Source organism: Larus michahellis, chromosome 1 (assembly GCF_964199755.1).
Source record: "Larus michahellis chromosome 1, bLarMic1.1, whole genome shotgun sequence".
Classification (NCBI taxonomy): domain Eukaryota; kingdom Metazoa; phylum Chordata; class Aves; order Charadriiformes; family Laridae; genus Larus; species Larus michahellis.
In genome coordinates, this window is record NC_133896.1 from 174,760,006 (window position 1) to 174,832,094 (window position 72,089).

General features: G+C 36.9%; 1 protein-coding gene across 4 annotated transcripts; it reads left to right on the top strand.

Moving 5' to 3' along the window:
• Window positions 1–4,321: 4,321 nt before the first annotated feature.
• RBM26 (RNA binding motif protein 26) lies at window positions 4,322–60,356 on the top strand. 4 transcript variants are annotated; one of them, XM_074563359.1, is made up of 22 exons: window positions 4,322–4,791; window positions 18,005–18,123; window positions 18,673–18,809; window positions 19,693–19,781; window positions 20,389–20,600; window positions 22,439–22,699; window positions 25,470–25,709; window positions 27,159–27,326; window positions 27,671–27,811; window positions 28,848–28,959; window positions 29,775–29,934; window positions 31,331–31,495; window positions 35,032–35,163; window positions 36,189–36,260; window positions 39,458–39,586; window positions 41,782–41,856; window positions 42,469–42,639; window positions 48,491–48,595; window positions 51,111–51,320; window positions 53,798–53,884; window positions 57,215–57,328; window positions 59,544–60,356. In XM_074563359.1, exons 1-22 carry the CDS (start codon window positions 4,721–4,723, stop codon window positions 59,631–59,633), a joined length of 3,060 nt encoding a protein of 1,019 aa, XP_074419460.1. In that variant the 5' UTR covers window positions 4,322–4,720; the 3' UTR covers window positions 59,634–60,356. The 4 variants fall into 4 exon arrangements, with proteins under 4 accessions (XP_074419460.1, XP_074419468.1, XP_074419478.1 ...); XM_074563367.1 differs by having other exon boundaries at window positions 27,159–27,299; XM_074563377.1 differs by lacking the exon at window positions 39,458–39,586.
• Window positions 60,357–72,089: the final 11,733 nt, after the last annotated feature.

Consider the following 72,089-nt stretch of genomic DNA (forward strand, 5'->3'; position numbering starts at 1 on the left):
GGACCCATTCCATGACATTATCCTCAAAACTCATATTGATGCCTCCCAAGATGAAACTTGCTATGGAGCAGACAAGGAGCATCAGGAGGAATATCATTTGACCCTTCTACACAGAGCAAAGGCAGTACATCTACAGATGTACACTTACACATATATAAAGAGCAACTCACAGCAAAATGCAAAACTCAATGGAACTACAAACTAAAAATCTGAACAACATACAAAACCAGTTTTGTTCCATCAAGCCATCCTGATGCCATCCAGTTTCACCAGCCCTGCTGTTTTAGTCCATGGTCTGATGCTAGGGGCTGTGGTACGCTGCAAGGACACGGAATCCTTGATCTCCAGATCATCCACTCAGTTACATCTGAGGCCTGTAATGCTTAAATACTTTTTCTGTGAGATGCTAGGGGCCCCACATCTGGAACCGGTGGATTACATCTGCTAAGCAAAACCAGAATCACATTTAATACTAGTAGAAAACCTACAATCAGAGACAAACGTTTAAATCCAATTGCAAATGCAATCGCATTTTCCTAAATAAAAAAGATGAAGGATTAGAAGGATAGCCTGAAGAATTTCATAATGCCATAGACCAGTCTGGCAGCTTCAAAAAAATTAAACTCACTTAAAACAAACAAAGAAAAAAAAACACAAGAAAAAACAAACACAAACAAATAAAAAAGAATAATAATTAATCTTTTTTCTGTATGACAAACACTGACTGATGAAGGTAGCATAAGTTTGGCAAAAAGATGCATGTGCCCAAAAGTTCTACAAAAAGTTCTACAGTGACTTTTTGTATTAAAAAATTTAAGGGACAAATCTGAGTTAAAAAGAGATCTATGGATATTCAAGAAAATTAAAACTTTCAAAGAAAAATCTGTAACGCTTAAAACTGCAGCTTTACACAATGACAAAGATGGTTTATAAGCAGAAGTCCAATGGCTTTGGAGAGGAGTCAGCAGAAATAAAATTGATTGATTGATATCTCTGTCTTGGCTTGAAACATTCAGCTCTCACATGAGTAGGTGGAACAATAAAAATGTGAATAAATAAATACAACCCATTATTTTTAGACATCAAAGGTCACTAAATTGAGTTAGATAAGACTACTGCAAACTAAGCGCACACCAAACCTATGAACTTTGGGAGTTATTATATATGAATACATCTATACTACTCTGAAGAACTTAAAAATGTTTTTATAAGCCAAAAGGGCTGGTAGGAATCAGTAATTCTGATCCATGAATAAATAAGGGCATTAGATTTGTATTACTTTATTAACATAACAATTTATTTCTATTTTAAGTTATTGATGTTAAAACACACTTTTTATATTAATCCATATAATATATATGTATATATTTGTATTTTTGAGACTGCTATTATTTAGTTCCCATTCAATATTTGGTATCCGTGGATCATATACATGATACAGAATATCACAAGCAGTTAGCAACAGGAACCGATTTTTTAAATGAAGGTGGTAAATTGTTGAAACCTGAGGAGAACATGTTCAATTCTTCTTTTGCCACTTTCCAGTCTTTTCAAAGATTCATTCTTTTCCTTGGTGTCTTCTTCAGGGCTTTAATTTTACAGGTAGGGATGAAATTTAGGGTATGTTTTACTTTCCCTCAGACTGTTTATGAATTTTACATTGAATAGCTACAGGAGAAACAGAAACATATTTGTCTCACAGAAATATGACACTGTAGAAGTTAATAATTACTTTGATCCTTTGTACAGATTCTCTATTATGTTGCGTTAAATGAAACATGACCTTCAGGATTTTTTTCAGTTAAAGTACTGATTTCATGTGTGACTAAAGACTGATTTAACAAAAGACTATTCCTTGTGTTTTTAAAATTGTTATTAAGAACCTAAAGATGTTGTGTGTTAAATAGAAACCACGTTATGTGTAGAAGTCACTTTATATTTTAGAGGAAATGGTTTCCTCAGATCTAATAAGCAGTTTTACTTTGTACTCCTCTAATTCCTGCCATGAAATGAAATGAAAATTGCCTCAAGGATGCTACAGAACATTGCAGTCACTTCTGAAGATGTGGGATCTCAATCTTTATAATTTTCAAGATTTCAAGTCTGCAAACTGTAGGACTGGGAATGTCATCAGCTCTTATTTATTTATTATACTCTGAATATTGCCCCAGAAGGGTGATAACAGCATACTTCTATAAACACAGTAATGTTCAAAAATTACCACATGTGGACAAGTCTTATCCAGTGCATAAAATGTATTCATGAAGTCCTTTTGCTGATCACAAATTTCATTTACTTACAGCACTGTGCTTCTGAATGGCAGGAAAGCAGTTTAGAAATAAAATGTCAAACACAGAGAAGTTGCTACCATGATTATATCCATACATTTTATGTGGGGAAGACTTAGAGGCTGTGTTTTCTTGCTGGCCATTGCATATTCAAGGATCAAAGGTAGTTACAACGATGAGAGTGAAGTGGACTGACACAGTGCTTGCCTGAATTATTTCCACTAGACACTGGCTTTTGCAAAGGATTAAGAGCCAGATTCAAAAACAAATTTAGATTCTTATCACAATGCCTAATTTCTGTGTGACTGTCCCTTCAAAGACCCATCAGAATCCCAAGCTTAGTGACCCTTTGTACGTGTTCAGGGGGAGTTAACTTCCAAGTTGCTGACTGTGAGCCAAGGACTTCTTAGATGTCTACAGCACAGTCTCCAGAGAATTTCAGGCTCTGGTGATTTTCTGTCTACTGACCTGATGTGCTGTTCACTCTCCACTATGTGAGGAAACCAAAGCATATCTTGTAATTGGGAAGTCCTCACTGAAGTACCTACTAAGCTGGCAGTTTATTTGGTTGGCTTGACAGACTCTCACGTTTTCAACCAACTTTCAAGGATGATAATCAAGCCACAAATAATTGCGTGCAGGCAGCCATAGCCTCCTCCAGCTCTTATTTAGCTGTCTCAGATACCGGATTTCTTGGCAGTGTCTCTGCTGAGGTTAAGTGCTTCCCGGCGGCATGAAAAATTGTGAATAAGGGTCATAATTGCCAATGATCCTTGCTCCGTTCCAGATGCAGTGAAGTAAAATTGAGTTGTTTCAAACAGAAGTACTAGCATTCCATTGCAGGTTCCCAAGGGCAGGATGAAGCTGGGGACGGATCTTGGAGTTCTCATGCCAGGAGAACACGCAGGTATCCTACCTTATATCCGATCAAGTCTTCTTGGCTTCGTCCCCGCTCTCTAGGGCTCCCTCTGCTATTATCCCGATTCCGTTGTGACAAAGGTAGGACTTCAGGATGTTCATAATTTGACAGGTCAGCCAAGACCACCATTGCCATTTAATCTTAAGTGAACTACCTGAAATTCCTCTCTACCTGAGGAAACCAGGTAGGTAGTTCAAGAGTCATCCACTCTGCCCTCGAAAAAGGCAGAGCGAACCATTTCTTTAAAATACTCACCTTTGTTCATTGACTGTGCAGAAGGGATCACTTGGGAGCTCAGGTTAAGATGCCCGCCTTTTTGAAGCCCACCAAACCGACTGAGGTAAATTCACCGTGGCCATTTCCTTTCACCGCTTCGTTACTCCAGGGTCCTGGCGAAAGCCACTGCGTCCACTCACTTTTCATGGGCAGGCCCCGCACTGGTGGGCGCTGTTTTTTTGGGGGGGCCCTGTCCGTGTGCCCCACCGCCATTACCTCTGGGGGTGACTGAGCAGCCGCACGGGCTCATCTCCTCCATCAGGTCCATCTCGCAGGGCCGGGACCGGCCAGGGCACCACCATGTGCCCATCAGCGTTGGCACCTGCCGGCCCACGGCAGCCCCTCACCCCACCCCACGCGGGGCCCTGCCTATAGTCGGGAAGACACGGCAGTGTGCTGCCAACACCCATGTTTTCAGAGAAATTTTGTACTCCGATCGTTTCTAAGAAGAAATAATTTATTTTTTTCTGTCAGTTGCAAACATTTGTGGCAGTTCGCGTCAAGGCAGGGAGGGAGGGAGGGAGGGACGACTCCGCTGTGCCGGCCCTTTCTGCTTCTCCAGGGCGCCTTTCCTTATTGCAGCGCTTCTCCCTGCAACCCGGCAGGCCGGGGGACGGCTCTCCCCTCCCAGGAGGGCGGGACAGGCTCCTCCCAGCCGGGCCTGGGGCCGGGGCCGGGGCCGGGGCCGGGGCCGGGGCCGGGGCCGATGGTCACCACAGGCCGCGCCTCCCGCCTCCCGCCAGCCCTCGCGCGCCGCCCGTCCTCGCGAGACTCCTTATTCTCGCGACAGCGGGGCGCCGCCATCTTAGCTGCTCGCTCCCTCACTCCGCCTGGCTCTGCGGCTGAGGGGAGAGAGAGAGATAGACCGACCGATCGAGGGGGGGGCTGTCCGGCACGTTTCGGAGCCGCGCTCGGGGCCCATCGGTCGCGCCGCCCTCCGCTGAGGCGGGGGAGGGGGGGAACCGCGGAGCGGCCGGACCGCGCTCCCTCGGCCCAAGGAGGGCGAGAGCGGGGCCCGCAGGGAGCAGCAGCCGCTGCCGCCGCTCGGGTGGTTCCGCCCCCTTCGTGGCGCTGGGCCTCCGGCCCCTGCCAGGCGGCCTCTGCCGAACCGGGAGGCGGCCTCGGCGGGTGAAGGGAGGCGCGGCGGGAGCCGGGGTCCCGGTCGGCGGGGCGGCGTGGACCCCGCCGCCGTTGTTGCTGCTGCTGCCGGGGAGGCGGGGGGCCCGGGCCGCTCTGGATGGTGGTTAAAATGATCATAGAAAACTTCGAGGCGCTGAAATCCTGGCTCAGCAAAACCTTGGAGCCCATGTGAGTAGCCGCGACCCCTTCCTCTCTCTCCCGCCCCCCTCCCAAAATCAACCTCCCCTTGGAAAAGACGGGGATCCTCAGGGGAGGGAAAGGCCGTGGTGGAGAGGCCCGTGAGGGCGTCCCGGCATCTGCCCTCCCGGCGCCCTTCTTCCCCACACACACACTCTCGGCCGCCTCCTCTTATGGGGGGCTGCGTCGTCCCCCCGCTCTCCCGGGGCCGTCCTCGGCTGGGAGGGAGGTAGGACCGTCTTTCTCTGGAGGATGCAGCTTCCCCCCCTAGCGACCGCCTTCGCCTTTCCCTTTGTAGCCCACGGTAAGCGAGAGATAATGTGTGTGCGTGTGCAGCTTGCTGTTCCCTGCTCTCGGCCCCCGTAAAGGACAGGTTAATAACGACGGGTCGCCGCCCCGTCCGGTGACCTTCTCTGAGAGAGCTTAGGTGCCATAGGGACGTTTTCCAGGATCCTGGGATCTTCCCAGTAGCGTTTTACGCAGATTCGTCGCACGTCGTTCTCAGTTGTTTTGAATATTGGACGCTCCCTTGTTTCTCTCCCCTTGCGCCCCGAATAAAAATTGCATCAGTAGAGCGCTTGGGAGTAGAAGCCCCAGAGAATAATTTGCCTATTTGTGAATACCTGCTTGGTCTCAAAGCATAACATTCATGTGAGTAATTGCGGCTCTTCTGCAAGTAGTCTGTGTCTTTCTTCTCTGAATGATATTTTAGTGGACCTGAGATGTGGACTTGGTTTTAAATGTTTCATCTTCTGGAAGTGTGGACATTGTAGATTAAAACATGCACTTCGCTTGTCATTCGGAAACACCATTTTAACATGTCTGAATTAAATTGCTGGAGCTTGATTTGATTCAATAGAAAAAGAACATAGAAGTTAATTCTGGTATTAACTTTCCTTCTGAGATGTTTGGCTCCTGTCAGCTTTACTCTGATGCTGTTGAATTTTGGGGGCGGGGGCGTGTGTGCTTTGTGGCTTCTGTAGCCATTAGTTAAGTATATGTATGTACATGTATAATTCGTGTGGCTTATGCTGAAATAACTTGAATAAGTTGTAAAATGCTGGAACACTTTTAGGAGAGCTTTGTTTGTGGGTTTTTTTTTGGGGGTGGGGTGGTGTTCTCTTTTTTCCACAGAGCCTAATCCAAACCACACTGAAATAGATGAGTCTTGAACTTAATTTCAGTGGACTTTGAATTAGGTCTGCAGAAAATTACACTAAGTGCCTTTATATAAAAGGTTTGACCCTTAAGACTGTGGTAGAATTATTTTTTTTTTTTATTATTTATAAAAAAAAAAAGCATCATCTTCTTGTAAAGGTGTAGTTTTGGGAAGGTAAATTAATATTCCTCTCAGGTCAATGTAAAGTAATATTAGAATAACAGCACATCAGTAAGGTAATAATAGAATAACAGAGCACATTATGTTCTGTGGTAATAGATCCAGCTAGTCCTCTGGTGCAGAATGCTCCCTGTTGGTCTCTGGATACTTTCTTGCATGAATATTCTGTTAATGGCAATCAGTAGTTTGATATCAGTATTTAGAGTATGGTGGTCAGGAGGCTTGGAAAAGACAATATTTGTCTTTGAAGGATCTTGTCATTTCCAAAATATATGTTGGTAATTTGAAATGATAAGTCATCAACACTTACCTCTTGGTCAGCAGCTGGAGATTGATACATTAGCTTCAAACACTTTACAAGGAGCATTTTTAAATTCTGTGAAATATGAAACTGGAAGTCCGCTGATGGAGTTTACAGAAAGGCTTCAGTTGACTTCAAAATCCATTTATTGAGCAGATGTATTAGGCTCTTTGGATTTTACAGATCTGTATCCAGAATTAATTTATACAGTTTTTCTGGTTTTCTTGAGTTTTATGCATCAGGACCTGAAGGTTGACTTTACCAGCGAATAATAAAAGTCTCCTATTCACAATATAAAAAGTGTCAAGAGTTTGCCCAGATACTATTTTAGCTGGAAATCGTTATGGTTCTTCAGGCTTTCTCCTCAAGCTCCATTCACTAGCAATCTGTAGTATTAACTTCTTATTCTGGTAAAAAACTCAGGTTGTTCAATGTTTGTGTATTTGTTTTAATATTGCACGGTGGTATCTGCTAGTGATAATCAGCAGTTAAAGGATGAAATTGGGATTCTCAGCTTTTGTGATCAGTGCAATTTTCTGCTTTTTAGTACCAAAAGGACCAGCATGTTTCTGTTAAGTTTAATGTAGTGTGTGAGCAGTTCAAATCTGGGTTTCATGCTGGAAAACGATGTCATGGGGTAGGGAGTTGCTGACCTGGAAGATGTTGAGTTCTCTGAATTTTTAGCTTTGGGAGGAAACAAGCAAGCAGGGACTGTTAAATTCAGCTGTCATTCAGTTTTGTGCAGAGTCCTATGTAACTCCATTATTCTAATAAATGTTGGAATTAGTGGAGAAGTATTATCGTTTCCTAGCAGTCAAATACTCTTGGAGCTGCTTCTGATCTCAGCTGCTTGAAATGTGTGCCTACAGCCATAGCTTCTGGCTGTATGAAAATTTGAGTGTGTAGTTACTTTTAAAGTTACTTCTAAAGAAGTAACTGCTGTTGGTGGACTACTAGTACAATGAGGCCTTAAGTGCTGGTCCTCTGGAGGTGTTACTGTATCCTGAAAATAATTTTTTTTGTTTTTTCCTTTTAATGAAACAAACATGCCAGCTCTTTTTATCTCATAACTCTTTCGGAAACCTTTAGGTGCAAGATAGGCAGATTAATTTCCTGCCTAGACTAAGAAACATACCACTGTATTAGACCATTATGGAGCTGTTGTCGTGGTAGTTTTAAGGAGAAAAGTGTGTTTAAGAAGGTATGTAAATAAATTTTATACACATGTTCGTAGGTCTATATTTATGTGCTAGGTATGTAGAGCTGAGTAGTTAGAATATGCTTTACTTTCCAAGTTGTCTGTTTTCAAGTCACTGTCATTTTTAATCAGGATGTATAGTTTGTTCCAAAGGCCATAACACATGTGTTTCTGAAACAATGCTTCAGCACTATAAGGTGGCAATATCACTAAAGATTGTTTCATTTTATGATGAAATTTTATCTTTAAACCACTACTACTTTAAAGCATTAGCAAGAATGCTAACTTTTTAGTGTAATGAAAAAAGTGTGTTTTATAATTGTATGGACTGGATGTCATTTGGTTGTTGGATTGCTTTCACATGGTGCCTCTGGGAAACACTGTTCATAGACAAGAACGTTTGGAGGAGAGGGATGATGGAGAACTTAAGTTTTGGAATTTTTTGTTTGTTTGTGGTAGGTTGTTGGGTTTTTTTGTTTCTTTTGGACTGCTCTAATGCCTTTGGCAAAGCCTTAGTGATCCTCCATACAAACACTCCTGATCTGAGTTTGACCATGTTGCAGTGAGGCAGAAATTGAAAATGCTACCATGCTGGAGAGTTTACACAGTCCAGCTCTGCTTGAGGGGTGATATTTCTCTAGGAACTTTATATAGTTGTCTGAAGAGAGGCTGCATTTGTGCATTTGGAAAGAACTGTTTGAGCAGCTCAGGTTGGTGTACAGAGAATTGCTAAATATGCTCACAGAATCATTACAGATACATCTGTGTCAATGTAGTACCAGTGTAAACAAAGTGGCAGGAGTATTTTTGTGTGCTGTGGCTGCTCTGTATTTGACTAGAACCATCTTGTATGCTCAGCTCCAGCCAGCACTGTAAAGGAGGCATTTGTCAACAGTTGTCTTCGTTGCTTGCAGACAGCAGTATGCTTAGTTTCTAGTGTTATACACTTTTTCTTGTCCATCACATGGCTCTTGTAAAGTGTTTTAAAATTATGTTAAACTTGGAATACAACCTTATGTCTGTCACTTCTAATACCTGTTGTAACATCGTCTTCACTGAGCCATATCTATTGTGATGGATTTCTTTTCTGCAAGTCTGTTCCAGATCTTGTATAAACTGTGTGTGTAATCCTTGCTGGAATATCAGGATCTGGCTTGGCAAAGTTTCGAGTAGGGATGTCTCTCTCTTGTTTTAATTTTTATTTGTTTGAACCTCTACCTATGGAAAAAAATAAGGTCTTTTGTACTAGTGCTGCACTCACCATTTTGCCTTGTAAAACATTGTAATGTTCTCCCCCTTGCCCTAATTCTTTATAGTGGAAAATTTTCTTGTTTTTAATTACTTTGTGTAAAATAAATTCAATTAAAATCTTCAGTGGCCCGCTGAATTTTACTTACAACTTGATTAAGGCTCCCATATCTAATTTTCTCCGCATCGCTGTATTTACGTTCATGTACTAAATCAAACCTGCAAGGAAGATGAAAAAATATCTAAAACAATGTTTATGCAGTATTTAGGCATACCTCATTAAAATTGAAGAATTTTTTGCATTGGTTAATTCTGCAAGTCATCATGGTATTTGTAATTACTTATGTCAGAGGGAATAAAATCCAAATAATTTAAAGAATATTTTGAGTATATCGTTAGAATATTTTGTGGTAAATAGTCAATATGTTCTGGTATTCAGTTATGGCTTCACTGTTCTATTTTTGTTTGTCATGCTTTTCAGCCTTTCTTTGTTAAAGTTCATTGTATCTTTTTTGCTGTTTGGATCTTTGCTTAATTGTTAATTGGTTACTCGTTAGTCATCTTCACCTAGTTACTTAAGAAAGGTAGTGAATAGAAAAGGTTTAGCAGTGGTGTAAGGAATATGCTAATAAGCTAGGATACTGAAAGAACAGAATAAGTTAAAATGAAAAACTTTGGTATTTCTTTCTACATAGATGTGGCATGCCATCCTACCAGTAACACTCATTGACCCACCAGGTTTCACTCGTTTCCCATGAAACTTGATAAGGAAGTTCAAAAGCAGTAGATGTTTCTCTTCATTTTACTTACTCTGTTAACACTTTACATTAAGCTATTTATAACTAAGATAAATAAAGCACAGATACACGTCATTGGTATAGCCTTCTCTTAACACTAGGTAGTTACTCTTCTACATCTCTTATGAAACTTGACAGTGTGTTCACCTGACGCATGGAGAGCTGCTGTATTTGAGAAACTGACGTTCCTAACTTAAAGTGCAGATACTGCTAAGCTTCTGTGTAAAAATACTATGATAAAATTAAAATATTGATATGGTAAGATATAGTCAAAAGCAGAAAATATAGAGGAGAAAATTATTCCTGTTACAGGAAACCTTTCTTCTTACATGGAACATAGGCAGCGAAATGGAACCCCTTGGCTGCATCGCAAATCATGGAGACGCTATGGTGATTTTTGCTTTCTGCATTGAATGTGTGTTGGACAACCAGCACGCTGACAGCTGTTCTGCCACATGAGAGTTGGCTTGCATCTAGAGGTGGCATTTTAAGCTGCTGGTTACTGGTTGCAGCTGTATGAACATGTCAGATCTGGGCATCGTGATAATTTAGAACTATTGTAATGACATCAGTAACTTATGTAACAGCATTAGAGGCTGCTGCATTTCTCAATATATTTCTGTTGCTTTAAGTACTGTTAAAGAGTTAATGAAAGTGAGCATTATAAGAGTAGTCCTTCTCATCTACAGTAGCGTCTTAAGATAAAAGTTGGATCATGCTGAATGAGTCTGTCATTCATTTTACTTATTGAACACTGTAGCTTTTTGTAGTGTTTTTCGTTTTAGTAGCAACACAACAGAATGGTACAACTGCCTAAATTAGACTGGTTACTCTGCCCAATACGTGACGTACATTTTTCTGCACCCACTTAGCCCTGCAAATATGAAGCATGTCTTAGCCTTCAAACATAACCATGTCCACCTTGGTTAGTGTCAAGAACTGAGAAGTATTTTAGAGAAGTATAAATATTAATCTTTAGGCAACAAAACTAGACTCTGAAATTTAGGTTGTAAATTCCCGGGATCAGGGTACAACAAATAACGTATACCTGCATGTTATTTCCTTTACAGAAAGACCATTTGCTGCCTGGAGGAGTTCAGACATGCTTTTGTGGTTTCAATGTATTGTGGTAGATTAAATTTGTCAAGGAACTAGTTTCAGGGTTTGCAGCACCTATTTGTCTGTACATTAATTTTAAAAAATGAAAATGTAGCTTTTTAGTGTTTTAAAAAGGTAGTGTGTGTGCACTAGCTGTGTCTAAAATGAAGTCTAGATTAAGGGTCTTGGCATTAGCTTGAAAGAAAGGCAATGAAATATGTCTGAAAAGAACAAGTAGTGTTTTTGTTACAAGAAAACGTCATGGAAGTTTCTTTTCTGTCCTCATTCTTCTCCCTCCCCCAAGCACACTTTTCCCCCTAAGTAGTAACTGTGTTCATTTTGTGAAAACTGCCAGATTACAGTTTGAGAGCTTCAGCATGGGAAAGTTGAGGGGTTTTGATGTTTTTTGTTTTTTGTTTTTTTTTTTTTCTCCAGATGGTAAAAAGGTTAGGTAACATATAGTTAAACACTAGTTATGAATATCTCCCTTAGGGAATTTGCATACATTTGCCAGACATTTTCACCAGAGGGTAGACTTTGGAATGCTAGATTTTTCTTAATAGAAAAGGCATGTAGAAAAGTATGAATTAAATTATATTGCCAAAAATCTTATAAAAATCAAATTTATTTTCTGTGTAATTGTTGAGTTGTTGTAATAACTGTAAAATTTAAGCAGCAGTTTGTTTTGCCATGGCAGTGAGATTTTTAGCAAAATAAAGGATTATCCTTTTCTTAAACTGATTTCTGTAGTGTTTACTACAGCACCATAGTACCAGGTCTGCACCAGATACTGTAGATACTACTTCTAAAGAAATGTCCAGAAATAATTACTTTTTTAAGGCTCTAGTTCAAAGTGGCTACTTTGCTTATTAGGAACTGACTTAAATGATGAATAACAGCGTGAGAAACTTCATAGCACTGGAGATATGGGTTTTTTTCTGAGGGGAAAGTATCTGGGTTTAGATGTTTCAGAGCTTGCCTCAAGCTAATTAATTAATGCTTTAAAAGGTTTCAGCTTGATGTATATGTAGGATACCTAGAATATGTATCTCTACTCATTCTGTGCTTTTGTCACGGAAAACATTATTTGAGGAAGTCAGACTGGAGTAGGATAGGCAACATTTATAAGCTATTGAAATATGTGATTTTTATTTCAGGTATATTCTCATCAACTTCACAACTATTATTCTTGAGCCCGCTTGCCACTTTTTAATTCTTTGCATTTCTTCCTCCTTCTCTTGGTTTAAGAATTTCAGTTGTTTTTTTTTCTTTTTTTTTTTCTGTTGGTGTGAATATTCTAATGGGAGTCCTAGTGGCCTTATGTTCAGATTTACTTGATGGAGAGTTCAGGGTCCTGGTGGGGAAACATGCCCAAAGTCCTCAGTTGATAGTGGAATATTTAGTCCAACAGAGGCTTTCACATCTGCCTTCCCTTTTGATACCTTTTACATTAAAAATACTCAAATAAGCAGCATGTTCTGTCATTCATTTTAATGTGTATTTTTGTACTGATGCTTAAACACATTCATAGGCACTAACCTGGCAAAATATGTATTCAAAGTTTGTGTTTTTCTTTCTTAAGTCTTGAGAGTTATTTACTGTGTGCTTCTATTCAGTATCTTTTAAAATGGTTTTTATGCAATATTTATGTACAAAGATTTATCTGCCTTGTTAAATTACTTTTAGCTGTTTTGGCAAAGACTCTCTCAATCAGTATGAGCTCCGTTGTTAATAAGGGTGTTTGTATGTACATCTACCCCAGTAACATTTTTTTTGCAAACAATTTCAATAAGTATTTCACGTCCTGATGCCTGTAATTGCATAGTGATTATAAAAATCAAAGTGTGTTCTCATAACATATTTAGTATTTTATATTTTAAAATATGTAAATCTGAGTATTGGAAATGGATAGATTGAGTGGTGTTTAATGAATTGCAAAGTAGTCAATTAAAAAAAAAAAACTATACAGAGAAGTGAGTCCTCTTCAGTCAAATTACTTTCCCTTCTCAAACATTCATTATTTAAAAATATGTATATATAGTTAAGGTTTAAATTTACTTGTAACAACTTCAGCTTTCCTTTTCTGCTTTATTTTCTTTATTTGAAATGCTGATTTCAAATGACTGCAAAACCAGATGAGATCAGAAACAAATGATTTTGAAAGAGGGATTTTGAACTTTTCTGCAAGGTTTGTTGCAGCTGTGAACTGTTGCGCCTACAATTGCGCAAAATATTTGATTGGGTGTTACTTTACTTTTTGAAGCTTTTCTCTGGTGGACAGCAGTTGGAGGTATCCAGGTCATTTTCTGAAGAACACTTAGAGCTCTAACAAGAGAATTCTTCCATCTATGCCTGTATATTAAATACTGTTTATTAAAACAGGGTTACAAGAGCGATCTCCCTTGTTTTATATAGAGCAGTAGACACTGTATATTGTCTGACTGATAGAGTACAGACTCTTCAAAAAAGCATTACTAGAGGTAAAAACATTTAGCATTGCTAGTTAGGATCATGTATTCAGAAAGTGGGTGTAAGAAAATGTGCTGGGGTGTTTAATTGTAGCAGGCACCGGGATGTACTTGCTGCAGTGGAAATGAGTTCAGATTACATGTGCCAACTGATTTTTGTTTGTTAAAGAAATGAGAAAAGAGGGGGAGAAATTTATGTGATTACTGATGATTATTACTGCTTGCAGCATACACCTACAGAAAGTTGAGGGGATGTAGATTCAAGGTTGAGAAATGTTCTACGTGTTTAAATGCATGTGAATGTTTTTCTAGTAGCCAGATTTTAGCTAAGAATGAAGTTCTGTCTAAATGTCTGTCACACTTTTAATGCACAGATTCCATTTATGCTTAGATCTGTGTTGTACCGCACCATTCAAATCTGTATCTAAGAACTGAAAATGAGTTTCATCCAGTGAACACTAGAATTGAAATATAAATTCTTTTTTAATTTTGAGCACAACTTACACAATTTGAAATGTGTAGGTGCTATTCTTATTTTTCTGAATTGTCAATTAAGGACCTTTCTCTATTAATCTTATAATCTGCAAGATCATACATGATATATACTGTATGATAAGTCCTTGGTCTTATCACAAATCTTTTTTTCCACAGTATCTTTTGCAGCTATCTGAAAGCGTGCCTTTCCTGTTTTCTTTAAAGTGACATCACTTAATAAAACAATGTCAACTGTAAGAGCATAAAATGCAAGAAAGAGGTTTAGAAAAACTTATAAAGCTAGCTCAAAATATGTGAAAAATCCATGTATACAGCAAGCATATTGCATGTTATTCACTCACAAAGGCTGCTATTCTGTAAGAAAATACTGTCAAACTGGACAACATAAGAACTTGCTTATCAGAAAAACTCAAGGCCCTTATAAACCAGCAGATTTTGACTAAACCAAAGGATGTAGAATTCATAGACAACATTTCAGAATTCAGTTTGAATGAAAAGGTAGAGAGAAATTGCTTTGAAAAAAAGCAGCTGTCCCCCAAACAAAAGCATTAACGATAATATCCAGAACTCTTAATAGCTATGAAATACAGGCATTTTCACTCAGATCTCATGAATTCACAATTCTGTAAAGTTTTAATTTCTTTTTTACTTCAAGAGACCAGTTATTCCTCTCTTCCACCACTTCAAGTTGCTAGCAATTTAATTTTAGCATCACTTAAAAAAAAAATGAAGCTTTTTATGAGTCTGAAAAGCAGTAAAAGATCAGACTATAACCTTGTTAAATCTTTTTAAAATACTAGCTACAGAAACAAGCATCGTCTTCACAATAGCGTGGAGAAAACAGATCAGTTGTTTGTGGGTTTTGTCAGGCTTTGAACAACAGGTATATAAGAGGAGACCTAAGTTTCAAGTCAGTACATAAAAAAGGAAGTCAGCCTTCATCTGTGTAAAGATCATTAGCAGTTTAATTTTAAAAAGTGGAAAGAAATCACATGAAATCATACTGTCAATTTACAAAAATATTTTCTCCATCTCACTCTACCACAAAATGCATTGTATTCATTATTGCTTAATTAGCATCAATTTGAAGTAATTAATCTGTTACCATTTCTTAAAAAATAGTATTTGTTGAACAGCCAAAATAAATACAGAGTTTTAACTTGAAAGCTTGTAAGTTCTTCCTGTTGGGTACAGGGGAATTTCTACCCTGACATATTGAATAATAGAGTTCAGTGTGATTGTTTTGCATTGTTCAGATGTGGTTGTATCTCATACAGAGTGATAAATTCTAAGACAGTGATGAATTCTAAGACAGGAGAAAGTGCTTCTGTGTTTTGGAAATTAAAAGTACATTGATGTGCATTTTTAATGAAGATATTTTCTTGAAAGTATCTTGGAGTTGGGTGGATGGGTTGAAATTCTGATGTCATTCTGGGGTGAACAATGTTGGTAAGATATCCAAAATAACCACTGATGGGAAGGGAGGAAAGCACTAATTGTTTGTTATTTTTAACAAGTTTTTTTTGTTTGATTGGATTTTGTGGTTTGTTTGCTTGTTTTATTGTTTTGTTACACCTTTTGGAGTCTAGGTGGCTTTCCAGATTTTTCATTTTTACCCTGCTCATGAAAGAGGAATTTCTTTAAACTTTAAATGAGGCTGTTGTATAGGTGCTAGGACATGGGAAATTCAAGTTCATTGCAGTAGCTAGCAGCAGTGGGGTTTTAACCTTATAGACTGACTTTTTTTTTCATTTCCACTAAGTAATTTTGAGTGCATGTGTCATCATTTCAATCAGTTGTAGCAGATTTTGAACAATGACAGCTGACTTCATATGATCAGATGAGAACCAAATTTGTGGAAATTAAAGTAAAACAATTCAGCTAGTAATGTTTTATCTGATTTTTGTGGAGAACAGAAAGGAGAAGAAAAAAGAAAAGAATTGAGGATTATCATGTAAAAAGTGTCCCCTCCCCCCCCTTGTTTTCCTGTTATGACTATAGATAGATAATATGAAAATAGCACACTAATTTTCTGAGACATGATTCAGCTTGAAACTGGGAGAGGACTGAAAACCTTCTGTAGTGACATTGAAGTTGCATTAAGGAACAGTAAAAAAGAAAAGGTAATTTTGCAAATTTAAGCACTGAAGTTATGAATTGCTGGCATTAGGGCCTCTAGAGGGCTGTACCGGACGAGAACCCTCACTGGAGCCTATGACAAACACTCTGTTCAACATCAGGCTTTCAGCTAATCTGCTTGGATGATGTGCACAGGTGCTGGCAGTGTAAAAGAGACCATGCAGTCCTACTGCTCTCACTGTAGGAGGCTATTTATGTGGCTGCTTCCCAGATGACTTGGTGCTTGGACGGCATTTTCTTCTGGGTAAAGAATTGTTAAATCTGAACAGGGGCAAACCAGATGTGGTAGTCAAAGGAAAACATTTCTGAAGATTTTTCAGTCAGTGTGCAGTCTGTTTTTTCGATTAACAGCATGTATTTGCATTTTGTCAGTTTAGCGTGTGCAGGTTTTTCAGCAATGTAGACTGATTGTGAAGTCCCATCTCCTGTATCTATGAATAATGCAGACTAATACAGAATACTGTGATATGCCCCCGATCAGCTCAAGTTGCTTTTAGAGCATGAAATTCTGCTATTGCCTGCTTTCTAGGGGATGCTGAGTTACGTTTGAAGCTTTGACCTTTAACTTCGGAGCATTCTGTGCTGGGCCCCGGCTACCCAGAGGGTCCCCTAAGGGTGGAAGCCGACAGGTCTGCTTCCTTTGCTTACTGGATAAGTTTGCATGGAGAACGTTGTGTGCTGTGCAAGAGGTAGCTTCTTTGGAGACAGGAATTAGGGAGTGTGGTATGGTGAAGGACTTGGTTTCTTTTGTCCAGTGTCTAAAATACTTCTAATTTAAATGACCAACATTCAGATTTATAATTAAGCTTCAGCTTTGAAATGTCACTTATTTTAATGTAGAAGAGTTTGAGAACTGCAGTTTTATTCTATCGCTGTGTCTAGTGGACTTCTGTGCTGGAACAGTATATGTGTGATACTCATATTCAGTGCAACTCCCTGATTGCAGTTTTATTTTACTTCTCAGTTATTCTTGCTAGAAAGAATGTGGAGTTAGGATGCATCAGTGCAACTTTTTCTTCTTCTTGTATTTCTTTAAAACACTAGTATTAACTTTGATCACCACCCAAACAAGCTAGCTGTCTGTATCATGTGGCCAGTGTACATGTGTTAAATTCTGCCTGGTTTTGTAGGGTCCAAGGTCTTCCTTTGGTTTGTGCTAAATGTGGGATTAAACGATTTAAGAAGATGCTGCTGTTCTGCCTGATAAACCAGTGTCTAACCATTTCGTTAGTTAGTGGTTTTGAATTATGAAGCGTGAAAGGGTTTTCTGCAGTAGTCACAGTTACTCTATAACACCACTACAAAGTTCATAGTAGATGACTATTCATGAAACATTATAATAAAATTATATCAGTTATATTAAATAACGTTATACTTAATGTGGATATACAGTTTACTCTGTTCTGAGTTCTTTGATTTCTACACTGATATGCTCTGTACTTCATTTGTTGAATTTAGATGTCTAAAACAGGTAATGATCCCCTAAATTTCACTTTGTTGTCTGTGTACCTCTTAGGGAAATTTCCATGATAATATTGTATGAACACTTTTTCTTTAGGCTTTCAAAATTAAGATTTTTCAGTTAATCTGCTTTTTATGATGTTCATTTGTAGGTAGTAATGAGATTCTTTGAAATCATATTTCAGACAAAGAATCTGTCTGAGAGTCTGAATTTTTTTATAGCACAGATCACTTCTGCTGTATCACTGTATTCATTTGTAATTGGGTAGATTGAGTTTTCCCTGTTAAGTCACTTAGTATTACACTCGGAATGACTGATTTTGTCATTGGGAATTTATGGAAGTAGTTGTTGTATTTGTAGTTGTTCTTAAGACTATTAGGCAGTTGGAGCTGTTTCAGTCTACATAGTTCTTTCTAGTTCGCTATGAGGTGCTCCATGGAATATTGTTTGGAAATATCCTAGGCAATTACTTTGTAAAAGAAAGGTGACACTTAGGTATCTTGCATATCTGGACTCTGTCTTAAAGAATACCCCGGAGTGTTTTTCAGTTACTTTGGTAGGAAAGGTTTTGTTCCTCTATATGTATTGGTTATACCAGTTTCAGAATTATCTTCTGTAATTTAATTGCTGCTTTTTTTTTTTTAATTATCTATTTGCAGATGTGATGCAGATCCATCTGCCCTAGCTAAATATGTTCTGGCTTTGGTAAAGAAGGATAAAAGTGAAAAGGAACTGAAGGCATTGTGCGTTGATCAGCTGGATGTATTTCTTCAGAAAGGTATGGTCTTTGCTGTAGCAATTAAGCTTGAGTGAAAAGCCTGTCTTGTTTAATTCATTCAGACAATCTTTTACCATAGAATCATGTGTTTATCTCTTTGTTAGCTGTGTTACTTTGAAGTATGTAATTCAATTTTCATGAAGTAATTTGCTTTAAAAAACGTGTATAGTGCAATATGCATATATTAGGTATATGTTTTGTGTCTATTGGTATTCCTGGAAGAAAATTAAGGATATTAAGAGTTATTGCCAGAATTAGAAGTATTGGAGATCTGCACATATTCCAGGAATATTCTTCCAGATGTTTTATTAAGAGACATTAAATAATTCAATGATTGAAAACCTTTATGAAACATTGTCATTATTGACATGTTTCTTGGCTCTGTAAATGTCCTTTTAAAATAAAAAATTAGCATCAGAGTATTCAAAAAATATACTCTTCGTTGTTTTAACTTTTGTGATTGTTGATTTATTTTTTTTAAATTTATTTTTAAAGCAAATGTTACCTGAAGTTTTGAATAATGGGTATTTGTATGCTTTTTATTTTTAGAAACTCAGATATTTGTGGAAAAACTGTTTGATGCTGTGAATACAAAAAGCTATCTACCTCCACCAGAGCAACCATCGTCAGGAAGCCTGAAAGTAGAGTTTTTTCAGCACCAAGAAAAAGAGACAAAAAAAGAAGAGGTAGGCATTGATTTTATTTTAAATTCATGTCTTTTTTTCTTCACTCCTGTAGTTTGCTTATGTGGTTCAGCTTCATCGTATTTATTTATAAACAATATTTCCCAAACTTATACTGTAGCATTAAAATATGTCAGAAGATTTGTGCCTTGTATGTTAAGTACTGCTACACAAGTTTTCTAAACATAAGTGGGTGCTTCAAAGGTAGACCAAAGTGTTTCTGACTCGGCAAATGTAAATCAAGTCATTGAGTTGTGTAGGAATTGCAGTACAACCTACATTAGTTCTTTGCTCAGGATTGCTGTTGTAGTTCTGCTGCCCTTTAATTCAGCATAAATCCAAGGCTGCCATTCCAAATGGCAGTCCTCATTCCTCCAGCTGCTTGATCCAGATAACATCCTTATTTTGACCCAAGTGTTTATGTTGTTCTTTGAGGCAGGAGAATAGCTTTGTCCTTTTCAACATCAGCTCAGGTTTGGCTGCATGAAAGTGTTTAACCGTGATCTGAACCAGCTAACCTGCTGTTGAAGAAAAGACATTACAGTGTCAATCGTTGAATATTCATGTCTTCCCAGATCTGTCACTGCCCTGTAGTATGGGATTTTGCCTACCTGTAGCAAAAGCAGATGTATTTTCAGTACAGCACAATAAGTACTGTTTATTCTGCTTTATTTTCTCCCAACCTGTGCCTTGAATATTCCTAGAAATAGAAATCTAACACGTTATGAAGGTTCTCTAACTGCATTAGATGCAAAAACATTGTTTCAGTTCAGTGTTACTGCTGACTTTGCTCAGCATTTTGAGTTTTTTGTGTTAATTTGATTGTGCTGAAGTCTTCACGGTAGTGTGCTCATGTTTTGGTCTAATGTATATACTTTAAATTCAGATAGTGAAAGAGGAAGAGCGAGAGAAAAAGTTTTCTAGAAGATTAAATCACAGCCCTCCTCAGTCAAGTTCTCGCTACAGAGATACAAGGTAATAAATTTTGCTTAACCTATTGTATTATATCAGTAATCAGATGGATTTGGATTTTTATGGTGTTACCAAATCAAATATTTTTATTCTGTATGGTCACCTAATAAGCCTAAAAATAATACTTTATTGCTCTTTTGCGTATGTAGTTAAATGTCAGGTATATCAGTGACAGTCTAAACTGCCTCGGAGTTGTGCACAACTATCACATTTGAGTTTTATGACTTGTTTTTATATTAGATTTGTGGTTTGTGTTACAACAGTTACTCTGCTCAGTATTGGGATATAATTGTGATAATTTTAATTTAGAAGCCTTCCCTTCAGTAACTGTTACCTTTTTGGTGTTTCCATCTTGGGGAAGGTGCAGTGTTGGGCAGAAACAGAATTTTACACAGGTTTTAAAATCATATGGATAGTAAAAGTAAAAAGAATAAACCAAATAAAATAATTTTAGAAGCCTTTTGAGGAGAAAGGAAGGGCCATAGTTAGATTCCATTTCTAGCTTTTCTCTCATTTTCCATTGCCATTTCTTAAGGGTTTTAGTGGTAGTTAAGGTTTTAAATTATGGCTTCATAATTCTTGTAATTAACTTACCAAATTACATGTTTAGAAGCCGTGATGAAAGGAAAAAAGATGAGCGTTCTCGGAAGAGAGATTATGACAGAAATCCTCCCAGAAGAGATTCCTATAGGGATCGATATAACAGAAGAAGAGGGAGGAGTCGGAGCTATAGCAGGAGTCGAAGTAGAAGTTGGAGCAAAGAGAGATTGCGGGACCGGGATCGAGACCGGAGCAGAAGCCGGAGCAGAACACGAAGCAGAGGTACCAACAGTTGGTCTCTAAAATACGGTGAATGTTGCCTACAAAATTTAGACACTAAATCTAAACACTATGTTCAAATGCACCAAAATTTCCTCTGTTGTTCTTGTTTCTATGTTAAAATTTAGCTTGGTTTTCTGTGGAAATAAGGCTTATGTGGTTGTGTTTTCAGTGCTTGTTTTCCCCTCTTTCCCTCCATTCTTCGCTAATACCTTTGACTGTGTTGGCCACTTCTAAGCAGTGTTCTAACATAGGCAGAAAAATCCAAGTTAGTTCCATTTCATTAACTTTTGGGAAACTCAGAATCTGGTTTGGGAAGATATAGAAATTAATACCCATCTACGGAGGTAGAACTGGCAGAAATTATGTGTTTGACAACAAATGACTTGTCAAGCAGAACAGTAGGGCTCTATTCTTTTTGTCTTGTCCCTTCCTTGGTGTCATAGGAAGGGTCTGAAAGTATTACAGTAAATATTTGCATTTGCACACGTATCTGTAGAATTTAACGCTTCAGTGTAGTAGTTTTTCAAATTAAACTTCTTTAAAAACAAGGCTGTTTATTCATCTGAAAAGAATGCTTTTTCTCCCAATACTGTTACTGATAAATTGGAAAAGAGCATTGAGGGTCATTTTGTATCTTTAGTCTGTTTTAAGACTGTTTTTACCTCTACATTGTTTAAGTCTCCTGTGTGTTATTTTTCTTTATGTAGAATGGGCCTTGGTAACTCAGCCTTAAAAGTAGGAATGCAGAGTTCCTGAAAATATGAGAGCAGGTAGTTTCCAAACAACTTACGAATGAGCAAGTTAACCATGCAGCAGTTTAACTAAAAGATTACAATGTGATTAAAACTTAATTTAAGGTTTATTTTACATAAACTGCAATGGTAATATCTTATGTATAGACAATATCGTATAGTGAAAGCTTGTTTCTTTTTCTAAGCACAGTAAGAAAAGCCTGTGTTATCCACACTTATCTTGAAGACATTTTTATTAGTGTTCCTTTAATGTGGGGTTATTTGAGTCTGTGAACTTACCTCATGACAGAGCTCTTCTTTCTTAATCTGGATACTTACTGTTTATTTGATGGTAATATTAGAAAATTGGGAGAATAGTTTATATGTATTCAGAATAAAAGGTCATATTACTGCTGTATCTGTCCAGGAGGGTTCCACACCTGTCAATCACCATTATTTCCCCAGTCATGACAAACCTTTGCATGCGATAAACATCTGCATTTGAATGCAGAAAAAATGAAGATAAAACAATAACAGTGTCTTGCAACCTTAAAGATGTGTAACTTTTATAGTGTTTTTAAGTGGTGGTTACCTTTTTCTTGCCCATTGCTTCCCGTTATTCAGAATAACTTTCCATCTGAAGTTCTTAGAACATATGCATGACTACAAAAGATGTACTCTGTTTGAAGTTAAATAGGATTTCTGCTTTAATGTGGGTATAACTGTTATTAAAATACCCCAATGGCTGAGTCTGTGTTTTTAAGATTATTATTTTTCTGATTAAACCTTTGGAATGTAGAATCATGGAATAATTGAGGTTGGAAGAGACCTCTGAAGGTCATGTAGTCCAACACTTCTTCTCAAAGCAGATAAACTGGACCAGGTTGCTCAGGACGTTGTCCAGTTGGGATATAAATAACTCCGAGGATGGAGACTCTGCAGGCACTCTGGGCAACCTGTAGAACATTTCAGTTATTATTTTTATATTTGGAGCTGAATTGATGTGGAATAGAGATACTTGGTGGCTGCTTCTGGTGAAAATGTGCAGAAGGAATCATCCAATGTAACTTAATGTGACTTTTTTTTTTTTTAATCTTTCAAATATAGAAAGGGATTTGGGAAAGCCAAAATATGATATGGATAGAACAGATCCATTAGAGAACAATTATACTCCAGTTTCTTCTGTGACAAATATTTCATCCGGCCACTACCCTGTCCCTACGCTGAGCAGCACTATTACTGTTATCGCTCCTGCTCATCATGGAAATAACACTACTGAAAGCTGGTCAGAGTTCCACGAAGAGCAGCTGGACCACAACTCCTATGGAAGACCTCCGCTGCCAAAGAAACGCTGTAGAGATTATGATGGTAAGTCTGTATTTTGTTAATTGCTTCCTGCAGCGTTGATTGGCCCCTTTCTGAAGAGACTGAGGTAGTTTTCCTTTCTTTTCCTGATCTCCTCTAATACTGTGTTGTTTGGTTTTTTTTATTACACAATTCTTGAACGCAAATTTTATCCACTTTTTATTAACTTAGCTTTTAGACAGCTTTCTTTATTAGCGTTTGGATAGATTTTTAGTTCCTAGAATTAATTTATATAGATGAAAACTAGTATATTTATATTAAAAAGTTATAAAAAACCCCCCAGTTTTACTCAGGTTTTCTGTCTTATGTCATGTTTAAACCAAATACTGTATTTGCTAGTTTTGACCATGATTAGCACCTTGTTCCATACTAGCTGAGAAATAATTTTTAACTAGAAAGGTCTAGAGCTGCAGCTTCCCAGGCGAATGTTAAGCTACTTTTTCCGTCTAGGTGTTTCTTAAAACTGGGTGGCTTTTTGTGCTTATCTGTGTCTTAAGCTATCATTTTGCATGTCTTGTGCCAAAATCCACAGAAGAGGCTGCTGCAGTTGGCAGTGACTTAGCTAAATTCAGCCAATCAACCTATTAGCTCAAAAGAGTTTAAATTTCCCCCTAAAGTTTTTTCTGTTGTATATCACAATGACGAGTTTAAGATCTATGCCAGCTTACACTTGGAACTCTGATTAGAATATAATTTGTTTTTCATTAAAGAAAAAGGGAGGGTGAGCTCTCAAGCATTGGCAGAGTTGCACTTGTGAAGAAAATCTTTGCCAGTATGTGTCACAGCAGTGCTGTGGAGCAAGTGGAGTTGTGACAGTGTAGTTTTGTTTTGAAGTTTTCTGCTAATGCAAGCTGAGCTGCAGAATGTTGTGTCCTGGTCTCCCAGCTCTACAGGTATTTCAGAAAGGAACAAAACATGCAGGCTAGTATACTTTTGAAATAACGTCTCCAGGCATGACACTGGGACTTGTTTCCTTTAACAATCTCTTTTCTATAGGAGCTTATTATTTCCAAGTATGAAGCAAATAGTAGTGTGTTGGAAAACTGTGATATAGTTATCCTCAGATTTTTACTGTTGTTGTTTTTTTTTCCCCTACGTTTCTGACTATTACTAAAATCTCTCAGTAGATGTATATTAGGAAGAAATTCTTTACTGTGAGGGTGGTGAGACACTGGGACATGTTGCTGGGAGAAGCTGTAGATGCCCCATCCCTGGAAGTGTTCAAGGCCAGGCTGGATGGGGCTTTGAGCAGCCTGGTCTCGTGGGAGGCGTCCCTGTCCATGGCAGGGGGGTTGGAACTAGGTGATCTTTAAGGTCCCTTCCAACCCAAACCATTCTATGTCTTTTCCATTTTCTTTTCTCATGGCTGTTTGTGTCTTCTAAATTTATAAACTCACCTCTGTCTTCTGTGGCTAGCTGGTTCCAACCTACTGCTCTTCCTATCTGCACTTTCACATTTTTTGCTTGACCCTCTGTAGAACTTAGATTTTTTTTTTTTTCTTAACTTTTCAATTTATACATTCTATAATTCTTCCTGAAAATGAGGTAATACAATATGCTTTTCAGCATCATGTTTTGAGGAAGCAGACGCTCAGCTTTCTTCCCATTTCACCTGAAGATGTTTTGAACTTTTCCCCCATATTGCGTTGTATTGTGCTGAGGGGTTTTGTGGATGCTGTTGCTAAACAGATAATCATAGAATAGTTTGGAAGGGACCTTTAAAGGTCATCTAGTCCAACCCCCTGCAATGAGCAGGGACATCTTCAAGTAGACCAGGTTGCTCAGAGACCCATCCAACCTGACCTTAAATGCTTCCAAGGATCTACCGCCTCTCTGGGCAACCTGTTTCAGTGTTTCACCATCGTCATTGTAAAAACTTCTTCCTTATATCCAGTCTGAATCTACCCTCCCTTGGTTTAAAACCATTACCCCTTGTCCTATTGCTATAGGCCTTACTAAAAAGTCTGTCTCCACATCTTTCTTATAAGCCCCCTTTAAGTATTGAAAGGCCGCAATAAGGACCCCTGGAGCCTTTTCTTCTTGAGGCTGAACAGCCCCAACCCTCTCAGCCTGTCTTCATAGGAGAGGTGTTCCAGCCCTCTCGTCGCTTTTGTGGCCCTCCTCTGGACCTGCTCCAATGTTTTACTTGCATGTAAAAGAAAATAAGTAATTTTTTAATTTATTTTTTATATTAATATATATAATATATTTTTAATATTTCATATTTCCATATGTATGTACATATATGCTTATACAATGCATATATATGTAAATAACAAAGTTTTTTGCTCTTACATAATTGCATTAAACTATAGCAAAATATTCTAATTCTTCCTGAAATAATTGCAAAGGGGAAAAAGGAATTGGAGTGAATTTTCTCACATTGTAATTTTACAATATTAACTTCTAACTTTATTGGGGGTTTTTCAATCCCAATATCTGCAGTTGTTACTTAGAAATACTGTGGTTTTGTTAATGCAATTACAACTGGATTTCATTCTTTGCTTTCACAGTTTGTTACAATTCAGTGCTGAATTAATTCTTCAAGACAAAATGTAACTCCTGTATTTATTCTGCTAAGATCTTGCTGCAGTCTTCCTATGTTCTGACTGTTAAAATAAACAGCCAATTTCATTTTCTAATATAAAATTCTGCTGGTATGTGAAGCTCTTAATTTACAAAGTACTGCATTACACAAGAGAATGTGTCATACCTACTGTCAGTCAAACTACAGCTGTTGAATACTAACAACAAATTTTTTTTGATGTTTCAGAAAAGGGTTTCTGTATGAGAGGAGACATGTGCCCCTTTGACCATGGAAGCGATCCAGTAGTGGTAGAAGATGTGAATCTTCCTGGCATTCTGCCTTTTCCAGCACAGCCCCCTGTTGTCGAAGGACCACCTCCTCCTGGACTTCCTCCCCCTCCACCAATTCTGAGTCCTCCTCCTGTGAACCTTAGACCTCCGGTGCCACCACCGGGCCCCTTACCACCTAGCCTTCCACCTGTAACAGGTAATTTAAAAAGAATAAAACCCATCTTTTAGTAGAAAAGCCTGGATGTTACATGGGCTGTGTGCAGTGCAAAAAAAATGTTTTAAGAATGCCAACTATATTTCAGAAAGTTGTCCTAGGCTCTACTATGGCATAGCTTACCCCAAAATGATTGATTTTTATCGTAATTGTTGCAAAGTTGATTGTTGTAAAATTTGCATGTTAAATGTGAATCTTGACTATGGAATTGTATTTTAATTGTGTTTAAGCAAAAGCATGGTGTGACAAAACTCAGTTCCTTGAGTTTTATAGGAGAAGTTGTCCAAAGCTGACTACTGTTAGTGGAGAAGGGAGATTCCTGGAAACAACAGATATTGGGCACCACATCAAATTTGTACCTGAAAATATATTATTTTCAATTAATTTCGAAACTAAACTTGTAACTAAGAAAATTCTCCAGCTTGTTTACTTTTTCATTGGAAAGTACTTTGGCTCAAGCACTAAAAATTACATGAAGAGTTGTGTTCCTGGCTGTCATTTGTAAAATAGCAGTTTAATATACAGTTCCCTTGTGTAGTGTAAAAACTGTTATGTTAGTTTTATGTGATTATTCATTTCTCTCTTTTTTATTAACTTAGATGTCCCACTTGGTAAAATTATTAAAGAATAATTGGTATTTGATATTGCTTGAAAGTTTCTTAAACTGTTTTTCATTTCTGGTTGATAGTATATTTAGGTAAGAACTGAATTTATTTATTTCACTTAGTGTAGAGAGTAACTGTATTGCTGTGGTGATCAGTTCTGCCTTACATGCTATTTCCAGATCTGTGTGGAAAGTCCAAATATGTGACTTTGTGTCTTTTCCAAAACCTGTTTTTGACAATGATTAAATTGAAGGTCAGGCTTGACTGCTTAGCTTTGAAAGTGTCACGTAACCTGTTGTAAAAAAAGTCAAGCCAACCAACCAAACAAAAAAACCCCTCAGTTTTAAGAAAGATCCCTTTGGCTTCCACCATAGTTGTAGGTTTCTTCTTGGGTATTTGGAAAATAATTTCAATCAAGTTAGTTATTGTCATCACAGAATATTTTTGTTATACCCTATTAAAAAATAGAATTTATTTCTTTGAGTGGGTTCTGTAGAGCTTCAAAAATCTTATGTTGGTGAAGATGAATACTGGGTTAGCAATTAAATTTTGCTTCTGGAAAGAAGGTGTGAAGAGAAACGTTAAACTATTCAAATGCTTTTCTCTATAGTCTTAAGTTCTGAGTCATTTGCTGGTGGGGTTGGTTTCATATGAATGAATGGTGCAACATCTTGTCTGTATATATGCCCTCTCACTCCCCCCCCCTTTTTTTTTTTTTTTTTTGAATAGCCTTAAAAACATTTCAGATCAATTTCCTTATGAGTTGAGTGTAATGCAGGTGTAGCGGATAATAAGTTAACACAGTGTTTTTCTTTGGTTTTGACAGGACCACCCCCTCCACTTCCCCCATTGCAGCCTGCTGGCATGGATGCTCCCCCAAACTCAGCAACTAGCTCAGTTCCTACTGTTGTAACAACGGGTATTCATCACCAGCCGCCTCCTGCTCCACCCTCTCTTTTTACAGCAGGTGTAGTACTGAGGCTTTGCCCACAAGGTTTGCTAAATAGAATAACATTGATTCATATTATACTGTACTTTTTAGAGATTATAATTTCATAGTTTGGTAGAATAAGTGTGTCATTTACACTGTGACAGTAACTTAAACGCTCTTTTTTGCTAACTTATTTCAGGACAAGTAAAATTTGCATGTAAAATGTGAATCTTGACTGTGGAATAATAGTTTCACTGTGTTCAAGCAGAAAATTTGGCATGGCAGTTTTAGGATAGTTGTTATACGGCTCTTATATGTGTATGTTGTAATTAAATAAAATATTATATTTGAAACCATAGGGGTTTTAACTGCAATTTATTTTAATTAGACAATTTCTTTGTTACCAGAAACGTATGACACAGATGGCTATAATCCTGAAGCTCCAAGTATAACAAATACTTCAAGACCTATGTATAGACATAGAGTACATGCCCAAAGACCAAATTTGATAGGACTCACATCAGGTGATATGGATCTACCACCCAGAGGTATGCTCTCAAAGTTACAAAGTTTAGCTGGTTTTCTTACATTAATGCAGATTGAGGCAGTTTTCAGAGAATGTAATACTGGAAAACATTGTGGGGTTTGGTTTTTGTTTGTTTTGTGGTTTTTTTTTTTTTTTTTTTAGTCTTCTGGAATTAAAAGAAGTTTAATTGAATAGGAAATTGTGCTTCTAGTTGCTTCCTTTCTGCATTTTTACAGGTACATGAAAGCGCTTGCTAGAGTTTTGCACAGTTTACACTTGGCTGTAATAACTGGTCACTTTGTATATCTTTTATACAGAAAAATGTTAATGTTTCTGTTAACACTCCTAGGATAATTTTTGCTGTGGAGAGGAGTTATTTTTATCTGGTAGCAGACAATTGTGTATGACTAATCTTAACCTCATAGTTCTATGGCCCTGAGAAGAAGCAGCAGCATACAAAATGAGAAAGGAAGAGGAATAAAACTATTTTTTTTAATGTGGGTTTGTTTACATTTGTATATATTTGTATTTAATCTTACTATGTTTTTGTTGGTATGTTTTTAGTGAGGGGTCCCCCAATATGATTCCTGTTCTTCAGCAAGAGCCACTCCTCTCCCACTCCATCCCTAAATCTTGCTCTTAGGTGTTAGTGCTCTGGAGTACTGTACATTTCCTATCATGAGCATTTTTGTGTGTGACATATAATAGTAGAATGGAGTTGTTAGCATAAAAGGCGTGAGCCTCAGAGGATTGTAGGGGACATTGTGAATCAGTGTGTGCAGTCATCAGGAGGCAGATGCCTTCTGTCGCACCTCTTTTGTTTTTCCTGTGTATGATATTACTGTGACAGATTGAAAGCTATTAGCAATTTTGATCTGTCATGGCATCTGTTGGTAGTTAAGAAAACTCTGTGACCAAGATTTGATTCAGTTTGAAAGAGGATCATAGTCGTTTCAAACTAAACAGTTGTACTTTTCAATGTAAGTTCAATGTGAGCGGAATACCTTTTAACACAGACATTACAAAAAGTATTGTAAAATCTTTTCATCTGTTTACAGAAAAACCTCCTAATAAAAGTAGTATGAGAATAGTGGTAGATGCTGAATCCAGGAAAAGAACAATTGGTGCAGGGGATGGTGGAGTTCCTACAAAGAAGACTTGGTTTGACAAGTGAGTGATCATTAACACAAGGTTGGCTTAATAGTTGGAATTCCATGGAGCTTTTTCCTGTAATCTGAAAGATATATAAAATGTATATAAATTGCAAGCAAGTTAACCTCTGAATAAGCTGACTGTACTAAAATAAATCACACTGTAAGAGTGATCTGTATTTGACTGTCTTCTCTCAAAGGCAGTATAGAGATAGCTGAAGTTGCTTTGGATGATACCGAGATCTACTCCCTGAAAGCAGGAACGATCTGAGAAAGGGAGGCTGCAGTATGGTGGCTGTTAGAGATGACTGATTTTAGTTTTAAAATGTGGATTGTGTCATTGTCATTGCTATTTTGTATTGAGTTGCCAGGTATATTACTGACAGAAAATAGAGGGTGCAGTGCTTAGTGTCCAGCTATACCTGGGGCGACAGAAGGTTGGAAGGGATTTTAAGAGATTACTGGGACTGTGGAGAGCCTTCAAGTAATAGTTATTTAAAGTGTTAGTGGGGAAATTCCATGAGTAGCTGAGAAATAGTTTTTGGAAAGAAGCAATGTGGAGGTCAGGACTTGCTGTTACAAGAAAATTATTGTGAATTATCTCACAGATTTATGTGCTGGGGTATGCTGAGAGTATTGGTGGGGAAAACTGCAGGTATATGGGCCTGTGTGCTGTACCTTTCTACACTTTTCTAAAATCATATTTTTTTTTTAAAGTCTGCAGATCTTTCTCTCTGTGTTTCATACACACATGCTCCTATGTAAGCTTATACAATTTAACATTGTGTTTGCTAGCGTGCTATGGATTTCTGGCTTGATTTTTATTTGTTGCAGGCAAAACTTTAACAGAACAAATAGTCCAGGTTTCCAGAAGAAGTTGCAGTTTGGAAATGAAAATACAAAACTTGAATTGAGGAAAGTTCCCCCAGAACTTAACAATATCAGCAAACTTAATGAGCACTTCAGTAAGTTTGGAAACTTAGTCAACTTACAGGTAAGAGTCAACAAAGAGAAGGCAGTATGCTTTGACTTGAGGTAGTTGCTGAAAGGACAATGTCAGTTGATTTTTACCTGGTTCCCTGAAACTTGTTTCTTAAACATGATCTCATTGTTTTTAATGGAACAGTCATTGAAAAAGCAGAAGTGAAGTGTTCTAGTTGTCTTTTAGATTTTGAACAACCGTTTTCCTCACAGATAAAACATTTAAGATACAATGTTTAAAACATTGAAAATTGATTTGAAGTGTTTTTCCTTCAGCCCTTTTCTCAAGTTTGGATCGGATATCATAAACCATCTGTATTTTTTTGAGGTAAATCGTGAATACAGAAAACCTGTATTTCTCATCCAGAAAGCAGTCCCTGTGATACAGTTTCTTTCTAGTCCCATAGTTTATCCCTTATAATTACTTTGTGGTGTATCCGAGTGACCCGTGTTTATAAACAGAAATAGGCAAACAATTAGAGAAAGATTACAAGAGAGATGCAAAGAACTAAGGCCTAACTTAGGTTGATGTTACGCATTGCAGGCTGTATGTGTAATGTCAGTATTTCATATCCGGTCTCTGAGCTGCTCAGTCTGATCTTTCATCATGTTTCGTTATCAACAAGTTTAAGATGCTGGCTAGTGGTTTTGTGTACGCTTTCTTGTTTGCACTGAGAGGTTAAGTAAGAGGTGTAATAGAATATTTTTGTGTGTACTGATAGACTACAGAATAAAGCTCCTGTGCCTGTCTGAACACTGAGGGAATTTAAATCTCTCTTAATTGCTTTTAAATATTTCTTAAGCCTTTCCATAGTTCACCTAAGAATATTGGTGTATTAGAGGCAGTGTGGTTCAGTAAGGCAAGTAAAACTGTGTGTGAATGTGTATAGAGAGACAGACAAATATTCAGATAGATATTGCAAGCTATCCTCTTCTTCCAAAAGGTATTTTTTGTTCTCTTAATGTGTCTAAAATAATATGTTAATACTCAAAGGAGGAAAACCAAAATGAACTTTGTTTTTTATTTCTCGTACTAGATAGGACATTTATTAACTGACCCCTGTATTTTTTGTAGCAATTTTATTTACTTCAGTGATGTTTCCGCTTGTCTTTTAACAGCTACTCTTATTTGCAATTAGAAAATAGTGTTTGACTATTTAGGCATTTTACTTCAGTTTGTTTGTTTTGGTGTTTTTAACTATTCCTAAAGTTTATTAGCTTAATCCTAAGGTTGTTTCTTGACATGAGGCTTTTCAAACAGTGTAATGAATGGGAAGTATTTATCAGCTGACCCATATTGGGTTTAAATTGTGAGCTTCTGAGCCTTGAAACTAGTGATTTTATGATAATCAAGACACAAATGAAAATCCTACATGCAGTAAGTTTTGTTCTTCTGTTTTAAATCTTAGGTTGCCTATCAGGGTGATCCAGAAGGTGCCCTTATTCAGTTTGCCACGCACGAGGAAGCAAAGAAAGCTATATCAAGTACAGAAGCAGTATTAAATAATCGTTTTATTAAAGTTTATTGGCATCGAGAAGGCAGTGCACCGCAAATCCAAAATACTCCGCAGAAGGTACAGGATCTAAGTCTATTCTGTCTACAATTTTATGTAAAATATAATTTAAACATTTTTAAAAAATGTTTATAGGAAGTAAACAAAGTACTTTTAAAATAATGGATACTTCATGTAGTTCTCCAAAAGTTACTCTTTAATTCTAGATTCTTTGACTTCAGACACAAGGTTCAGGAGTTAATTAGCAAGATAAGACTGGAGGTATTTAAAGAAAGCCCTTGTGTGACTTACAGAGAATTTAGCTCTGTTGTCATCTCATGTGGAGCAAGATTTGATGCTACTGTCTGGTGGATAACATCTATTTTGCTTTAACTAGTATAGGCTTTTTTTTTTTCTGGTGAGCATGACAGACAGCAGAGTTACATTTCTTTTCTTGGAAGATAATCTCCGTTTTCTTCCCAAAGGTGCCGTTTTTTCCCGTCTTTTCCTTTTTCCTTTCCTATTTAGCATGCATACTGCTATAGAAAATAGAAATAGAATTTATTTTACATGAAGGTACCTGTATGTATATACAGATACACACACACACACACATACACATATGTGTGTATGTATATATATGTAGAGAGAGAGGATATGCGAATGACAGTGTAAGAGGAGAACTGCATTAGGAGACTAATTTTGGGGAAATAGATCAGGGATATTTTGTACTTTTAAGTGGAGAGGGAGGGAGGTGCTGATCTCCCTGGGATCTAGTGGCATGGGAGTGGTTCAAAGCTGCATCAGGGGAGGTTCAGACTGGACATTAGGAAGCGTTTCTTTACGGAGAGCGTGGTCAGAAACTTCAAGAGGCTTCCTGGAGAGGTAGTCGATGCCCAAAGCCTGCTAGCGTTTAAGAGGCATTTGGATAATACCCTTAATAATACTCTTTAGCTTCTGACTAGCTCTGAAGTGATCAGATAGTTGGACTAGATGATCACTGTAGGTCCCTTCCAACTGCAGTAGTCTATTCAAGTCTATGTTTTTGGATTGAATGGCACAGTGGAGCACCTGTTGGTAGTTGTCACGTGTATAGTAGCATTGGCAACTTCTTAAGGATGTGAAACAGCAGTTACTGTTGTGGAGCTTAGATTCATAACCTGTGGCGAGCCAAATCGGATTTATTAGCAGGCATAGTGGTTCTTCTCAAACATAAGAGGAAGCTTGGATTTTCCCAGGTTGTGTAGGTTATTGGATAGAGTCTTGTCAGTTAGCTCCTGCTGTAGCAAGTCGTTCTAAATACTCGTGTATCCTACTTCATTGGGTTTGCTGTCAGTGTGAAACAACTCACTCTACACTTAAGAAATAGGAAGCAGGCTCTGTAGAAGAAAAGTTCACTTATTTATATACGCTAATATAATGAACAAATGAGTTGTTAGAGGGTTCTTTCAATTGCGGCTCTAAGTTTTTAATTCCTTCTTTCTCTGGATGGCATATGTCATCATCATTCAGAATCAGTGATTCAGTTTTCCATAGCAATCCTGCTGTAGGGCATTTTAACAGTTTCTTTTCACTCTAGTGCCCCACTTTTTATCTACAAAAATGCAGTTTTAATGACGCCTATCTCACTGTCTCCCCAGTTACCATCCTATAGACTTGAGTTTGGAATCAAATTTATGAATGTCATGCTGGATCTGAACTAGTGCTACTCAAAATGGTATTTTTTAAGCTTGACTTACATCTCATCGGCCAGAAGAGGGCAGTGGAGTATGTCATTTGTATTCATACAAACATTATATCTCTTGAGAAGGATAGCTTGAACAGTTATTGCCATCAGCTTGTCTGCTGTTTATGCTATCAAGCTTGGCGTATTATCTGTGTATTTCCAAATAAATATTGGATCTGTATATTTGTGATTTTGCAAAACATCAATTTTAAATAGTCTTATAGTTTTTAGTGATGTTACTAGCTTCCCAGCATATCACCTTTGGCCAAGTAATCCTTGATGGTTTGAGAATGAGTTCCCTTTAGTACCAGGTGACAGTATTAAGGGTTCTCACTTCACAAAGGACAGCCTGAAAGGCATGTGTTAGGAGACTACAGTTCGAAGTCTGTTATGGGCAACAGAGGGAGCACAGTGACAAGAAAAATTTAAACAGGAAATTAAAAGTTTAGGTGCAATGCTTTCATATTCTTCTACCTCAAAATACAAGAATGATGGAATTGTTGAGTCAGTAAACAGGTATTTTAAATTCATAAGCCTGTCAGGAGGATGAATACTTACTTCCCTTTTAATTGAAATTAATATTTGGTATCGTATCTTCGAGTAGTGTGGAAACTCTTTTCTTCTAGTACTTCATATACTATAAGTATTTGAATTTTTGTCAAGATTTCTGGAGTACTAATTTATTAATTACAGCTAAATTAATTTCACTTATATTTATAATGGTTTCCAGACAGATATTTTTCTGTCAGGATCTAAAGACAGACTTTTGAATTTTTTTCTACGTAAAATCAGTTGGCTTTCAAGTTGTCCCTTCAGTAGTATCTGATCCTGCACAATTTCTTGACCATTGCTGTTACCTCAGCAGGATTACTTTGGAAAATTCTTGTGGAAGTACTTAGTAAAGATAGTGGGAGTCAACCATAATAAATCATCAAATAAAAGGCTTCTGCCAGGAAGCAGAAATAATATGCTCTCTACATTTGCAGTAGATAAAACAACAAGTACGGGCCTTAAAAGGCAGCACAGGAGATTTAGGTTAAATATTAAAAAACATTTTCCAATTCTAAAGGATACTGAAACACTTCTGCCACGCGAGGTGATAGGACCTCTTTCATTGGAAATCTGTAAGAACTAGATAGATAGATACTGTCAGTAATGGCTTAGTTATAGCTGACTTTGCCCTGGAGTGGAGGAATGGATTAGGTGACCTCCTGAGGGTCATAAATATGACAGGAAGCTTGCTTGGAAGCATATTTTTTCCTTTTTAAGTGTTTAATGTTTTTGTCAAAGAAAAAAACAGGCAAGGTGTTAGCTGTCAGGGCATATCCATAGTAGGTTCAAAGATTAGCTGCTCTGTATTATTTTTCCTCGGTCCCATGACTGTGTGTCTCCATATCCTTCTTCTTTTTCTGTTTTGTCCAAGTCAAACACAGGGGAGATGAAAAGCAACATATTGCTGTAAAAAAACGAGAGTCTTTATGATACAAGTTTGTATCTAAATGGTTGATGATGAAAGATTTGTGAAAGGAATCAGGAGACTGCTAATTACTTTTTATTCGGTTCTAACAGGTGGAAATTAAGATGGTCTAAGTAGATGTGATTCACAGAAATAGACCAGACTTGTTTGACTTTTGAGAGTTGCAAGTACAAAATAGATGTTATTGCTGTATGCACTACACAGATAGTCAGTATAACATCCTAAATCTCACTAAGTATTTATTTTTGCCATCAGGTGAATAAGCTGTTGAATGATAAAAAGGAAGAATTGTAAATCTAAATGCCATTGCAGCAATTTCTTTGTGTATTTATTGAACTACATTACTAGATATTGTAGCAGCCTCCTGTTGTTAATATTATGATGTGCTTTTTGGGGGGTGGGGCGGTATTACAGGTAATACAACCCTTAGTTCCGCAACCTAGTTTACCGGTAGTGAAGCAATCAGTCAAGGAGCGATTAGGTCCGGTACCTGCAAGTAATATTGAACCTGCAGAAGCACAGAGTGCCAATACAGAAGTCGCTCAGGTATGTATGAAAATCAGTTGCGTTTCTGTTATAGGTTCCATCATGTATGAATGTATCCATTACATTTACTTACATAGTGCAACTACACATTTACTACTTGTAAGTGCATCTAATTTGATTGTGAGTGGTGTTTTGATATTCAGGCTTTCCTCAGTGCAGTGATATTTGGCTTTCTTACCCAAGCATGGTATTTAATTTTTAGTATCATAGCTTTTTAATTAATAAAAAAAACCCAAAAGACTCTGACAATATTTCGGCAATGTTGTGTTAAATTGCAGTTTTCAGATTTCAAAATAAAGTTGGTTTCTATCCAAAGAACTAAAAGCTGTCCTTTTTTTAATATTATATATGTTAAACAGCTAAAACCATTAGAGACGGATGGTCAGCATCTAAAAGTTTTTTCTGTATTTGTACATCACCCTCAGTACCAGGAAGACTGTAACCGCAGTATGACATGAATAACCACAGAATCTGGCATGTTACTCCTATGAGAAAAAAAACTAATAACCTTTAAATTTTTATTGTCTTAGAAGTATCTCATTATCAGTGTTGTGCCATTACTTAGTTTTACTTGTGAAAAGGAAGATCACCACACTTCAGAAAACATTTGTAGTTTAAATTGAAGCAACAGCTTTCTGCAGTTGATGCCTACAAATACCAGATTATAAAATGCAGAAACTGAAGTATAATTAAAAGGGCCTGTGTAGATAATCCTTTGCCAACTAACATGTCATTCACTTCTTGCAAAAAAGTATGTACTTTAATCTTTGATTCCAAATTTGAGTTTATCTTTGTCTTCTCCAGTCTAGTTATAGATGTATATTAACTGTAAAATCAAATACCTAAAATTCATTTTATCAGCTACTTCAATATTATTTGTCTTGTGTTGTTTCTCAAAAGTCTATGGTTTTATTAGTTAAATATGTTTTTTCTGAATTCCTAGCATTTGTAATTACACAGGAAATGGTTAAAATATTCATAAAGTAAAATGTATTTGAACTGTAATTTTGTTCTGGTTTTTTTAGAATGTGACTAAATTATCTGTGAAGGATAGACTGGGTTTTGTGTCAAAGCCAGTTACTCCAACAACTGAAAAGGTAAGAGAATGTCTTGTTCTCTTCCTCTCACATTTAATTTCAGTAGAATTAATTTTATTATAAAACGCCTTGTGTCAATACTAAGTTTGTTTCATAACTATGAATAAAGTTATTTGTTAAAGTTTATTTTTATGAAGTATAATATATCAAAACTCAGCAGATTGCGAAAGGACTACAAGAAGAATAAAATATGTTAGGACAGAAACTGCTGTTTCGTGGTTTTTGTTTTAATGTAGTAGTTCCTTTTATTCAGTCATGAAAATAACTAGATATGTTCCAGGATCCCGAGTTGTTAGAACAATACAGAAATAAATTTAAAAAATAAATAAATTTTGACACTCTGTTTGAATGAGGTTCAACCTCATTTCAGCCTCATACAGAAGGGTTGAAAGCTTTTCTATAAAAACAATTTGGGGTTTTTGTGTCCCTTAAAACCTAAACACTTACCCCCTCATTTGGTCTTGCAATTTGCAGTACTTGTGAAAAGATAAAAATGGAAATTAGTAAGTATAGAAAGGACAAGGAAACATAAGGTGGGAAAGGTGCATCTGAATGGTGGTTATGAGTTGCGTATTTTGCCCAGTGGTTGCAATTTTCAGAAGACGGAGTTGATGTATTTACTTTAGTAGCAAAGTTTGTGATGCATGTTTCCAGGTCTGTTTAGCACCTTAGGGGACAGCCTTCCCCAGTGTTCACAACATTCATTTGAGAAGACTTTTGATAGAAAGGCAGCAGGTTTTAGGTGGTAACAAGATTCCTCTACCTAGGCATATATCTTTTCGATTGGGAATTGGCTTTACCTGAAATGAATGAAATATCCACTGCATTTCCCCCCCACCTCCTTCAGTATGACTGTTAATGCATTTAGTGGAATCTAACAAGTAAAATTCACTCCAAAGATACTATGCTGTACCTAGCATACAAAGGTAACAATGTTTCTTGTTGAGATTTAATTGTAGAGGGTGTCTTTCTGACTCATTTCAAGCTGTCCACTTCAATACACTGATCTTGTCTCCTTGCCTGTGTTTTGTGGTTGGTTTGATTAGTTGCGTTCTTGTTGCCCTAAATTAGTTGCAGATAAGTATCTTACTGTGTATTCCTGAACTATATTTTGCATACATGCTGTATACTTACTTTACAAATACGAAGTATGCTTCAGTTTGAATGGAAATACTTTTGAGTATAAGGGTTGAGTTATCCTGAAACACCTCTACAAAGAGTAAAGTCATGCTAAAATGGTTTTCCACTGTGTCGTCTTATAGTACAGACTGATACTGATTAGCTGGTAGGCTGTTCAGTGGACTGGTTGTGAAGCAGCAGTTTCCTTTGTCATTTTTAGTAGGGTTATGAAACTTTGTTTGACCTGTTTTTACCTATTGCGGTCCCTTTATGAGGAAATGCCTTGCTTAGTTTGCAGTTATAACCCTCTATAAACTATTAGACATTAGAAGATTGACAGCTGTCAAAAAACATAGATGTCATGTCCTAGATGTATTTTTGCTTCTGACTGGGTGCAGGGTTTGACAAGAACATTCCAGTAAGAAAGCAGGTAGCTATGCTTCCCAAAGAACAGGAGGAAAAAGAGATGAAACAGTCATCGTGAGGCCTTTTCAGATCTGTACAGGGACTTGCAATTTATGAACTTGTAAAGAGATTCACACTATTCCTTCTCTTGAATAGTATTAAGAGATTTAGAAGACACTAACGTGTTGCTTCTTGCTCTGCTCTATTAGTTGATGCAGGTACATCTGCTGTGGCATCTCTCCTTATATTAAAAGATGAGGAAGCGTGGTTCACTCTGCCATGAAGACAGTTCAGGGCAAAAGGAGTGTGTCAATATTTTTGACTTGACTTGGTCCTCTGTTTGTGATGTAGCCTGTCCTAAACCTACTATGTAATAGGAACTATATAATTGGGATGTGCATATATTAATGTGCTTTAATAACTTAAAAAAGTTCCTTCATCTCGCTTTTAATGGCCTGCTTGGAGCATTTTATATCACCTTTTATAATACCCCATAACATGCTTTGATTTTTTTTTTTCTTTGTGGTTTTTTTTTTTGTTGTTCTTGTCTCTGTACTGCTTACTCTAGAAGGTACTCTACTATGGGAAGAAATAGTATAAATAGCACAATGAAGTGAAAAGCTTTTATTTAAAGTGTTCATGTTGTAAATTCTTCTGATCTCTTGATCTTTTCTTTCCAATCTTTCTTGACTGTCTTTTTTTTTTTCTTTTTTCTTCTGTTGGTGGGCGTTGTGTCTATTTTATGGAGTGCATGATGACCAATAGACTCTGCATGCATCTTTTAATTTTCCACATACATATATATATATATATAAAAAGTGTTCTTAAACTCCTGGAAATGATACCAATTGCATAATTGCTGTGATTTGCTAACAAGGTGGACAAGATCATGCCTATATTATCTCCAGCACTTAGCCGTGGATTTTTCAATACTGACGTGGCCAAAATGTCATTTAAGGAATGTGATAAGAAAACAGAATAGTCCAAATCTTCACATGTTGTGGAGATGTACATAGTATACTTTAGAGAGGTTGTAAAGCAGGCAGCTGTGCTCTCAGTAAGTCATGGAGAAGTTTTCATACCTCATTGCAAGTGTAGGAAAGAGAACAGAGAGACATAGGAGTCTCTTCCTTTGCTGTACGATGTTGAAGACTTCCCTGTACTAGAGTTACTACTTCTTGATTGTGCAAGCTTTAATTTGCATAAACTGCATATGAAAAGGAGCAATTGTATCTACTTTGGACCTTAGTCTCTAAAATTGTGTTGAATTTTTCCTTGGAAAATTCATGCAGCCATGAAAGATTGTATTTCAAACTTCAAAACAAAAAAGAAAAACTTCAGTTATTCTTGGGAAAATCTCAGTCTTCTGTTTCCTTAATTAAACTCAAATACATAAAATTTTATGTATTTGAAACTTGGAAGTACCTGTAAAATCTCAATGGAAAGGATTTATAATCTGATATTTATAATTCTTATATATCTCATGTGGTGCTGCCTCTTTAAAAATTGTTTAACTTCAGCAACTCCAAATATAATTGTTACGCCAAATTTTTATATTCCATATCATCAAAACAGACAAAAGAAAAGACGCTTATATATTTTTTTAAGCATTCATGTTTAAAAAAAAAATTGAAATTCACTGGCAAAAAAAATAAAATGATTTCCTCCTATAGGTTTTATCCACTTCTACTGGCTTGACAAAAACTGTGTACAACCCTGCTGCTTTGAAGGCAGCACAGAAATCTTTGCCTGTTGTTTCCACTTCCGTGCTAGACTCTAATGAAGCACAGAAGAAAAAACAGGTAAATTAAATATGCTTCTTTATAAAATGGACCTAGATTGGGAACTTGTGACCACTAGAGATAGTGCACTATGTATATTCATTTCAAGAGCAAAGGTGAAACTAGTTACAAGATTAAATTCACTGTAATGGTTTCTTTTCGAAGGACAAGAAAATTCAGCATTGTTCTGATACTTTTTCAGTGTATGTTCAGGCAGTGCAAGCAGGTTTAAAACTCTATAGAAGTTCAAAATGTGAAACACTTTTTCCTGGAAGCAGTCTCCATGTTGAGGCATGAGTTGTCTATTGTGAGTGAGAAGGGAGTATTTTACAGTTACTGTTCGCTCTTAAGTCTTTCTGGGACTGGCCTTTATTCTCAGTGTATTTTGTACTTGTGACCAAAATTGTTTCTTCACTTGAGAGAGCTGAGAACTGTCTGACTCTGCATTTTATTGTTCCCAAACTATAGTTCTCCTGCATCCATTTTTATTTTTTGCATAGTACTAGGTTTTCTTTTCTTTTTTTTTCTTTTTTCTTTTTTTTTTTTTTCAGAGGAAATGCAAAAAAAATGCATTTGTCGTTGACTAGGTCCCCCAGTTGTAGTTTAGCTTGCTTGGAATTTTCTAAAAAGACCGGTAAAGCTCCTTTTTCAGGTTTATTCTTACCGCTTAGAAAAACTAAATGTAGGAGGATGATTATCTTACTGGTTTCAAAACACAAATTAAGAGTTCAATACTAAGTTAGATTCAAACATAAGTATTAAAAGCAGTATAACCAATAAACAAAGATTTTAGCCTATTGGTAAACTTCTGTAAGTAATGTCTAATATAGTTTGAAATAGCAGTTTTTAGCTGCTTGTCAGCTGTGGCATTGGTCCAGACTTTAAAGAAATCACTTCTAATTTGGGGATTTCATTTCACGTTCGTCCCCTGAAACATGTTTTTCAGAATTAAAGCCTTTACCTTTCAAGTTAAGACACTAAGTGCCTGTGAAATGGCTAAAAGCTTTTAATAAAATTATGGACTTATCATAAGAGCTGTAGGGGTTTTTTTGAGAGAAGACACTGAAGACGTGCTAAGTGATTGGCTCTTTTTTAATGTGCTCTTGTTCTCCTTCCTCTCTTCAGAGACTTATATTACATTGTAATACTAGTTGTGGAAAAACATGATTTTGTGGGACTCACTCCCTCCTTTCCTCCTGTCTCCCTAGTTTTTCTTAGCATTCATCCCCTTGTCTTATCTTGCCTTTCCCTTCAGAAAAATGATTGCACGCTGTATTGCAAAACTAACAATTCATGCAGCAGATTTTGTCAGTATTTGGGAAGACATACAGAAACGTTATTAGGATTTCTTTTTTTATGGCTGTTGTGCATTTACCCTCTTTGTATAAGATAATCCTCTTGCAGCCTGATCCCAGTTGATTGGTGATCTAGAGGTGCAAAATAATCTTCTGCCCCTCCCCTTTTATCCTGTTAAATATGTTGTTATCAGAGCTCTTAATTGTTTTCTGCAAGAATCTGCTATCTAAGACTTCTACATTATGTATCTGAGAGCAAGATGCAATTGCTTGCTCTCAAGCAGCATTAGTAGGAGCTGTGACATCTCATCCTGCTTCTCCTCAGTGCAGTATGTCACAAGTTTGAGTTTCAATTACTTTTTCATTTGCCCATTGCAATGTCAAGACTCTCTTTTTAGCAGATTGAATGGTAGTACTTACCACTTACAAGTTATAGTAGTCAGATGCAAAAGAGATGGTTTTCTTTGGGTAACATTTTATTTTTAGAAAACAGAATGTCTCTTCTTTCTGCTTGTAACTGTACTGGAGAATGCGCTTTAATTGATGGGCTTGATTTACAGTTCATTTCGAGATATCGTCCTTGCATGTTTAAACTCTTATATTGTACCTCTTGCAGTAGTGTATTGTATTGCCTTTGAGCTTTCAGTGAAGTTGTGTAAGGGGTTAATGTGTATATAAGTAATAATTAAGTCTTCACAGTACAGATCTAATTAAGAACGATCATTAGATCCTTCACTAACTTGGTGATGCAGTTTTCCAAAATATAATTTGAAATATTGCCTATTAGTACCTTGAGTTTCTGTTTTTCCCCTGTTATTGTGTGTTACTACTACTGTATAGTTGCCAGGTATAGTATATTCTTCTGGCATTATTTTTCAAAATCTAGAAACTTTCTGTGATTTCTGTTTTTTTACGCTCTAGGAAGCATTACGACTTCAACAAGATGTGAGAAAAAAGAAGCAAGAAATCTTAGAGAAGCACATTGAAACACAAAAGGTAAAATGTTAGCATTAAAGAAAGTCAGCAATTCAGTCTTAAAATGTTGGTTCACTTTTTAAAAATATTTCAGAATTTGTAAGCTACAAAAATGACCTATAAAGTAAGTATTGTCTTAGAGTGGTATTATCACATTATTTTAAGTTTGGAGTTTTAATCTAACTTGCCTTGTTAGTTCACTTAAACTACAAGCTTATGCAATTTTAGTTGAAATTGCCTAATTTGTGTGCAACATGCATATGTTTTTTTGGGAGAAGCGAAAGCCTGAGAGTTCTACTTGACAAAAGCAGAAGAGATGGATGTAGAAAAGCGTGCATGACTGCACTCGGGCTTAGGAGGAGAAAAAGGCCAGAATTTGAATACAAAAATTTTGAAATAATTCAAGTATGTTGAGCAAATCTGTCCAAATAAAATGGAGATATCAATTCATTAGCAAATGAATTAATCAGAGATTTAGACAAAGATTTTGATTTAATGTAAGCTGTTAAAAGCCCTATACGTTGTTTGAAGATCACGGCAAAGGAAATGCAATATTCTGTTCTTCCATTAGTTGTAATGATCTGTAATAGTAGTTGCTAAGTAAAAGATTTATTCTTTTTTTAAATTGGATAGATGCTGATTTCAAAGCTGGAGAAGAATAAAGCCATGAAGTCAGAAGACAAAGCAGAAATCATGAAAACCCTGGAAATTTTGACTAATAGCATTACGAAGTTAAAGGATGAATTAAAAGGTGTATCACCAGGAGGAGGGGCTCCTTTAAAAAGCATGAAAACTAAGACTCAGGTACTCAAGTTTTGGTCAGCTTTTTAGTAAGATGGATTCACGTGCTTATTTCAGCAGAATAAAAATATGCAGCCACATCATCAGTATTTAGAACCATACTGGTTTAATTTTGAAGTTGTCTTTGAAGCGAGATTGGTTTTGCCCTCTTTTTGAAGGAACATAGTTAATTTTAAAACCATGCTGTTGTCTAAAACGTGTATCCACTGTTACATAGATATTACATAAATTGGAAAATCAAAAAAATACCCCCAAAAATCTTATGATTACTTCTTTTGCCTTATCCAGTCTTTTCTGTATAGTCTATCACTTTCTTAAATTTTCAATAGAAGTCATGACAATGGTATTTCATATGCAAAAGGATTACTGTTATGCAACACAGATATTTTCTGGGTTTTTTTTTAATGTCACCGAAATTTTTCAATATATGGATCTTTTTAGATTGAAGATTATCCTGGTCAGTTTTCCTTTGATCTAGCTACCTATGTTTGGGTTGTACCTGTGAGAGAAGTTTCCCTCCTCTGCTATCATTCTTGTTAATATATGGCCATAACCAGTTTCCCAACTGCTTAAAGATGCAATCATATTACCTTCTTAAAAATCAGCATTTTGCTTTTTACAGAAGTATTTGTTCCAAAACAGGTCATAAGGTGATTAAGAATTAAGCGAGACTTTGAGAAATAACATTTTAAGATATTGATATGTTCTTCTAAATACATTACAAGCTTTGCTTGCTTTATCAAGCGAGGAGGTGCGTATTAATAAAAGAGCAGGGCTTTTTGTACAGTGTATTTTCTCGTAGAAGACTGGAAAAGAAGCCTTGATCTTTTCTTGCTGTTTTCATTCCATTCTTAAATGTTCAGAATGCTTATCTTCTCTTCTAATGTTTGGAATTCTGTTTTGAAAAGCTGATGTAACATTACAACCCAGACTTCATTTAAATGGATCGTTAGATTCCGGTTTGAAACAGCATTTCTACTGCTTTATTTTACATAGAAATACAGGCATTAAAAGTAACTGCAGTGTAAATTACAGTGATGTACAGTTTTGAAAAGAAATATCAAAAATATTGAAATGACCTGTATGTACTCACTGTAGCTTCTTACATCATTTGTCCATCACAAAAATGTTGAAGCAGCACATTTTTACCTGAAAATGGACATAAATTATAATTTCTTGAAGTCATTTTATACCTATTAAAACAACTTGCAGTGGAATACTCTTTTGTGTTTTACAGGGGGAACTAACAGTAATCATGCCAGAATTCAGACACTACTATAATATTAATATTATTTATTTTTTTTTTGGAGGTGAGAGAAGAGGGTTGGTTTTTTTTTTTTTGCAATGTTTTTGAAAGAGAGTGGATGTTGTTTGTTGAGAAAATGTTTCTGAGAGGTCTGAAGGAAGTTACCTATTTGTAGAGTGAATTTGAACTACAAAAGCCCTAGAAATTGGGGATATTTTCAAAGCTGCATTTGATTGTTAAAGCTTCGTGTTTTTCAGAAATCTTCTGTTGGTAGAGCACAGTGCTTCATAAATTTGAGGAGGAAGAATAGGTTATAACAGCTTTCATCCAAGAATAATGGCGGTTTGGGGTTTTGTCACACGCAAGGGAAAGAATCCAGACCCATAGAAATGAAGAACCGAGTTGCATCATGAAATCTTGGTAAATTCTTGACTACAAAATCATGAATGCAGCATTTTAACCCGTTAACAGCTATTTTACCCTGAGAGTGGGCTAGTAAATTCTTAGAGCAGACAAGAAAATAATCTGATAACACAAAACTGGTTGAGGTTCAAAGGGATCTCTGGGGATCATCTTGTTCATCAGCAGGTGCCACTAAGAAGAGTCTGGATGTCGTTTTTACTCATCCACACTGGGTATTTATACACGTGGATGAAATCCCATCCCCCCACCACTTTCTCGTCCTGAAGTCAAACAATGCTAGCTCTGTCGGCCTCTGCTCATATAGTAGTTGTTCCAGTCCCTTAATCATCTTTGTGGCCTACATCTTTGTGTAGTTTCCCAGATCTCCTTGCTCTTCTTGAAGATCGGAGTGATGTTTGCTTTTTCTCAGTCCCAAAGAACCTCCCCCAAATGTCATCACCTTTCAAAGATAGTTGAGATTGGTTTTGCAGTGACATCAGCGAGCTCCCTCAGTACTTATGGTTGCATTCTGTTGGGTCACAGGTATTTGTGTGTCCAGTTGGTTAAATGTTTCCTAATTTGATTCTCTTTTGACAAAGATAAGTCCTCCTTGCTCCAGGCTTTCCCACTGGTCTCAGTATCTGGGATTGCTGAGGGCAAGTTTTTCCAGTAAAGACCAAGGAGTAGAGGGTATTGAGTACCTCGACTGTTCCTGTGTCCTTTGTTGTCAGGTCCCCTTTCACATTCAGCAGCTGGCCCATGTTCTTCACAGCACAGTGTTCTTTTGCTGCTGATAGGCCTGCAGAAGCCATTCTTCTTGTACCTCATCCCCTTTACCAGATTCAACTCCAGACGGGCTTTGGCTTTCCAAAACAGTCCCTGCATGCTCAGACAGTTTCTTTATATTCTTTCTGTGGTCTGACCATGCTTTTCTCTCTTGTATACCATGGTTTTGGATTTAAGTTTTGTTAGGAGCTCCTTGTTCATCCAGGCAGGCTTTCTGCAACCTTTGCCTTATTTAGTGCACACTCTGAATCTTGGGAGGATGTGATTCTTGAAAATCATCATAGAATCATAGAATGGTTTGTGTTGGAAGGGACCTTAAAGATCTTGTAGTTCCAACCCCACTGCCATGGGCAGGGACACCTTCTACTGAACCAGGTTGCTGAAAGCCCCATCCAACCTGGTCTTGAACACTTCCATGGAAGGGGTATCTACAACTTCTTTGGGCAACCTGTTCCACTGTCTCACCACCCTCACGGTAAAGAGTTTCTTCCTAACGTCTAATCTAAATCTCCCCTCTTTCAGTTTAAAACTGTTACCCCTCGTCCTCTCACTACACTCCCTCATAAAGAGTCCCTCCCCATCTCTCCTGTAGGCCCCCTTTAGGTACTGAAAGGCTGCTCTACGGTCTCCCCGGAGCCTTCTGTTCTGCAGGCTGAACAACCCCAACTCTCAGCCTGTCTTCATAGGAGAGGTGCTCCAGCCCTCTGATCATCTTCATGGCCCTCCTCTGGACCCGTTCCAACAGGTCCATGTCCTTCCTGTGCTGAGTAATATCTGCCTTTCCAGCAGTTATCCAGGACAAGGGTCTTCAAACAGGAGGCCTGTTTTCTTCCAGTTGCCTGAAGAAGGCCTCATCTACTTCTTTTATCTGATCAGGCAGTGTGTAGTACACACGCACTGCGACATCACCCACGTTGGTCTGCCATCTTAATCCTGATTTATAAACTTTTGACTGGCTTATCATCTGTACCCAGGCAGAGCTCCATGCATTCATACTGCACTGTCAAAGAGCAACTCCTGCTCCTCACCATCCTGGCTTGTCCTGCTGTAAGAGACCACATCATCTGGTGTAGCACTCCAGTTGTTTTTTGATGTTTCTGTAGTCTCGGTGAGACTGTAGCCCTGTAACTGCGCACAGGCATCGTAATTCCTCTCTTTGTTTCACATGTTGTGTGTATTAGACTCTTCAGAGAGACACTGATTTCCCAGGAAACAAATGAGATCTTCCCCCGTGATACTGTTCTGTAGGCCCTCCCTCATTTGTGTAGATTGGCATGTGTATGCTTGAGGTGGTTGCCCTTCAACCCCATTTTCTTGATCTTGAGATCTCTTTTGCCCACATCGCCCTTTGCTGGGCAGCCTGGTCCCCCACTTCCTTGTGTGATTGAGGCAATATGTTAATTTGAATTACAATTTTAATGAAGTTCTTGAGTTGATTTACCATTTCCTTTGTAATATGGAAAGTGAAGAAACATTTTAAGCAAACTCATTTCATAATGGACAAAATACCCAAACTGTAGAAAAGTTGATTTTATTGATAGCTTTCCTCACAGGGAGATGTGTATAATCTGTGAGCGTTGTTTTGTTAACATTTGAAAGAGAAAAAACAATCAGTCCCATCTGACCTTTGTGAAAGTGAGTAATTAACAGAGCCTTCAGTTAAAATTTACAACTTTGACAATTTTCTGAAAGACTTTGCTCTAGGTTCTCTTGCATTTGCTTAGTGTTTAAAACCTGGGCAACTCAGAAGACCCTGCAAACTTGAAGCATTAAGTAGATGAGGCCCATGTGACTGTGCCATTATCTTTACCTATTTTTGTCTTGTTCCAGTTCACACAGATTACAAAATACTCTTTTCCCCCCTGAGTGTAGAAACCTTTGCTGCCTCTTGGTGTATCTTGAAGGAGGTATTTTCTTCTTGAGACCTGGCACAGCTCTATAAGAGAGAAGTCTACATTAAGAGCACCAGAAATAAACCTCAAAAATCTAGAGACTTCCTTTACGACACCCATGTCACTGGCTGCTTTGTGAGTTCTAACTGCTAGCCATTATTAAACTTCCAAAGTGCTTGTTTTGCCATGTCACTGATGTGTTGCAACACAGTGGGATTTGAGAGAAACGCTTCCCAATTTTGAAACCTTTGAGAACCTTTATACAGGAGATAATGGATTTCCTTCTGTGGTTGCTGTAGATAATCAGAAAACGGGGCTTAAAAGGGGTTCAGGTTGAAGTTGCCAGTTGAATAATCCAGCTTTTTTTCTTTTAAAGCTTCCAGGAAAAAACAAAGAAACAAAAAGCCCCTTCTTTATCATTCAGTGGTGATACTTGGTTTCCAACTGTCACAACTGCGAAACCTTCATCTCTTGACAACCAGCCTTTGAATATATTACATGCTGTGGTTTTGAATCAACAAGTGTAAATGTAAAACTGTTTCACAATCATCTATAATTTTATCCTTCATTTGTGATGTCACCAGAACATTTGGCTGCTGCTTTTTCCATTTAAAAAAAAAAAAAAAGCTTCCAATTTGGAACAGAAGTTAAATAAAATTTTCATGGTCATGTAATGCCCTTTCCTGCACCTGTACCAGCACGTGCACCTCACTGGTTGCAATGAAAATGTCTAAATTTGGTTTCAGAGACATCTTTGGGTTCCATATGTATTTTTGAACTTTCTAATATTTTTTTTTAAGGTACTGTGTGCTGGAAGGCAACTCTGGGTGCATCAGAGACCAACCTTTTGTTAGCAGAGGTCTTGTTGCTGTGTTTTTTCTTTTGTGGTCTGAACAGAATTACCACTTATGTAATTGTGATAAGCTTAAATGGTTTTTCTCATTACCGATTATAGATTTCGTATTCATTCATGATTGTACTGGTTTTTTTTTTGTAGAATCTTTTTATCTCATCATCACTACCATACAATTTTGCATTTTCTATTTTGTGTATCTCTAGTTTAGAAAGAAATCCATTGGCTTTGGCTTTGTGTGGTAGTTTAAAAGCTTTGACATCACCAAGCTCAGAAACATACTACTATACACTGAAGTTTTACCTTGCTAAGCAGGCTCCTAAGCTTGTGCTTGGTTGGTTTTTCAAGGTGTAAACCTGGTGTAGTAAGCAGTTACAGCTGGGATCTGAATTAATAAGCCACAACTTGGTTAGGCTTAAAATTTCACTACAGCTTCTAGTTTTCAGATTCCCTTTCCTTAGAGTTTCTAGAAATTTGTTTTCCAGATAGAGGTGCTGTGGCAGATTTCTGCCTTACCTGGAGACCAGTGCTGGCCAATCCTTAAGTCGCTGAGTATTGCTGAAATAGCCTGCTGATAGGAGTGTAGCGGTAGATTCTTGGCTTTCATTGGTAATTTTTTTCCTCAGTAGAACATGTGAACTGTGGAACTAATAATTTACCGTAACAATTTCTTAGATGCAGAAAGAGTTACTAGATACTGAACTGGATTTATACAAGAAGATGCAAGCTGGGGAGGAAGTTACTGAATTAAGACGAAAATATACAGAACTACAGCTGGAAGTATGTTTGTCTCTTCTTTTGTAGCAATTAACTCTTAATCAAATATTTTCATACATATTTATTATCTTGTGCATTGTATCATAAACTATTTTTTTCCAGAGTTCAATATTAAGTTGCATATAAATGGAGGCATTTAGCAATAATATTTTTAAAAAAATCAGTTTCTGAATTCCAGTGAGGTAGAGAATTGTCTTTAATTTTGATTACTAATCTATTTATATTCTGTATCTGTTTAGATGACGTGATATTTTGTAGATTTTTGGTAGCAATGTTTCCTTGAAAGCGTGGAGTGTTTTTAAATTGTTGCCTGTAGATGGTGTTGTGTTTGGTACAAAAGAGTTAAAAAAACACTGCTTGATCTTTTATTCTTAAGTGTTAGCATCCTCTTAATGAGATTAACCAAAAAGGCTGAAGTGCCAAAAGTAATATTGTTACAGCACTGGTTTCAAGAGAAGGAGGACTTACCAAAAGGAAATAGAATGTTTCAGAAGTGTTCCATATATAGAAACATGCATTTTCTTAAAGTACTTTTTAAAAAGTTCAGAAAACTGTGCAAGATTCTTCATATCTGTGTCTTATTTTGAGAATTTCTGAATGCTGTGGCTGTTATTGTGTGTTAAATTGCACTGTTTTGCCTATATGATTGTGTAATATCTACTTAATTGCATGCTAATCTTATCTCTTTTTACTGTTAAGCAGGCTGCTGTGTTGCTTAAATCCCTCTTGTGTTAATGAAGTTTGGTCATGTCTTATGTATAACTACATATGAACACAGTGCACATACGTACGGCTAAGTTGCATTAAAATCTTACTTTAAAACTATGTTGTTATGCAGCTTTGCTAATTGTGAAAACAGATTTGTTAGTAAGGCAAGGCAACTGAAAAGAGATGACATAAAAGCTTATGTTAACAATATATATTCTGATGGTGAATAATACTTCATAGGTGTACTGAAAGCTTATAAATAGTACATTTTAGAAAATAGGTGAATTGAATAATATGTAAAATAGTAGTAGAAAAGTAGGTGTTCATTCAAGATGAAGTTACACCATAGTTTAGTGTGCTAATCCTACTCCATTGGTCATTGAATCTGTTTGTATTTTGTGTTGGAAAAAAAAATTTGTAGCTTTTTCAGGAAAATTAATTTTTGCTAGTTAAATGATTATTCCGAGGCCTTTAGCAAATACTGATCAAAGTAGATAGAGAAAAACAGGGTTATTAGTAAAAGCACACCTCTATGTTCCAAGGAATAGCATAAAATGTATCCCTTTATAATTTACAAGAGGGATATGATTTTTCAGTATTCTTGCAAATTCTTTAGAAAAATTTTTATTCACACATTGTCTTTGTGACTTTAACTCCTGCAATATTCATGTGTTGCTTCTGTGGCTCATAACCTGCTGTTGTGTTCCAGGTGGCCCTGATTTTACTGTGAGAAAAACCAAACACTATACAGCTTAATTGTTGAGTCAGCACAATCTTTAACTTTCTGGATTATTCATTTAACTATTTAAAAATATTTTAAAAAAAAAAACCCAAACAAACAAACACCAAAATCCACAGGATTCTCTTTACAAAAAATAAAAAGTGATCTATATAATATTGTATAATTATCTGAATAATTTCATTAATAAAGCTATAACAGATTGATCTCATGGATGACACCACTGGCATGCATTAAAATAGTACTGTCAGTGCTTGAGTTGTAAACATTGTAGAATATATTAAAAAAAACATTGTTACGGTGATTTCATTAAAGATTTGATTCCTACATCAGATCTATTTGGGTTTGAAAAGATTATTATTTTTTTCTTATTATAAATGCTGAAATTAAATCCTTTAAAGTGTTTTTTTGAAACTTAAAATAACTTCTGCAAATTATTTTTTAAATGGCTGTCAGAGATACTGTCATCGGCCTTCTGACTTTTCTTGGAGAGTACATGCCAGTTCTTTAGAAGGGATACACAGGTATTGTGGGAATGGAAGTAAGTGTGTATGTAGAGCCAAATTTTTAGCAAATACTTTGTCCTTGGAGGTGCTCGTTAGAGCCTCTGTTTCATACTTCACAACCCTGTGGCCAAAATCTGTTACGCTACGTTAATTCTGGTCAGAATAAAAGTCCTGGATGGACTTTGAGACATATTAAGAGACAAAGATAAAGAAACAAATTAAGTAGTTAGTCACCACATCAAGAAAATCTGTTGATGAAATTTCAATGTTCTACGGCAGTTCCTTTCTCCTATGAGGAATTACCCTCACAGATAAGGGCTCTTTTGATATCTGTTTTTAACACCGTGTTCTTTTTTCCTATTTCTGATCTGTTAATAATTAACAGTATTAGCTTTTTAATGTTACTAACGTTCACCTTTTGTTATTTTAAGACCTAAAAGCTGCTCTTTCTGAGGCTTGTTTGGGGATGTGCTTTTAGGAAACAACAGAATGTGTTTGTTAATTTTGTCTAAATATTTAGATTATGAATTTTAATACATCAATATGTTATGTATAAACATCTTAGGCTGCCAAACGAGGGATTCTTTCTTCAGTTCGTGGTAGAGGGGTTCATGCAAGAGGTCGGGGTGCATCACGTAGCAGAGGTAGAGGAATACGAGGCCGGGGTAGAGGCAGAGGAGTTCCTGTGCATGCAGTTGTGGATCATCGACCTAGGGCATTAGAGATCTCTGCGTTTACAGAAAGTGATAGAGAAGATCTTCTTCCTCATTTTGCGGTATGTGGCAATTTCAATTCTTCTGTTCTGTGGATGACATTCTTCTGTTGAATGACTTGTTTTCTCTTGATTCAATTAATCTGGAAATACTATTTAGGAGTGAATCTTTAACATGATATGGAAAAAGGGAATGTGTCAGAAAAAGGTGAAACAAAGAAATTACACCATTGATTCAACTAGTTATAACTGCATAGCATTTACAAAACTTGGGGTTTTTTCTTAAAAAGAAGGGAAATTGGGAATATAAAGTAATGAGTTATTCAGGATGTGTGTAAAATTGGTACAAATTTTTAGTTACAGAAATAAAATAACTGAAGGGATGGTAAGAACAAAGACTGATTCAGTGCCAAACTTTCTGTGCCTGAAGTCTGTTTGTCTTTATTGAAGTATCTTAAAAAGTGCTTTTGCCTAACTTTCTGAATTTAAGAATCAAGATGAGAATATTCAGATCTTGGCAGGGCATCCAAAGGTTTCTCTCTATTCATCATTGTAAGCTTAAGAAGTCAGAGCTTTTTCTACATATTTTTTGTTATGATTTTAGTTTAAAAAATGATAAACTGATGTACATAATTTTTTATCAAATTTTTATTTACAAATATAATAAAGTGAGAAATCAACACAAACTTATAAAACCCCTTATCCTCCATTTAAAAAAATAAAAGGAAATTTGTTTATTTTGTGGAACAAATGCTAAGAATATGTAGTGGCATAAATTGTGTGAATCTTCATCTGTGTCATGTCCTACCTACTCCCTCCATTGTTTCTTTGGTGTTTTGGTGTTTGATTTTTTTTTTTTGGTGGGGGTGGTCCGGGGCTGGCAGGGAGGTATTTCAATATGTAATTGCAGTGGTCCTCTCTGGAAGGTAGATGTCGAAGAACCAGTAAGTCCAGTAAATTTTACTCCAGTCAGTGTACCTAATATTTCCTGTCTGGCAGCCATGCAAGCAGCTTTTCAGAAGAAGAAGAGCCATCAAGAACCTGTCTGTCTTTTTAAAATAATAAAAAAAAAAAAAAAACAACAACAAAACCAACAAAAACCAACCAACCAAAAAAAACCACACCAAAACACTGCCATTATTATACAGCTTTTTTTAAGGTGTCGTGTTTCCAGGAGCGCTCTCTCTATATATATATGTATATATACACATATAGAAAAATGTACATATATATTTTGTTCCCTTTAAATATACCACATCGGTCCTATATAGGGGAACAAAAAGGGAACCATCATACCCGTAAAGGAAAGAAAATTACTTTCTATAGAGATGAATGACAGATGAAACTTTTATACGTATTTGTATATATATGTGTGTGTGTATTTAACGGGAACGGAAGTACTTTCTATAGAAATGTATGATGGACTGAACATTTGAGCAATAGCTTCACAAATTTTTGGTATAAATCTAAGAGCATGTAAATTTAAAATGAAGCAATGCAATCCACTTATTCATCTGTAGGACGTTTCTGAGTCCAGTTTCAATGATGAGTGTAAGAAAAAATTTAGTTTTCATCAACAGCATTATATTGTGATTTAGTCTGCCTTATTGTTGCTGAAGTAAAATTTGCTGGTCACCTTTCATATTTTTAATCTCATTATGTACTTCTAGTGACTACAAAGAATATAAAAATGAAGACAGAATCTGCCACTATTAAAAGCTTGCTGCGTGGTGTCAGTTTATGATCATAAATTTGCTCAGAACTTAGTGTTTTGTTATACTTCGGTTTTATTGCAGGGAGTGTTAAACTTACCATCTTTAACAAACCAAAAATATTAACAAAAAAGTAGTAACATCAACAAATGCAGTTCTGTTCACAGTGTTAGTAGTATAACGCTGAGAAAAAATGTTAATTATTTCATTTTGCAGGTTGTGCATTTGCTGTTTTAAGCTTGCTTCAAATGCCATGGAAATGCACTGAGCTGTATTTCTGTTTCTGTGATATGATATCACAACTCTGCACATCAGCAGTGCACTTCACCTATACAGATACATTGCGCATTGCAGCTTACAGTGATGGCAGCATTAAAGGTAGCAATACCATAGAGACCATTACAGGAATAGATGGGTCAGGTTTTTAATATGCTAAAATCAAGTTAAGTTTTGAAACTTTTTCTACAGTCTCTGCATCTAATAAATATTTTGTAGAAGAGTTTCATAATAGACTAATGGAATCATCTCAAGATCCCTTTTTCCCCCATCAAGAGAGTACTGAAGCAGAAGGACCTCTTTTTCTGTCATAATTTTACTTCATACCTGTATGTTTACAGTTGGGAAATCCAGAGGCTACAGCACTTTTATATTTTAGAAATGCAAGTAAAACTACTGTATTCCTTGCAAAGACAAATACTGTGGTTGGCATTAAGTCTGTGACAGGTACACTGTTCTAATTTTATATGGTTTTTGAGGGCATTTGATTTAGGACAGCATTTTTAGAGGTGGAGAACTATTTCACTAAGCCTTTTTTTTATTTATTAAAAGCAATATGGTGAAATTGAAGATTGCCAGATAGATGACTCTTCTCTCCATGCGGTGATTACCTTTAAGACAAGAGCAGAAGCTGAAGCTGTGAGTATGATCTTTGTTGGAAATACTCTGCAACATTCACCTACTTCGTAGTTCCATTGTAATTCTATATTTGATAAAATTTATTACTAATAATGATTTAAAAACATTTTAAAAGGAGTCTGACACAAAAGTTTCATTCTGGATTAAACAAATCTGTCTGAACAGCATCTTACTGAAATCCTTGGGAAACTATAGCAAACTCAAGTACAGGATGTGAGAGAGGAATTAAGAGGAAACGCTTGGGAATTGATAGCTGCATGTCTTGGTTTATCTGTATTTAATTGCCAGTTGTTTTCACCTGAAGACTTGGTACCCTCACAGTCTTCGTGAAATTTCACTGACATGCTGCAGAGTGAGCCTGTATATTTTGTTTGGGATCAGTTGGATTTACCTTTGTCTGAAAACCTGTGATAGTGTAAATGTGATTTGACGTGATGTGATTTGTTTGGGGTTTTTTTCCCTTTTTTTTTTTCTTTTTTAGCATATTTCGTAGAAATTTAGGAATTACAGAAGTATAGAGTTACATAAGTAACTTTTAGAGACTAAAATCCAGAGTTGAGGTATGTTGTAATTCAGCATCCTCACGTATGGATCATTAGGACTTTGCACATTTGGCTCAGCAGGACTTCTGTCTTAGTCAGTCCATGGTGTAGGCGGTATGGGAACCTGAGCAAAATAATGAACATAGTTGTCCTGCAAATGCTTCTGTTTTCTTTAAAATCTTTGCATCGCTGTTGGGAAGGAGTATCCTGAAAATAACAGGGACTCCGGAAAGAATGGATTCATATTTACGGTATGGTTGTATGCAAAGATTTCATTTTCTATTTGTATTTTGCACAAAGTTTCTATTTTTGCACAAAGTGTGTCTTGTGGAGTTTACTTGAACACAATTTTCATACCTGGCCAGACTCTTTGTATGCTTTTTCTTGAGACACAAGTGATCTGATTGACAGTAATACTGATATTGACAGTGCAGATTAAGCCAGTGGGGACAATAGTTTTGAACACTTACAGTATCATTATGGCTACATATTTTGAGAAACAATTTGATGCGCATGCCAAAGATGTTTTACGGAAGCATAAAAATTTTGTTTGTGAAACTCTTAGTTATACCAGTGATGAGCACTAACTGTATGGAGATTGTAATTATTCTTTTAAAAAGGAAGTGTAATTAATGGGACATAGTATATCCTGACTGATAGGGAAAACCAGTACTCTACAACGGTGTTGAAGGAACACAGTTCAACAGTGAACTAAAGTTCTGTGGAGAGTAAGAAATACCTGCTCACAGATAAAAGCTGTTATAATTAGTATACTCACAAGTGGACTGAACTAAGGTTGGAGTTTTAGTTTTGCTGCTTCCTGACATTGGGTGCTTCATTTTGCAGCTTCATATTCTTTCACAATGTAGTTTACATAAGAAATATTCTAAGTATTGAGAGGGAATTTGCTTCCCTGAAAATAAAAATAGATCACCAAAACCAATAATCTGTTTTTATGAACTGTCAAGATAAAGTCTTTACTTCTCCCAGGTGGAGTATGATTCACAACAAAGTTCTTGACAGTATCTTACTACAGATACTTGTTTATCAGCAAGGCATGGAAAATCTTTTCAGCCTTAGCTAAATTTCTGTACCCAAAAAGCAGGGAATTGTAATATTTTGGAACCAAACATAGAAGTGTACAGATAGGAAGCACCTGAAAAAGAAGGTAGTGCAGAGAATAAGACAGACGTGGGCAGGGGGAGAAGGGAGTTATGTTTGGTGGAAAGATTGAAGTCAAAATTATATACTTTTTTCTACTTTTCTTCTTATTTTTTATTATGCATTTCAGTGCATTGGAAAAGCAGTATGTTTTTCTTCAATCACTCCCAAATAGGATAGGGGGAGTTCACAAGCTGTATTCAAGGTGAAGTTCAGAATATGCTCTGGAAAGTGAGGATATTTCAGCTGGGTCAGAATCGATCTGTGAGATGTCCACATTCTAGTTAGCTTTAAAACTTTTAGTTGTTGAATGACTTTGTGTCTGGTTGCACCTTCATTTTTAAATTAAAATTTTATGAAAACTTTGTTTGATCAAATATAGTAAAATCTGTATTTTCCTTAAGATATTCTTTATATATTAAATATATTTCCACTGGAATTTCTGTGTTTACTACTAAAGCAGACTTTAAGACTGGCAATTGGAGAAATTGTAGAAATTGTAGAAGGTAATCATTAAAAACCTCTGTTGAGGCCAGTTGTGAAGTAAATGCAGCTAATATTTTACCTTCTTAAATGAAAATAGGCCTAGGCTTTATGACCTATATGTTCTAGCCTGGAAGGAAGAGGAGGATTCCCTATTGTAAAATGTTGCATTTTTATGTAGTAGTAATTTCTTCCAAAGATTACAAGTTGTTTCTGGACCTAAATGTCACGTATAAGTACTTTTAAAAATTCTAGTTGTGTGACATTGTGATGAGACCATGGACAAAAAGCTCCTGAGCTGCATTTTAATAAGCATAGAATCTTTTAAATTTATCATAAATTTATATGTACAGATTTAAAATTTATACCTGGGGACTTTAATATCACACAATTCATGTTCAGATGTCATTGAACATGTAATTGTTTCTACATTTCACATTATGCTGTGCTTTCAGATTGTACTATAAATCTTTTGTGACTATGACGGTTATTTCGGAATGTTGCTAACGCTGATTTATGCTCATTCATGTTACTTTAATTTGAACATACTATTTCCAAAGCAGCCACTTAATGCAGCTGGTACTTAGAAAAGGCATGAATATCCCATAAGTTAAAAATTTTTACATTTCAATTACAACAGCTTTACAGGAAGTGGAACATTTTCCAGTAGATTAAGTTGTAATCACAAAGGGGCTTTTTGTAGTTGTTTGGGTGTTGTTTTTTTTTTAATATATTAAATCACTTGTATTTGTGGGATGTCTTACTACTTTGAGTAAGTTATGCATTAACCATTTTGTGTCCGTCTTTGAAAGGTGAAGAACCTATCAAGATAATATTAAAAACCAGGAAGGTTCAGTAGGTTACCCACATCACCAAATGGTTTATGGTTTTCAAAGCTTATTTTCTTCTAAACATACTTTGATAATTTTCCCGAAAGGATGTGTGAATTCCATGTGCTGTGAATGAAGTTGTTTTGTTTTAACCTATTGACAGTAATTCAGTATGAACATACTACAACCTGGATTTTCTTTTGAAAAAGCAGGCTGTTTGCCTGGTTTTTGGTGTACTTTCTGGCATTTAAACATTGTTGAAGTTAATTTTTCCCCTGACAAATATATAACTAAAATATTTAAACTTGTTTTAGGCTGCAATTCATGGATCTCGTTTCAAAGGACAAGAGTTAAAGTTGGCATGGAACAAGCCTGTTGCTAGTATGTCAGCTGTTGAAACAGAAGAAGCTGAACCTGATGAAGAAGAAGTAAGCTTGCTTTTTCTTTTTTTATTTCATTTTTTTTTAAGATTAAATAATGTGGGTCTTCCAAAAGAAAATGATGTGTTGATTCATACATTCTTTATCCATGTAAAATGTCTTAAGTTTCTGCACGCCTGCAACTCATCATGCTGCTTATTTAACTTCATTTTATAGCAGCTATTGTAAACACATGAAAAAGGTTTCCTTCATTTTTCCATGGCTAAACTACCATTTTAGTTCAGCTGAGGAATATTGTGCTAAAGAGGGATATCAGACTTAAGACTTGAGTGAAATTAAGTACCTTGATGTTTAAAAGAAAAGAAAAAAGGGGAACTAGATCATTCAGCAGAGTGACCTTCTTTATAATGAAACAGGGCTCCTAGTCTAGTTATGAAAATACGAGGTAGGTCTTTTGGACTTGGATGCTATAGAAAATACCTGCTGAGTAGCCACTCAATTATGAAAGCACCTGACTTCCTAGATGCCTTACATTCTACACCTGGGTGCCTAGCAAAAAGGGTTGACTCTACTGAAGTCAACAACAGATACCAAGGAAGAGTATAAGACCTGTAAGTAGAGAGAAGCTTTTAATCATCGGTGGTTTGCAGTTCGGGGACCTGTTGAGTCAGAGGTGTGATGTCTTTGTAGTTGAAAGTCCTTGATAGATGTTTACTTTATGAATTTGTCTGGTTTCTTTGGAATCTAAATAGCATCTTTAATGTCCTGCAACAGAGAATGCTACTGTTCAACTATGTCTACCAAGAATAAGTATCTTTATATGGGACCTGCCACCTACGTGTTTAGTTTTGATGTTCAGCTGCTCTTGCATCAAAAAGAAAATCATCGTTCTCTCTCCGCTTTCTCGGAGACACTTAATACATGTGGACTCCTGTCATTTTTTCCCTGGCTAGAGAGTCCCTACAGTTGTTCCCCTGTGTAGAGGTTGTTCCAGGCTTTTTGATCATCCCTACTGCAACTCAGCCTTCTGCACCTTAGAGTTCTGCACTGTGTGGTGCCCAGGACTCCTCCTTTTTGACAGCAGTGTCGTATTTTACATCTAGACGCCACAGGAAGAGGCTAAGTCCTCAGAAAACTTCTGTGTTTTAGTCTGGTTCAGAGTAGCCGAGCATACATTGACAGAAAGGTCAGGTGTCGACAGACCTGCTTGTTAAAATTCACTTTCTGTAGGCAAAAGTAATGAAGATAGTAGTTTCTCCCTCCTGTAAAACAGCCTACTGGAAAGAGAGAAAGCTTAGTTCTAGGCTTTCTCCAGCCTAGAGCCTCACATCTCTCCAGAAGGCTCCTTAACTTCAAAAATCAACCTTCACACCTCGTCTTGAATTCGGAAATTCTGTAGCAAGAAACTACAATTACTGGGACAAGAAGAATAAGCAAGGAAGCTGTTATCTAGCAGCTGGGAGATTTTGCTAGGGAAAGACATCCTTGTGTTTTAGTACTTTAAGTTAGTGCAGAAATTGCTGTGATAGGTGCAATCATCAAAAAAGTTTTGAGACAGGATAGTTTATATATACACTCTTGTGTCTATCTATATGTAGACAAAAATTAAAACAACTCACTGTTTATCTTTCTTTTTTTTTAACTTTGCCTCTCTGAAGCCTTTAACTGTCAACTTGACATATTCAGGTTTCTGTGAAGTCTGTCGAGTTACTATGTTTTAAGTGAAAGCAACTGAAAATACGTTAATGTATTATGTCTAAATTTCTGTAAATACCTGTCTCCCCACCCTGATCTTTTAAACCTTTGTATCAGTTTTAAGCTTGATTAAGCTGTCAAAATGAAAATGTCTCTGATTCAATCTTTCTGATACTGTGACACAGGTAGATTAAGTTCTTGGATGAAAACAGGCATAGTTATTGTTAAAGTGCAAAAACTAACATTAGTTTTCAGTATAGCATCTTAAGTGTCATGCGAAATTGCAGCTTGGGCATGAATGATATGCTGAAGAATTGAAAGAGTTATTTAAGTATGAGGTGCACATGTCCTGGTCATTTTGAAGTCTATAGAAAAGAAAAAAAAATGTTTCATTTGCCATTTATTAAAATATTTATATAATACATATAGCTCACTTTTTTGGACACATTACTGTTTACCTATTAAAAAAAATTGTTATTTATTCAGTTGCAAGTATCAGAGATTTGTATTTTGCCTTTTGATCTTTTAACATTTTCTGACATAAGAGTATCACATTTTTGTCTTAAAGTTTCAGGAAGAATCTTTGGTGGATGACTCGCTGCTTCAAGATGATGATGAAGAGGAGGAGGATAATGAATCTCGTTCATGGAGAAGATGATTCAACTGATCAATGACAATGCTAGAACTGCACCTGTGTTGCATTAGTATTACCTAATGTACTTCTGCATCTTTGTATTAAAAGGGGTTTTGTGATGAAGTTGGATTCGGATATAGACGAAAAAGCAGCTGGTCGGTTATACGTTTTGCGAGATTGATGTTTGAGTTACATTTCAGTAAATGATTGCTAAAGACATCATACTAGGAACATATGCAATGTTTTTATTACATAGTTCTACAGAAAGTTACAGAATTCTTTGGGTTCTTTGTAATTTACCGAATTGGTCAAACACAAATGACCAGAAGTTGTTATAACATAGATAATTTTTGTTCTATTCCAGATACGGAATGAAAATTTGCATTTAAAATCTTTGTGAATGTTTTCAGAAATGAATAGATAACAGTACTAAACTGAAGTCTCTAAAGTTATGTATTCATAATATTGCATAGTAGTATGCTTAGGCTTTACTATGTACTAGCCTTTTGTTGGATTTGTGTACGTATTTTACCTATGGGTTTTAATGATAAAGTGTATGACTGCTTTGCATATAAGTCCTTATGACTTTAAGATGTTAAAAAATAAAGAAATGGAATGGTCTTCAAAAAAAAAAAAAGAAAAAAGAAAAAAAAAAGCAATAACCAAAAAAGCTAAGGCAAATGAAAAAAAAAAAAAAGAAAAAAAAAAAAGAAAAGAAAAAAGACCATTCCAAATGGCAACCCCCACCCCCATATTCACAAAAGGAGCTCTTATCACTTTATACTAAAACAGTATTGAATATAAAAAAAAACACTCTCAACATAATGATGTTTCAGTTACATTAACATACAGCCTGTGTACTCTGTTGCATAAAAACTTTTGGATGTTGTCTGAATTTTAAACCGATTTAAGTCAAATGGTAAATAGAATAGTATTCCAACAATAAGGAGTTTATTCAGTATCCCTGCACTGTGCAACTGTAGAAGAAAATTTGATCGCACAGAAATACACAATACTGAAATGTAATTTAGAAAAATACATTAGGTCAAGTGGAACATTTGGTGGGTATTATTCTAAGAACTTTGACTATGCACACTGGTGCATCATTTTTATTCCTGTGTTTCTATGATTACATTTTTTCCATGATTACATTTTTTCCATTTCAGAAGTAATACTCAGCAGATACTAAGTTCACACTATAGTGCATATTCATCATTTAAAAACGTACATACATGAGATGTTAGTAGAACTTCTACTGCACAGAAATACTTAATTTGCCATTTCTAACAGGCCATTCTGTTCTGTAAGGCCTGAAGTTTCTCCTTGTCTTAGGAAGGGGAATGGCCTAGTCCTTCGCAGTAAAGGTCATCTCTAACCAGAAAATCCCGTTTTGTTTTCCATTTGGTGGCATTCTGCTGGCCTGTTTTCAAAAGAAAATCCGTTTATTAAGCATTAGATTTGCAGGGTTTATTTTTGGTTGGGGTGGGGTTTTTTTCATCCCCCATCAACTCATTAACGACTGCAGCATAAAACCACTATCTCATTTATCAAATAGATGCAGTTAACAGTATATTTTCTTTAGTCCGTGTTTTTGTCTTTTTGGAGGGGAGATAGGGGAGAACTGCTATAAGACATGTCCCTGACTTTTTTTTTTTTTTAAATTCCAAAATAGGAATGGAGGAAAGTAGTAGTATCCCAGAGAGAAGAGCTCTGCCTGTAGAATTTTTATTCTGTACTTTTCAGTTATTTGAGCGGGTTTTGAGACCTGGATCCTGTTCTGGGGTTGTTTTGGGTTTTTGGTCAGTTTTGTGTTGGTTTTTTTTTTCCTAAGCCCCTGTGTGTATGCATATCTTGTTGCAAAAATATGCACTTAAAATTTTTGTATAGTCTTAGTTTCACATTGAAATTTCACAATCGACTGCCATGCTTGTTACACTAAGTTCTAAATCTTGCCATAAGGAATTGTATTTGAGGAAATTGATTTCCTTTTACGCTGAATTTCAGGCAAAATAAAATATTTTAAGAACCTTTTTATCCAATGCTCTGAATGAGCTGTTCTAGTTCACTGGATTAAATACAAGCTTTCCTACTTTTCTCTTTTAATAATTTAGTACAGCTGAAGGGTGCCAGATTGACGGTCCAGGAGGTGGAGGTTTTTTGTGTGTTGTCTTAAAGAGCAGATAGAGCAAAGGACTGTGGGTGCTGCCTTAAGGTGGTTGTGTTACATGCTTTGGTGCTCAAACTTGTCTTTTCACTGCAGTCAATCAGCACAAGCCACTGACAATTATTAGCGTGTTCTTTTGCATGGATGCTTCTTATGAATCACCTGAAGTTGCTGTATCTCATAATTTTAAAATTAATAACCCAAGTTTGCCTGCTTGGTTTGAATTCATCCTGGTGATGCATCCATGCGAGATTTGTTTCTTAGTAACTGTTTTGCACCTTGGTCTACCTGTAAGGGGATGAAAATTTTTAAAATTCTTTTTACCGCCTTCCTCCCCCAAACTTCCATCAGTGAAGGGTGTCCCAGGGGGGAATTCTTGCTGGCGTGTATTTCGTCCCCTGCTGTCACCTTGTGACACTCTGAATGATTGAAAACCGCCTCAATCGGAATGGCTTGGTTTGCTCCCGCTTTAAGAAACAAACCCAAGTGTTTGTTTCAGTCAGAAGTAATCTGTGATTGTGTGCCATTCAGCAGAGGAGAATGGCGCCCTGGTTGCAGTCTGTGGATTCTGTATGTATTTGTGTCATTATCAAATTACTTTTTTGATTTGATTTCCTTTTGGCATGCTCTGACCTTGTATTCCTTGCCTAGCTCTGCTCTCCTTTTTTTGCCACTACCTTGTCATTTCAGTTCAGTCAGATCCCTATTAGCATAGCCTTCAGTGAAGTCTGTTGTCACCTGCAGCAGCATCTTTTCTTGTTTGAATCAACAAACCAAGCATCCTGCTGACTTTCATTCCCTTCTTTTTACTTAATTCATCCTTCTGAATGCATTCCCAAGTATGCCTCCACTGTGATTAGCTAAATTGTTGTATTTTTTTAACAGTTCTGCAAATGGATTTTCCTAGTCTGAAACATCAAGAACGGGGTTACCTTCGTTTTCCCCAGACAGCTTTTCAAAATTTCTGTGGAAAAAAAAAAGGTAAACATTTAAGAAGGTATTTTCTTCTCCAGCTAGATGCTAAAGGGCTTGAATAAGATGTGATGTGACATGTAGTTTGACAACAATACTCTAATAAACCACATTTGGTTGAACTACAAAAGAATTTAGGTAACGGGAGTCAGTAATTCAGACTATATTACAGTGTCTACAAAACAGTAAAGTAACAAGAATACCTCTTTGAAGCGTTACATGTGGCCAGTGTTATTTGCATTTTTTCTTCTCTTAAAACTCATTTATTTCAAATCGGAAAACCCATAGGAGAAACAGAAGTTGTTTATTAGTGAAACACAAAGGTTTACTTATTTTACAACCAAGCGGGTCTATTTCTTAAATAGAAAAAGCACCCAATGAAAAGGATTTGTATAACTTCAGGCACTTAAAATACGTTTCTGTTCTAAACCGCGCTCTGAAAACAGTCTCTATCCCTTAACTAGAAAAGGAGTCAAAAAATGCTATCCAGGTAACTTGGGTATCGGAGAACAGCATAGCATGATTGTACCTAATATAAAACATACGATTTTATTGTTGACCATCCAGAAGTCCCCAAACCGACTAAACTTACTATTCTTGTCAGCTCTTAGATAACTCTTAATGACTACATTTATTTGAGGTTTTTTTCAGGTGGAATGGACAATTTGTAATCCTCGGTTGTCTCATGAGTATAAAAGAGCACCAAAAGATGCACAAGAGTTCGGTTTTGACTCAAGGAAATGGATTTTGGATGTTCCTGTATTTTTTTTTTTAACTAATCCCTGCACTAGTCGGTCTCACCAAAAATAGATGGGGAGGGGCAGGGATTTTTTTTTTTCCCCTCTTCCCCAGGCATACCCTGCTGTTGTACCCGTGCACAAAGTAACGTACAGGGCATAGGCCTTCAGTGAAGCACCTGTTCACTGTAATTTAACATTGTTTTAACGTTGCAACTAAAGAAGATATAGTCAGATTTAGTCCTATATCACTTACCTTTTATTACAATTAGCACATTAAGTTACGATTAACAAATTAATATTAGAATGACTGGCAGAAACAGCAGGAATTTGAGGGGTTTGCAGGAGAAATAATGGGAGTTAAGTATGAAAATCTGAACAGTTTTGATTGTTCTTCATCCTATTCTGAGTTGGAGCTGTTTCTTGCTGTGCTAATGTTATAGCACTTGATTACTTTCAAACCCATTAAGTCAGACAAACTAGAAGTTCTTGATCAAGATTTTTTTTAAAAAAAATTCAAAAAAATGTGTTTTTCAGTGAAGATGTAAACTGACCCGTGGTGAAAATTAATTCCTAGATTTTGTAGACTCATACAGACCTTTGAACACAGTAGTGTGCTTGTCACACAGTTGCCTAAATAGTGTAGTTTTATAAAATAATTATTTTCATTTTTTACTTTAATATGTCTTTGCATGTTTTATTCTGAACCATGTTTTAAATCGGTAGACATCAAAAATACTTGCAACAAAAATAGACTTCAGTGATTTCAGTCTTTTATTGGAATTATCTTTAGATCTAATTGGAATGCTAATGAGATGGATTTCAAGTGCATACTGCACAAAAACTTATCTTTTTTTTCCCTAATGGATCATTATCTGTAAAATCCTTCTGTATGTGTTATTGATAAAGCTTATCTGAATGTTGGTACTTTGTTCTTTGTCCATGTGAGTGAAGATTTTTTTTTTCTTTTCTTCTTCTTGCAGTAAGCTTGTAATCCTGAGCCCAGTTGATGTCTTTGAAAATCATCTCGTCTGACCCTGTGGTATTTTATAATAATTTTGATGTTACAGTTTGAATTCTTGAATTCGAAGATCCTTCCTGCTTCCAACAGACTAACTCAGTTTCTCACCTTTCACCGGCAAAGACTGGAAAACCACATTCAGCAAACCTGTCTGTGCTAGTTGATGAGCGGGATTTTAGTATTTCCCTGTCAGCAACTGGGAGAAAAAAATTTTGAGGCACGTACTCTTCAAAATTCATTTTTCAGAGAAACATCTGCAGCAGACATTTTTTTATTTTGACCTTTGGGATAAGTAAGGGAAAGAGTAAAACTGTCTTTTTATCCTTTTACCCTGTTTTACTCTTCTCTGTTGCAGTTTCACGTAAGAGTTTTGGATAGTAATTTGATGGGTAAATATTTTCTTTAAAAAAGTCAAATCCTTTTTATATCATCTAACATATATTTTCCTTTAAAAAGGAATTTTAAAAAAAAAAAAAAAAAGCAAACTGGTTTTTACAGTTCCTCCTGGCAAACTATGCAAATTGTTTGAAAACCAGAAATGTTATTTACAGGCCTCAAAACTCAAACAGTGCAGATGACCATTTCCCAGTTGCTAAAGGGTGACTTGTTTTAAATGCAAAGGAAGAAACACCAACTTCTCCAAAATGTTTCCTAATGATCTGCAGCTAGACAGAAAATTTCTCAGCTCTGAGGCATACTAACTCTTCTCTCTACACAATAATTTGCTCTCTAGGGAAATGAGAAAAGTTTCTTAGGTTTTAAAGGTCATAATTTATTCTTCATCTCGCACGGAATTTTGTGCAATGAAGATGTTTGAGCCAAAATGTTTCCTCCTTGTAGTGAAAACAAAGGCTTCACAAAAACGTATGTTGATCTGTGCACGTAAAAAAGTCTATATCCTTTTGCCAAAATCGTGTGCATGTTGCTAATGCACGTACCCTGTAGGTGAGATCTACAGAAGCACAGAAATGCCTTTAGGGTACAAGAACTCTCATTTTACAGAGCTTCCCAGCTCTGCAGGACTCTGCTGCATAAAAGCCGAGAGAAGTGTCCTTTCCATTAAAGTACCCTGTTTTAGCGTGAAGGAATGTTCTTCCTTGCATTTGCAAATTGTCCTTTCTCTGCTTAAAAAAAAAAAAGACAGTTCTGATTTTATGTATTTTTTTTCCTTGAGCTAAAGCCCTGTATTTTCTCTTTCGAGTGCTAGAGGGCACTATGGCTACACAAGTGGAACACAATAACTGGAAGTAATTTGCTCCCATTTCAACACTTCTGTGATATTTTTCCTGTTTCAGTTCTCGTACTAATATTTGCATTTCTTGCAGAAACCTGTGTACATCTCTACCATGTCAGCAGAAATTCTATTTGAGTGAACCGCAACAAAGTACCTCTCTTTGGATTTAGGTACCAATGATAAAACGTGACTCCAGGTGTTTAAATCCGAATAAAACAGAAGAACGTTTCCGTGTTGCAAGAGGCATATATCCGTCTCCTTTTCTGCTCTGGGAGTTGAATGAGGTTTTGCTTGATTATAGTTGAAGTTTATAAAAAAACTTTGGGGGTAGCTATGTCCTGTTTGTCAAAGTTTTCCCTAAGAATTAACATTTTAAGCATGCGTTTGTGCTCTAGAATAGGACGTATGCGCTGAATGGAAAGCTAAAACATCGCTGGAAAGTGGGGGGGTGCAGAAATGGCAGACGATATTATATTTTTATATGAACTACAAAAGGAATTGCTGGTCTAACACGGTGTGAAGAAATTTCGCCACTGTAGACAATTATCTTTGCTACATGCTGGACTCATGTTAAATACCTCGAAGAATTACTGCTGTAGCTCCACCAACTGGCGCAGGGTAACTGCACAAAACAATTTTTCAATTGAATTCCAGTTATGGAATACTTGTTCATCCTGGTACTCCCGATAGACTGTCTGTTACTGTCTTGCGCACGTGCAACGGGAACCTACTGGTAGCCCACACGTCTCTACGCTTGGAACTCTGAACGGGCAACATCCATGCACACGAATCACGTTTAGGCCAACAACGCGACTCATTCTGTGTTGTTTTCTTTTCTCTTTCAGTCATTAGTGCAATATCAGAAAGCGCTGAGGTATCACAAAATTTGTTAACGCACCTCCTAACTCACAAATTCAGCTGTCTGGAGATTATTATATGCTCTGTTTTTTTTCTTGCAAGGCAGCAGCAGTATCTTCACCTGTGGAGAGACATTGTAAAATGCTGGAAAACTTCCGAGTTGGTATCTTTGAATTCACTTAACGATGGAAACCTTGCTTACCAGAAGTGATTGTGAGAAGAGAAATTCTTGTTGAAAATATTCTTTGGTTTTATTTATCACGATTATCTGCTTGCATTCAGATCCGATAGATGATTAACATTTACCCACTGCTGCTCTCAGAGAAGTATTAGATAATGTTTAAAATTATATATCGTCCATGTGCTATTTCTACCAGTTTGGTAGCAAATAGAAGAGACATACTGTGTTCATATGTATTTTGATACAATTTTTAATTATGTTTTTCCATCTGCATTCTCTACGGTGATGTCTTACCTTAGAAAACAGAGAAGAATGGTAGGATACTATTTATTTATTTGCAATGTTCTACAGTCTGAACCTTTCTCATCGCTGCTGTTTTCAAAACTCCACCATAGGCCGTACCGTCCTTTGTGTATGTACAAGACAAAAAAAAGTTGTGGAAGGTTAAGTAGAATTGCAAGTTTTATCAAGAACGCAAAAGTAGAAATACCCGGTAAGAAGCAAGCGAGCAGATTTAGAAAATCTTGCTGCAGTACCAAATTGTGGACTACAGATATTCACGAAGGTGGACTTTCTGTACCTGTGTAGTTCAAATCTCGGCTGCCTTTAAACAAATTCTTACAGTGAAGGGAAATGTTATCTGCTTATACCTGAAAACTCTGTTTCCGTGCATTATTCCTGTGATTGAATGGGCCTGGATATGGAACCATAACCGCTTATCTACTAGAACACCTTTTAAATAGGTTCATCTTTCTTCAGAAGAGAATAGAAAACTTTTCTTGCTGCTATATCCAGGAGTACTTATTCGGTCTCTTTTTTTGGGGGGAAGGGAGGGGAATCTGTCTACTTTTAAAATACTAAGTCAAAAATCGGTGAATATTTGTTTCCACTATTCGGGGATCTGAACACTGAGGGTCCTACAAGCTACTTCGCTTGGGTTTTGTTTTTTTTCACTGTGGTAAAATTTCATCAGTTTGCAAAACTACCTTTGGGAATCTGAAAAAGGCATTTTCTGGGTTTAGAGTTTGAAATTCTTTGTTCCCAGAAGCAACATCTTGTACATAGCATATTTAGATATATTATTGTGATGCAGCCGAATTTCTGTGTGGGAGTATTCTACTACTGAAAAAATGGGAAATTAAAGAGCAAAGAGCAATAGCAGTAGCCTTTGTGGTGGAAGAAGCTGAGAGATAACTGGTTAACGCGCAAAGTGCTGCTCAGCAAACTTGCTGCCTGACCTGAATTACAAAATAATGTTTCTATTAGAAATTATGTAAGGATATTAGCGGTATGGCAGAATGAAACTGAGCACCTTTTTTTCCGTCGATATATAAAGAAAAATTAAGGAACGTAAGTCACAATTAGACCTTGTTAACTTTTAACAGGTTAATGCTGTCTGTATTCGCAATTTTGTATTGGTGAACTTCCCACAATATTATTTGTATGTCTTCACTAAATTTATATTTTGATAACTTTAATATTAAAATAATTTAAAATGTATTAGTTTCTTCAGTTTCTGTGTTGAAGTATCTCTAAACATCCTTTCAAGTGAGTTTAAAGTAAGTGCTATTTCTTTTCCATCCTTATTTACTATAATGCTTCCTGTACTGAAAATACTGATATGTTTGCTCTTGTATTGGCCCTTCTTTCCAAATGTACTTTATATGGAATTTTTTGAAGACAGCTTGCCAGAAAAACGCTAAAGAAATAGCTCTGTATTAGGAGAATAAGTTTACAGAAACCAGAAGCTGAAACAATAAAAAGATTAACCAGTAGCATTCCCTACACTGCCATTTTTAAAATGGCAGTATATCATGCTACAATGCTGTCTGTAGATAAGCTTTTGTTAAACTTTTAAAGTAATTTGAGTAGGTAATTACTAGTGGTTTAGTAGTCTAAGGCAGGATTGATGGCAGCTTGATTGGCTGTAGCAGTTACTAAAGTTCACATTTTATGACCTCCTTAAAAATATTAATTTAGAAGCTTATGAATTACTCTCTGGAGTCACCCTGAATTAACAAATACTGAACTCTCTTTTAGCTTTTGAATCTTTTTTTTGTGAAATAATTTCATCCCACTACTGAACTTTATAGTGTTTTTCAAGAACTCATTTTCTAGACAAAGCAGCAGTAACTCTTTGATGGCCAGGACTAAGATGTGCAAAATGTTCTCATGAACTGTCTTATGCCATGCCAGCGTTAAAGACAACCCTGGCTAATTACTCCTGCCCATCCTTTGTGCTTGACACAGCAGGTATTTCTGTGATAAGGTAGTAATTGAGGAGCTGGGTTATGCTTTTTAAAATGGGGTAGTCCGGCTGAATTACCTTCCTTATCTACTTCACCAGGTGGCCAAAAAGACATTGGTGGTGTGGAAACGCCGGCACCACTGTGCTGTTCTCAGTTACCCCAGTGTTTAGCTTCTGCTCCTGTTTTTTTCTCTTCTATTCTCTTGATTTACAGGAGTCAGGACAAAACATTTAACAAAGTATTTAGTGAGCAGAATGTGGAAGCTGAAGCGCTTCCATAGAAGATCAGAAGAGCCATTGAGAACAGAAGCATCGCGCTTGCACGGGCTCCTCAGAAACGCCAGGCGTGCTCCGGTTCCACAGTGACCTGCTAAATTGAAAGCTGCACGGCTCTGCATTTGAGCTGTGGCCCTCTGTACCCATTTGGAAGTCAGTAAAAAGGGTAGTCTTAGTAGCCTTATAAACAGGGACTCTTCTGTGGGACCTCTTGGTGGATCACTCAGTGGTTCTGATGGGGGGCGAGGGGGGAAAAGCAGTCTCAGGCGGATTAAGGATCACCTCCGAAGCAGGTGTGAGAAGCCTTGGAAGAATTTTTTTCAGACCTTTTGGATCTTCGCTTAGCTTATTGTGAGCACAGTAGTTCTGTGTGTGACTCATGCGTCAGTACAGGGCTAATGCAGTAGCAGCAAGCTCCCTGGGAGATGTTTCCTCCTCCAGGTCCCCATTGCGCAGTGCCTGCACTTTGGCTTCCTGGGAGAACTGGGGTTTGCCAGCTGGGTAAAACAGCCCTGAGGCTAGGCTGCAGCAGGAGGAGATCATTGCCTCTAATGGATCTGTGCAGACAAGCTAAACCATTAGAAGGGAACACAGACAGTTCTGATGGCATTTAGGGACCTTAGCCAGCCAGGGGAACCAAGCAGGTGGGAAGAGAGTGGAATATGTATAGGGAGGTACCATATGCTATAGGACTTGTAGTTAGGTTAGACAGCATCAACACTAGTTTTGTTGAAGGTTTGTTGGGTATTTGTGAAATCAACTACCAATATCAAATTTCTAGAAGGTGGTTCTGAGGCAGATGGAAGCTGAGGTTTCAAGTTTTTTGGCCGAACAATTGGTTATGGGCATGTCTCCTTTCCTGCGATCCACCCACTGTCTGCCACAGCTGTGGGCAGCCCAGTTTGTTGCAGAAAAGACTTGCCATAAAAGACTCGGGAAATACTGCTAAATCCACAGAATTGAGCAAGGAAATACTGATCCTCTGCCTTGTCCTCTCACGGAGGCTTCCATCTGGAACTTTAAAACAGCATCCAAGATACCTAATGCTTTGGGCAAACCTCGCGTTACTGTTTTCTTCTGGATGGCTTGGGGATCTCAGAATTCAGTGTGTCTTATTATGAATCCCTATGGAGTATGTTGTGTCATCAGTCAGTTGCTGTTTTGAAAGACTACTGTCCTTTTCCAATCAGCCTTTGTGTGTTCAAACCTGTTTGTCCAAGTTAAGTTAGCTTAAATAGGTCAAGTAATGGATCTTTGCGCGTGTTTAAACTGTTCGACCCTGTTGCCTGAGTGAGCGAGTTAGGAAGCAGTTCCACAACAAGTTAACCTGCAGATCATAATTTCAGATGGGAAAATGAATGATGATGAGCTGTTGCAGTATAGGAATATAGGATCCTCTTTGGCCATAACAGTAGCAGAATAAGCTGGAAGGTACTGGTCTGAACTCTTACAGTTGGATTAACGGGAGCTTGTGTCAATTGAAGCTTTAGAAGTGGACACATTTGCAGCGCAAAGCATTTCAGTGACTAACTCCCTTCAGATATCTCTCCAGCTGTCCAAAGAATCAATGGTCCGGTCTTGCCCTGCTTTCTCTGAACAGTTTGGGAACTGATCTGAACATCTGAAGTGTCGGGAGCCATACCAAGTGCCGTCTTATCTGAGAGAGATTGTGTGTGCTTTGATGGCTGCTTTCTAAAATCAGGTAATCAAAAACATTCAAAATGGAAATACTAATATGAAAGGAAGGGTAGACTGTGATCTTACATCTTTGCCGGGAGTCCAAAAGTCAGAATGAAAAGTAATTTTCTACTTTTATCTCCATGGATCCACTGGTCAATTTACAGAGATCTCAGAGCTGACAGTAGCACATACACAGATCTCTAAAATGCACCCAAATACCATATATACTGTTACTTGCAGAAATAGGCATTGTCTTTTGAAGAACTCAATAGTTTGTTTCCTTCTAACTGTCCAAACAAAAAATGAGTAGTCTTCTCTGGACACTCTATATTTAGTATTATTTAGTGATTATGGAAATAAAGTGCTAGGAACCCTCAGCATCAATTCTGTAATTTTGTTTACAAAGATACTAGATGAAATGATAAATGACATGGGTTTCTCAGGTCCTTCTGAGTTTTACACCAAATGTTTATGGGACAAAGGACAAACAATTGCATACAATTTGGACTTCTACCCCAACAATCAAATGGTGAGAGAAGCCCATCAATGTTCTTACAACACCAGCTGTTCCTGCCTGTAGCACCTTGGCATGAAGAGTTTGCAAGGTGGTACACTGTGGTGGCTTCCAAATGCCTTGATGTCACGGAGACACGCTGTGGTTTAGTCTGCTGCCTATCTGGCACTATCACATTTCAGCATGTCTTCGTAGCTTTTGCTTTTAGCAGAACTCACTGGAGACGTAGGTTTATTTCAGTGTCTTGTTCCATGTCTGAATGTTGGTGCTCAGCCTCTTAGTCTACATCAATACTAGTAAATTAAACATGGCTGGGACTGTTCTCTGATACTGAGGGCAACTGGCATGGAACAACTCTCATGCACACTCCTAGGCTTCAAAACAGGACAACCCCATCCACATTCTCTGCTGGGAATGGTCTCTGGCCTGGGATAGCTGATCCAGGCCTCTGCGGTGCCCAGGCCTAACAATTCGATGGTGCTGACAACAAAGTTCCAGTGCCTATGAGATGTGCTGGACCTGTTTGCTTTACTAATTCAGATGTGGTCTGAGTTGTGCAGTGTCTTTAAATGCCAAGCTTTGTCCAAGAGCAGCA

Coding starts and splice junctions, on each gene's coding strand:
- RBM26 (XM_074563359.1), top strand. CDS start 4,721: ATGGTGGTTAAAATGATCATAGAAAACTTCGAGGCGCTGAAATCCTGG. Junction 36,261..39,457: donor TTACTCCAACAACTGAAAAG/GTAAGAGAATGT, acceptor TTCCTCCTATAG/GTTTTATCCACTTCTACTGG. Junction 42,640..48,490: donor GCATGAAAACTAAGACTCAG/GTACTCAAGTTT, acceptor ACAATTTCTTAG/ATGCAGAAAGAGTTACTAGA.